Source organism: Myzus persicae, unplaced genomic scaffold (genome assembly GCF_001856785.1).
Source record: "Myzus persicae strain clone G006 unplaced genomic scaffold, MPER_G0061.0, whole genome shotgun sequence".
In the NCBI taxonomy this organism is placed as follows: Eukaryota; Metazoa; Arthropoda; class Insecta; order Hemiptera; family Aphididae; genus Myzus; species Myzus persicae.
This window is the reverse complement of record NW_019104189.1, coordinates 26,076-98,164: the sequence shown is the minus strand read 5'-3', so window position 1 is coordinate 98,164 and position 72,089 is coordinate 26,076. Positions and strand designations below refer to the sequence as shown.

The 72,089-nt window shown below is 28.5% G+C and overlaps 2 protein-coding genes across 2 annotated transcripts; one reads left to right on the top strand and one right to left on the bottom strand.

Moving 5' to 3' along the window:
- The first annotated feature begins 20,157 nt into the window (after nucleotides 1-20,157).
- On the top strand, nucleotides 20,158-22,935 carry LOC111039786. The gene is made up of 3 exons (XM_022323418.1): nucleotides 20,158-20,407; nucleotides 20,708-22,615; nucleotides 22,685-22,935. The coding sequence occupies exons 1-3, from the start codon at nucleotides 20,158-20,160 to the stop codon at nucleotides 22,933-22,935; spliced, it is 2,409 nt and encodes an 802-aa protein (XP_022179110.1).
- A 13,133-nt stretch (nucleotides 22,936-36,068) lies between these two features.
- LOC111039760 (MFS-type transporter SLC18B1-like) lies at nucleotides 36,069-61,607 on the bottom strand. Its single transcript, XM_022323379.1, has 12 exons — nucleotides 61,349-61,607; nucleotides 60,811-61,110; nucleotides 55,989-56,084; nucleotides 47,284-47,357; nucleotides 47,030-47,177; nucleotides 46,378-46,446; nucleotides 46,148-46,259; nucleotides 45,893-46,008; nucleotides 44,217-44,407; nucleotides 39,927-40,022; nucleotides 39,656-39,824; nucleotides 36,069-37,047 (listed from the first exon to the last, which is right to left on the bottom strand). Exons 2-12 carry the CDS (start codon nucleotides 60,913-60,915, stop codon nucleotides 36,718-36,720), a joined length of 1,506 nt encoding a protein of 501 aa, XP_022179071.1. The 5' UTR covers nucleotides 60,916-61,110; nucleotides 61,349-61,607; the 3' UTR covers nucleotides 36,069-36,717.
- Nucleotides 61,608-72,089: the final 10,482 nt, after the last annotated feature.

Sequence of the window (72,089 nt, the reverse complement as noted above, 5' to 3'; positions counted from 1 at the left end):
ACCATTTGACAACTTCAATAGGTCGCAGTAAAAAAATCTACTATGTACTAACTATAAAATCACATTTGTATCTAGTTATATTATTATTTATATTTGTATAATTGTATTTATACTTCATCTAAATCCATGGCCACTTTAATTAAATTCACCTTACCTCCAGGTTTAATAAATTATAAGGAAAATAAAAATAACATTATATAGGATAGAATGATTTTAAATGGTAAAATAGTATATTTTAGTGTTTTTAAATTATCGTTATGTACCTACTTATGTTTCAACATCATCCGTACTTAGTTACACTATTACTGTTGTGGAATCGATTAAAATATAATAAATAAATATGAAAGAAACAAATTTAAATGTAATTACGAAAATGTAAAATATTCAACAAATATTATACTCACATATTTAAAAATACGTACTTTCATAAATTAATATCTAATTGTATTATTTGCTTAAATATTTTTACATTTTATTTAAAATAATGATATTTGAATGGTTATTTTTATCTTATACCTAATTAATAAATAAATCATATGATAAAAAAAAATCAAGACACAGATTACATTCTTAAGTTTGAAATTTGAGAATGTATGCATGTAATGGATAATGTATTTAAATATTTTGTCAAAAATGGCGAAATTAAAACTCTCATTGAAAACCTCGATTTTTTTTTCAATAAATATTACTTCATTAATTATGTAAATAAAAAAACAACAATATTAATTTCTGCACGTAGTAATATATAGGTTTTCTAACGACGTGTGTGTGTTTTTTATACTATATTTCTGTTTCTGTCATCACTTTTTGGAACAGAATTTCTGGTGGTAAATTGGATGCAATTAATTCTTTTAAGGGTAAAAACTAAAAATTCTCAGTACTTTTCAAAATAATAAGATAAAATAAAAAAATCATTTTTTATATGCATTAAAGTTCTAATGATGACAAAATTGAATATTATCGATAACAACGATTTTTCTTAGAACAAAATTGTAGTATTTCATAAAATATACATTTTAAGTACTTGAAGCTTTTAATGAAATTTAACCATTGTTTATTTTATTATTTTTCATATGCGAAATGACATTTTTAATAAATTTAGACTAATTTTAGGCTATTTATAGGTACCACAAAGCTATTCAAATCATTTTATTGCTCGTTTTAGTTCAGTACTAGGTAGAAACAGTAATATAATATGATAATCTAATATAATATTAGGTCTTATATTATAATATTATATTATGTGATTTGTTATTGATAGCGATTTGTCCAACCTAACATATAACTGAAAGAAAATAGTATGTATTACTAGGAAGTAGTAGGTGATATAATATAATAAATATATTATGAAATATTTCCAAAATCAGCCTAAAATATAAAGTAGGGTCATTGGACCCACCCTTCCATCAAGTAATCCAGTCCTGTATACTCGTCCCCCCATATAGATATTGTATAGTACAGATTGTATAATATTTATTCTTCTTTGTTCCAATAAAAAATAAAATAATATGTATCCATAGTAATAGAGTCTGATATACCGTCTACTCTAATAATCATTTTTGTAGTAAATATGCAATGATTTGTTATTGGATTTATATTCAATGCACCTTACCTATTACGGCTAGTGACCTACTCAATGACAAAGCACACTCGTACACTCGTACACTAAACCTCTATTAAACATAAAAGCGACTTTTTGAGTTAGTTTTTAATAATTTTTTTATCTAGTGAAATTTCATTCAATGACAAACATAACATATTAAAAGTTAAAATTAAAAATAACTTTATTTTAAATTCAGCAATTTAATATTGTGCGGATGATATTATTTAATGTTATTCAATAGTTAATATATTAATAAACAGTAAATACTCTTAAAAAAAATAATTATAGGTGATAGCTGTCGAGTTTTTATAGGTACCAGTATAAATATTTGGTTTTGTTCTTAGAATTTAAAATTTAGGTTACTAAATGCATAAAACAAACATAATTAATTCAATTCATATTTTCGAGACAAAATAATATTTAAGTATTTGATTATTACATAAAACTCTTACATTGAGAAGGTGAACGTATAGAACGTATGTGAAATATAATACGCTTCGAAAACCAGTACTACGGTGGCTGCTTAAAGTATAGACATTTATAACGATAATGATGTAATATTTTATGTAAAATACTCGGATAAGAATGTGAAGTTGAAGTATATTAAACCATTAATATAAGACTGTTTTACCCGCTGTAGTCTATGATTTTAAAAACCGTTTGGTTCTAAAAAAAAAAAAAATAACGAACTCGTAAGTAGGTATTTTCAAATTTCAATGTACAAATAAGCATAATAACATACCTATTTTATACTTATATACGGTTGGTATTATATTGTATTGTGTGTATAAATTCGTATTACATAATAAAAAATGTAAACTTTTTAAATAATGTTATTTAGTGGTATCAGCTATATAGTTAGATATGTATAAAGACGTTTTGGGTAGGTATTTAAGGTGTGCTACAACACAATTCTTGGAGATGCATGATGACGTATAAATGTATTATATAATAATTGTCAATCAAAATATTATTGTACTCTAAATGTCTTCAACGCATAAGTATAATAGTAGGTATGTTTTGTGCCTGTAAAACGTAAAGTAAAAAAGGACATGATTTTTATCTTATTTTTTTACAACTAAAATGACAACGCTCACTCTTGTAAGTTTCTGTATTTATTATTTATTAGAATGATGAAATTGCTTATAGTTGTCAATTGACAATAATGAAAAGTATCTTGAAGCGATTTAATACCCGTAGTTGCATGTGTTATCCCCATTATACGAGTAACGTATACAGAATAGCAAAAATTGTGCTCAGCAAAATCTATTTTGTGTCGTTGATTTGAATTAAAGGTGAATTGATTTGTATCAAATTTAAAGGTAAGAATAATATTATCTAGGCATCTCAATGACTTTGATTAATATTTAAATTTTAAAAATAAGTTATAAACATTTTACAGACTATCATCTGTAAAAGCCTGCAAGATTCACGACATAATATTTTTACCATACAATTGTATTATACAGGCCAATTCACTAAAATATTAAAACTAACAACACAAAATGGATTCTTCTGAACACAAATTTGGTATGTTAGATGTTTGCAAGATTAATCCTCTTAGCTAATAGTTTATAATTGAATACTAATCATATTGCCTTGAAAAATGCTAAACCTAAGGTATATTAAGGAATGAAACAATAAAAATGAATAAGATACGTAGGTAGTGACTGTTGTGAATTGCAACGTCGAACGTTCGTCTCGCATCGCTCACCTTAGCGCAAGACTGCATCGTATTGTAGTTTTATGTTATAATACTATATTATTTTAAACATTGGAATGTGATGATATATTGTTGCATTTGAATAACGATTTTCTGAGCTTAGCGTAGCTTAAATAGAAATTGAAGCATTAACGAAGTTTTTCAAATTTTAAATGAACATAAAATAATGAAGTATTTTCGAAATTTATCAACAAATACGGAATGAATGACCTTGTATTATAATATTTTATAGTTTTAATACTTAACACATTTTAACACTATTTCTTGGTCCAGCATCTAAAATCATATTACAAAAACGTCATGTTCCCCAAGGAATTATCAAATAAAATATTTTCGTCGAACGACCCATTATTTTATTACAAGCAATTTACGACATGATTAAACGCACATCTTATGAAGTACCTACCTGTATTAAAGTGTACTTATAAAAATACATATATATTACGAAACCAAACAATTATTTTCAAAATGGGTTATAATTTATTTTTTAATAATACACATTATATAATATATTGCTACTTATTATTTACCTTTATATAATCTATAATTTAAACGTTCATAATTAAATCAATACAATATATTATTCGGTTGAAACCACACATTTTTAAAATGAAACTGTTATAAAATGATAAATGATTTATTTTAATGATGCATGATAAAATGATCGGAATTTAAAAATAATATTTCTATTCGTTCAGTAAGTATCATTGGGTACCTACGACTAATAACAGCGTGGCGCCGAACCCTATTTTCAAGTGTAGCGGCCGACACACGTCGTATTTTGGTGGTACTCGTAAACCAGTATTAATTGCATGTATTTGTTTTTAAATTTTGGACTTGAAGATGGTGATTGTTGGCAAGAATAAAAAGAGTAATTTATGATCAAATACACTTTAAATACATATTTTATTGTATATGAAATCTAAGTACAATAAATCCTAACATGTTAAAACCATTCAAAAAGAATAATGCATTTTTAGTTAGTAATTCCGTAATGTATATTAGTAACCAACGCAGTTTTATTAAAATAACCATCAAGTGTTTGAAGTTTTTAATTACGAAAGGGGTGTGGGAAACTGTCCGTAAGAAAAAAAATGGTGACGTGTGTCAGTATAAAATGTATGATATCGCTCCATAACTTGGCATGAACATCGGCGGCATTGATTTATCATACATATTGTATCAGGTGTACCTAAATGTATATAATATAATATACACAATTTACATGTTTATGTATACTCAATTAAAGTCTTTCGAACGAATTAAACTCCATGTATAGTGTTTTATATCATATTTTATTATTATATACGTATAATAGTGGTCGTTTATCCAACTAACTTCGTAATGCTGCAACTCGGAAACTCGGGAGATAATCATGTTATTAAAATAATATTATTTAATCCTCGTATATAATATATCTAGAAAAACGTTTATTCTGATATGGTCTGTTGATTTTTAGACGACTATGGTTCAGATAGTTCCCATCGTGATGGGAGGCGCTCAGCATGTTTCTCCGGAGAGGAAGAAAAAAAACTCCGAAATGCATATTATACGTCATAGCTATATAAACCGACCAAAAATTATTCTCTCTAAAATCAAAACTCGTATAAAAGTCCTTCAAATGTAAACACAACTATTATGACGATGATAAATCATTGTATTTTATACGCTAATATATACTGTTTAACCTAAATAATACACACCTAGGTACTTCTTGAAGTCAGATTATAGTATTTTTATGACAGAATATTGGACGTATGTATTTAAATTATATACATTTGTTTATATAACATTATTACATATTAATATATTGTTATACAGTCGAGCGGGCAGATGACTCTCCTCGTCAGTTAACCTTGGCCAGTGTATCGATAAACGGTATAATATTATTACTAAGTATGTGATACGTAAGTCTGCTGCGGATAAGTGCACACCAAATAGTTAACGATAAAAGGTCGTTGTGTATTGTATAATTGTGTGTGATCATTAATCGCGAACAATATATTTTATACATTTAACTGTTGATGATACACGCGTGCATAAATCCGTTTCCCTTGAAATCTCCGCAACATTTAAATTTTTTATTTTTATTTTCTCGCAAATCATAATATAGGTAGGCAATTATCGACACGGCATAAATTGGATTTCACACTACGCTGCGATGATTACTTTGTGTGTGTTGAATCGTAACTTATTTATTTTCGTCAATTCGTACAGCGATCCTGCTGCAGCTAAATCACAATTTAACTTTCAAACCAATTTTCTAATTTGATTTCGTGTAGGCTGATTAATGGGCTTGCTGCAGCGCCGTAATAATTGTATTACGATACTTACAGTCGTGTGGTTTACTGATATACAGAATGTACAGGATGATTCACCGAGCATGCTCAACCCGGTACCCGGTTTTCTTTCATTTAAGCATGTATTTACTAAAGTTCTGACTTTTGTAATTGTTACTATTAGTTATAGACTATATTTTTAATAACATACATGTATTATACCACTTAATGAGTATCTCACCACAGCGGTGGCGATTCAATCTACTTTTTTTATGTGAGGGTCAAATTTTTGTAGGTACTGTAAATTGTTAAGCAGATGAATTCTTTGAAAACGAATGAACTTTTATGTGTCAAAATTCGATAGAGCGGTTTTTATTTATTAAACTTTATGTAACAAGATCATAAGGATAAGACCATAAGGTTTGGAAAATTTAGTACCATGACCATCTGAAAATTATAATTTTTAATATTAATCTAAGGACATTTTAAAAATTTGTAAAAATTGTTTGTGTATAATAAGTTTTTAACTAAATATTTTAAGTATCATATGTTTTATATGTTTTATGTAAAATCGATAATGAAGACTATATTATCCTTAGTACCAACATACATTTTAATAACTCAGAAAAAAAATAGTTTGAATTTCGATTTAAATATATACATCATATTATAGCGTGTTCAATCAAATCAATGTGCATTCTGCTTAACAATTTATAGTAAAAAAACTAGTGGTTCTCAATTGAAAAAATGAAGTTTGCTTCATACACGATGATTTGCCGATCATGTTTAATGCTCATCGCCATTTAACACTCAATAACTATTTTAAAAACAAATGTATCTTAAGTATTTATTTTCTAGATCATATTTTCAAATACCTAGGTTGTTTATGATGGCATTTGAAAACAATTTCAAACTTACACACAAAAATGAGAATTCAAATAAATGCATAATATAAAGGATAAAACCGTGGGCCATGGGCTTGAGCATTCCCGGTAAATCACCTTGTATATTATATCAATAATCAATATAGGTAATATCATATGTACATTTAATACTTATTTCCGTATATACAGAACATATTATAATACTCTTTGTCTTATTGTGTTGCATCCTAATATAATATGGTCTACACTCTACAACATCATTGTCGTAATGATTAATTAATAAATAATAGTGTTGGTTTACCAATTTTTAACATGTTAGAGTTGTATTTAAATTTAATAAATCTTTTTATAATATCGTAGACCTAAAAGTGGTTATCTGCGATACCTGGTATGCGATTAGCATACACGACTAACAATGTACATAGCAGGTATATTTTATTTCAATATAACGAAATTTTTCTGGTTTCAAAAATAAATTATTGTTTAATTAACGAAATATTATTTTATTTAAAGCACAATCTGAGTATTAGTGAAAACTGAAAGTAAAACAATTTTATGTATGATATACAGTTTTAATTAATTGCCTAATTCATTTAACTTTTAATAACAGCTTAAAACATAGCATAATTAAAATACATTCTTCATTATTTTTAATTAATAATAAATTATGCTTTCAAGTCTCGACTAAAAACGGAAATTGTTAACATCTTAATAGTTATAGACATAATATGTTATATATTATATTATACGATTTATATTAATGTACAATATTAATTGTACACACATAATAGAAGAAATTTATTTTAGGATTTTTCATCAATAGACTATAATATAATTTTAAATTATTAATATTTTTAAACTATTGAATTCATTTTAGTTCTTTGATACAAACAAACATTTTCAAGTATGATTTATATACAATTAAAATTATATGATTTAAGTAGTTAAATTTGGTTTCAATGTATTAGAATAAGGTATATTTTTAAATTTATGTTTTATTTTAGCCTCTGCAAACAGTACAGACAGCTATGTTAAAATAATATTTTTGTTGTTATTACAGAGAATCACTCTATTGATTGTTGTCGAATCGATTTTTGATTACAGTACGATAATATAATACACTATATAATTGTAGGTTTTTTCTTTCAAACAAAGGTATAGCTAGTATTATTTCATTAACCCCACGTCACGTATTACACGTATATATAATTATATAGGTCCCTAAAGCAAATAACTTTGCTGGGAAAGTACTAAGTTTTAAGTGAAATTTACTGTATTTAACATATTCCCAGACAATTTTGAGATATTCGCATACCGAGTAGGTATAATAATTAATATTATATATTATATAGAAAGTGAAAACGCATACAGAAATCCTCAACGCTAATGAGTCAATGTTTTTGATTTTTTTTCGCGAATACGGCGTAGTTATAATAACCATTTTTTCTTTCTGTTTTACTCTCAAAGAATCTCGACAGTAAGTTATCCGCAACATTTCAGTAGATGCCTCTATTTGTGTAAAACAATTGTACAATAAAAATATATCGCTAGCGTGCGATCCGTGCCAGCACGTACGTTTGCATGGTACAATAAAATAAAAACATAATAATATGTTATTTTAACGCATTTCTATACATTGGTTTCCTCTAAAATATTGTGACAAAGGTTTTTATTTTATCTAAATAACTAACGTGCATAATATAGTTTAAGTACTTAGTTTAAAACAAGCATTTTATCACAAACTAATACAATATCTATTGTTTGAGTGTTTTGACTCAATTTTAATGTATTTCAATATTTTAATATTTTAATTTTGTTACACTTATTTCTTTAATGTATGAAAAATATCGTTTTTAATACACATATTGAGCAGGTATTTCAATTATGTGTACCTATATACATCATAGTCATAAGCTTAACTCATAAGACATATTTGGAATATTTTGGATGCCGATGTTCACAAACTAATAACTTAGGCCTACTATTAGGAAACAATGAACGAAAACTATATGTCTATCGATTTAGGTAATATGATATGGCAATTGAATAACCATTTTATTGATAAAATGATATCTATATTGATAAAAACTTTTATTTTTAGGAATGTTTGTGTAAAAAAAAATCGCTGGTTAAAAATTATTTAAGGTGTAATTTGAAACAAACGTCCATGTTATATTTAATGAATTTATTTTAGTTGTATTTACTTGTATGTAAAAACGCATAAAGTAATATTGAACTAAAGTTAAGTTTAATTTTATATTATTATGAAAATATGAGGTATAACATATCATCTATGAAAATGTGAATGAAGGCGTATATTAGAATTAAATACAATATTTGTTATTTGAAATATTACACATAAGTATAATAATGAAAAGTTCTATGTAAATGTCCACGCATTGATAATTATTTTTCAATAAATTATTTTTGACGTTATGAAACCGTTTGTTTTATTGTAACGATCTGAAACGTCTGTCAATTATTGATTGTCCAATTTAATACGCTTTTAGCTAAAATATTGAATTACCTATACGAAACAAACAGTAAGAAATATTCTTGAAGGTTTCGAAAAAAAGTAGATCCATTTCATATTCAACCTATGAATTGTGTGTCTTAGTAGGTTATAGTTAAGTACCTTAATATTTGTGTTTACTCGTGTCGTATACGATTCAGCCGTGTAGATACCCACTTTATTAAATGTATCTATGTAGTGATATTTTCTTATATTTATATCTATAATATTTATTTTTTTATTATTTTTTTTATTAGCTTTTAGTTTTACTATCCATAATATTATACAGGTATAACTACAAAGGTATACTACCTATATGAATATTAACTTTCGACCACTTAAAATGAATGGCTATTTTTCGGCATGAAGAAATTTTTTTTTCGCTCTATAGATCCTTATAATTACGAATTTCATAGATCTAATACTCAATTATAATTTATAATACATGGTATATAAACAACGAATATTATAATTAACCTCATTATATATCATATACCTACTTATATTAATTATTGAATTGGTATGACTGGGTATAACGAGTTAAAAAGTAAAAGTTAAGTTAATTTTAAATTTTTTAACTCAACTTTTTCAACTGAAATGTCACTAACTTAATTTTGAACTTAACTTATTTATATTGATATAAACTTAATACACAATGAGTTACTTTTAATCAAATCCAATTTACATTAATTTATAAATAATTAAATATTAAATACAATCAAATTATAATTGATGATACTTATTGCATAAACATTTACTTTTTATTACTTTTAGTCATATTACTGCATAATTATAAATTAAAAAAAAAAACATAAGTTAAGTTAATTATTAGTTTTCATATAACTTTTAACTTAACTGAAATAAAAAAAATCGGATAACTATTAGCTTTAAACTTTTTAAAGTGTTTTCTATCAATTAAGCTTAACAGAATTAAAACTTATCATTATGTCGCCCAGGCTTGAGTTAGATCAAATTAGTTAATTATTATTGATGCTCTATGGACTGTGCTTTGAAACTTTTTAAATCAAACACTTTTAATATACAATATATTTAAAGTATATGACAAACAGAAAATGATTACCACAAAATATAATTTAACATATTGTATTAGATATTATACTGTTTAATGTTTATAATAGGTATCCAAAGTCTTCTGAAAAGATAAAATCAACACACAATTCATATAAACAATTATTGAAAAACGGGTTGATGGGTCTTCTCGCTGAATCGTATCTTGTCTGTTATAAAATATTTAGGAATTTAGTATATTAGCAACAAAAATATGCTTGTAACGCATTACTAACAGTTTACAAGTCAAATGAATATGTTCAGCTCGAACGACGTACAGCGAAGTATGGCACCACCTTTAAATTCATAAACGAATATAACATGGATCATTTTCTAAATAATCCTTCTTATTATATATGTGTAATACTATTGGTTGTCATAACAATTTTCAAACTACAGATTACAAATAAGAAATACCATTGTACAATATTTATATTATTCTTGACAGACCAGTAATCAATGCAACACCTACATCTAAGTGCTTCGGTTGACACTGATCTCTTTTAAATTTTAATAATATGTATAAACACATTGATACACAAATGTTCATATTAAACCAAAAAAAAAAAAAACAATATCACTATTAGCCGTACATGTTAAATGATGGCACTTATACATAAGAACATTATATGAAAATAAATATATTTTACAAAACACAAAAATGCAAATCCTTAAATATTATATTATATAATATGATACACAAAATGTTGGTTTTAAAGTAAAGTTGGAAAAAATATGTACATTACGAGTACATATTATGCATGTATGTATGTATGTATGTATGTATGTACCTACCTATATTATGGTTCTGTGTAATTAATTATTAATTAATACTCGTTACCGTGTTATAAATGAACCAAACCCAGGCAATCACATCAAACATTAATTAAATAAATAATGGGAAATCGATCATCTCCTAGAAATTTACATTCATTGAAATTCAATATCGCTGTAGGCGTAATTACTATATCAGTGAACTGTTTATAGTTTTTTTCTACCTTTTGGTATCAAATAAAAGTTATTGGAAAATTGTACTTCGTTGTATAACATTCAATGACGTATGAAACCGTGTAATAGGTAACCATCGTAACCACGTTCGTTTTCGAACCATGTTATAAGGTTACGGTGATCTTAGATCTAAAACGATACCTAGTAAAATATTTTCATTCCATTTTATTATTTTTCACAGGTAGCTGTTGAATGATTGCCAATGCGCTGTATTTTATCTTGGAATGTTTGAACTAAATACTACTAGTTATAATACTATAATTTATTTTTGGACAACAATATTTGATATTTGTCCGTTTATTCGATAATTGATTATTTGTAAAAGGTATATGACAAGAGCACAAATAATAGTATAGATATAATTCCACGATATCTGTATACTTCAAAGTGTAGGTACATTCAAAGAGCATATAAATGATTTTGTAAGATTATAACAACCGATAAAAATCACAAAAATATACTCGTATGTTCAAACATATCCTGTACAACCCATTACCCCTCTTTAGTTGGTGGTTCTGATAAAGAACATTCTAAATACTAAATAGCATAGCTTATTACCCCGTGTCCCTGCAGTCAACAGTCCTCACGAGGTATTGAATTTTTATATTTTTGGATGACCCAGCGATATGGTTCCATCAAAGTCGAACAAGGGGTATAAAATATGACTTTATATACGTATTTTGTACCAGAGCAGATATTGTGAGCAAAATGTCTGCATGTTTTGGTATACACCTCGCTACAGCTAGAGATGGTCAGTATGGAATTTAAAACAATTCCAACTGCATAATACGTAGACACCGAATAGGCGATAACTAAACCAATACCTATAAGTACCTAATTGGGTCACTAAACAGTGTATGATTAATAATTATATATTTCCATACGATATATATCCTCATATCTATCAGCTTAGGGGCCTGTGAGAGCTCATCGGTCGGTTGCACTTGTACACCGCAAACAACAACGTGATCTTATCAAGCGCAAGCGTTATATTATTATTATAGCATGCATATAATGTGTATTATAATAATATTCCGCACGACCACGAGTATAATAATAATAATATATTATGATGATGAATTTTATATAGTACGACGAACAACGTCGGCCATGTCAGTCGGGGGCAACCGGAGCACGATATGGTTTGTGTGGAACTGTATTATAATATTAGACATTAAACGTTTATGCGCACACCGAGGGAAGTTTTAGGCTTGACAGATTATTATAGCTTCACTAATTAAACGGACTCCGCATAGGCTGCAGTGTTATGCACTATAGACCGCATTAATATACTTATATTTTATTAGATATTCTAAATTACTGAATAGAGCATATAGTACCTGAATTATAATATTATATACATATTATTATGATACTCATGACCCATCAAGTATAATAAAATCGCATGTTATTATACAGTCGCGTGAGCAAGAATTTCAAACGGGGTGGAAAGTAATTTATCTGATTGCAGATCATGCAGGGAGGCCGCACCTCCGCCGTACTGCTGCACCCAAATACAAGACGTTTTATAGATATATATCAACGGTTACAGTCTTGCAGGGTAAATATTAAATTGTTATGACAGTATGATCAAAAATATGAACCATGTACAACGCGATACTAATTTTTACTTTATTTTTCTATTCATGTTACAGTTTCAATTATCTAGGTTGTATTATTATTTTTGTTTTTTGAAAATGATTTATTGATTTAATACATACATAATATTGTTGTATAGAAATACAATAATATCTACTCATTTGAGCCGTATCTTATGTCGGAATAGAAAGTTATATTATAATAATCGTGATCATGTAGGTATTTTGAAAAAAAATAAATTAACAGTTAGACAAAATACAAGTTATTGAGATAATGTACAGACAATCATAGAACATAATTTCATACTTAATTACAAACGATACAACTTATAGCATCAACTTAATAAACTATCAACACGCGAAAACTATTCTATTGATAAAATTATTTAAATAATGATTATAATTCTGAAAATAGCCATTTATACACTATTTTTCTCATATCAAATAATCCTGAGTGAATCTTTCTATTAGGTAATAGGCATTTGGTTAAAAAAGTTTAGACCTATAGATAACAACAAACATGTTCTTAGTAAATTGTAATTTTTTTTTTATCAGGGGGAATTCTATATTTTATAGTATAGTAGTTAAATTATAATTGAAAACCCAAAAACCAAGTTTAAGTTTTCAGGAAATACCAAATAAGTAAATGATATAAAATATATATTATCTAGCAGTTTCAAATTTATAATATACGTTTTCGTTTTATGTTTCGGGTAGAAATACTCGAAGAAATACGCCATATTGTTCCTCGATATTCTTCTTCTATTATTCCTGTATTACTATAACTCTTATTTCAGTATAAAATTCACAAAAACAATAAACAAAATAATCGAACCAGAAAAAGAATATTGGCCACTTGAATCTTATTACCCGCACGTTTACCTGATCAAACAACTCGAATAAAAAATAAAAATCATACCATCTCTCATATCTGCAGTGATCAATAAAATGTATGACGTTCCCCTCTCAACGGAACATATTACATTATACTGTAATATACTAATATCTTGCTTCAAGATACCACGATTTCCTAAGTCATGGTCATTGCTCATGCATGCTCCTAAGTTATTGAAAGAATTATACCGGAGAAAAACAAGCTATGACCTCATCGATTAGTTTTTCCAGGATACCGGTACCTACTGGCTTTAAAAGTTTAAACCAGATGAAAAGCAAGACTACTAATTGTAGTTAGTAAAGCTAATAGTTTTACTCTTCACTGATTTATCAACTAATCGAATTGCGATGTACGGTGAAGTAGAATAGACGCGTAAAAATAACCCGATCGAATTCAATTTATTTGTCGACCAATTTATTTTTCAACAAATCTTTAGAACGAGGATTTCTGTTGATTTAAATTTTAGACCGCTCTCGTCATTCATTAATCATTAGCTATAGTGGGCTAATTAGACAATAGACAATAATATCATCGTTTTTACCTTAAAGTTTCTCGCATATGGCATGTGTAATATACTAGCTTTATATTTTATACAAAATAATTTCAAAAATTAATATTCAAAGACTGTTGTAAATCTACCTTTAAATAGATTTCCAACCATACAATGTAATTGGTAAATACCACTTTGTCCTTAACCTACCTAAAATTTCAAGTAAAAACTGAGAAAACCCACGATAGTAATTATGACTATTGAATATGCGTCATACAAAGTACAGTTATTATGTCTTATTTTATATGCATACAGGTAATTAATATTTTTTAAATCTTTATTAGCATAATAGTTAAGAATTATTCAAAAATAAATGGTTATGTAAGTAGACGTCGTGTCTAAGTGAATATAATTTAGATTCTGAAACAAATTAAAATAAATGTAATCTTCAGAATAAATGCATACTAACCTCCAAAGTCCAAACACTTACACAATTATTGGTACTTAGTAATTTCGATATACTTAAATACTAAATTAATTGTATGAACTATGAATACCTAAAATATAAAGAATTGTTTTTGAGGATTTCCAGTAACGCTTAAATGAATGTATTCAAATTTATTTTCAGATTAATTTCATTAGTGAACTTTAAAATTATAATTTTTGAAAAACATTAATAATAGGTATAACTCATTAGAGTATCACGGTCTATTCATATGTGATATATGTATTCATATACTAGTAAACAGTAAAAAAGTCTGTAGAAAAAGTCTGAGGAAAAAAGTCCAGTAAAAATAGTCCAAGAAATAAAATTCAGACAAAATAACAAAATGTCAGAAAAATATATAGTATGTTTGAAAAAAGTAAATAGGTTAAAACTGAATTACATTACTATTGGTAATAACTAATAAGTAATAATTTCCGATTTCATTTTCTGCAAATGACACAACATAAGTAACTGGAACATACATTTACGTGCAGTTGGTGCGGTGTATCTATTTAATTGCGTAGAATTAAGGCATTATTTCGACCTGAAGTGTAGAACATTCACGAAGTTACACCAAACGGTCATCATTAAAAAACTAACATTTGTGAAAGTTTGGGTACTTGGTTAACACATTTTGTGTAACACAGTCGTCGTACAATCTGGGAATAAATTGAAAAAATGCGTCGAAAAAATTAGAAATATCGATAATGAAAAAATAGAATTCAACGATATCAGTGAACAAAATGATAGTTGAGCTAATAAAATGATAGATGGACTTAAGGTATTGTGCAACAATTTGTTGTTAAAAATATGATACCTTTCTAATCACCATCGTATACATTGTATTACAAAAAAAAAAAATTATAAGTGATAACCAATAAATAATACAATTCTCTTCTGATCTATTTTATTTTTTGATACTTACAACTTACCTACTAAATAATCAACTTTTAGAAACATTATGTTTTCTTTTGTCTTTTTGTCTTTTTGTCCGGACTTATTTTTGCTGTGGCATTTTTTCCCTAGACTTTTTATCCTAAGATCATTCAAACTATTATAATCAACATCAATCTACAATTTAAATATATAATACTTCTATAATATAATAATTAATAACACAATGGGTATATAATATAAATTATAAAGTATAAAAAATTAAAAACAAATCCGATCTTAAAGAAATGTTTTCATAAATCATTATGGTTATTATTTTTGATAAAAATATCCCAAGGTTAAAAATGTATTGATATTATTCTTGTGTACTTCCTCGACAACATAAAAAAAAAGACGTAGGTAATTAAATAATTTAATGTATATATAAATATATTATTGTTTATTGGTCATCTATAGTATTATTAATAGTGGTTGTGGTTAATAAATATATTGTTTATCTTATATAGACGATAAAACTTTCTTTCTTAGTTTCTCTTGTTCATCAACAAAACTCAAGACTTAATACGGAATAAAATTGTATTGTCGTATTAGTATTTAGTACAACATAGGTACCTGGTAGACAGGTACATTTTTTCAAATTTTCCAAATTATATTTATTATTCAATAGAAATGAATTCAGAAACTAAAAATAACCATAATTTGTATGTTTATGTAAGATTATCATGATATTAATATTATTTTAAGTCACTTTATTTTTTAATAATTAATATTATTTGGAGTATTTGGGTGTAACTTGTACTTCAGTAAAGATTAAGTCAAATAATATTTGATAATTCTACGAATTTCGTATGGCATTGCCCCTCATGTCTGAAAATATTTACGGACGTCTCCTCCGATGTTTCCTCGCGGCCGCGCGACGGCGACGTTTGTATAATGGATTATTAATGTCAAATTAATAGTTTTCCGAAATTCTTGGAAATATGCGATAAAGATATTTGCAGGTTGACATTATTGTCCCATAAAACCTTTTTAATTTGTTCACTTGGCTACGCAAACACGATATAATATGAGATGTTTGTGCGTATTTACCAAAATACTCTAACACCATATTGACATATACTCTCATTATACTTGCTACGACATTGCTACATAGGTACCCATTTGAAGGATTCTTAATAGTTAACGGCATAACTTGTTACAAATATTTATAATTTTAAATGGGTGAAATTTATTCATAGATAGATAGATCTTCGCAGTCAGTAAAATTTAATAAGGCCGTTTGAAATCTTTTTATGCATTCGTGATTTTGTAAATGAATTGTGATCATCATATAACAATAAATAATTGTTCGCGAATTAACAATATAATCAAGTATATTGTATACTGCGTTATAGTACATTATAATATATGTAGATTGCAGGTGCCTACCTAGGCATATAATATAATGAGATTATTATTAATTACTGGCCATACACGATACACCGAGTATAAGATACTCGCTAAATAATAATAATTTACATAATATAATACCTAATAATATATTGTACATGATCACAGTTTTTTTCTCTATTTATTTTATTTGCGTTGCAGATATTGCGTTAAAATTAACGCGCAATTAAGATCGACAGCGTCGCTGTCGTCTTATTACATTGGCGAGAAGCATCCAGATTGCGTCTCCGATAAAAAAAACAGCAGCACTATCGCCGCCTCGGCCGCTATACGATCGCGTTGACTTCCGGTAACGATTCGATCGACCAACGAGCTGCAGCAGGATAAGGTTATATTATTTATTAATTTTTTTTCCCTTTTTTTAATGAAGTTTTCGATATTAATTACCTGCGTTGGGCGCGCACACACGCACACCGTTTGTATTATAATCGTACAGTATGATTATTATAAGCACGGTATACACGCAGCTAACAACGAATACATAATTATACTCATCCGACATTGTGTGTGCCTATACATAATATTTTTCTATCGTTACATAGGTGCACTATCAAAGAGACACGGGTAAAATAGAAATAATAACAACGCGTTTTTTACGGCGCTCGAATGTGTCTTCAAAACACGGTGACGATACGAACGCACACTAATAATATTATTTTTTTTAATATCACGATTATTATCATGTATCGTATATGATATTGTATTTTATTTTTTGAAAAACTCGTCTGCGCCGTGTATTAACGGCTCCAGGGATCGACTTTGGGTGGGGGAGCAAAGAAGCACACAATTCTTAATATTAGGTACGGCCTTCCCTAGGATTATTGCTTCCCTTTATTATTAACACAACATTTCATGTTGCCACATTGGCATTCACATTTAACTATCGTACGTGACTACGCGAGTAGTTGTCGCATTTTTTAATTTTTCGTTTATTTTAATTTGTTGACATTTTAGGTTTACATATGATATGGTATAATATGCAGGTATATGACGTGTGAATAAGTCACAACTATGATCACGACTTATCAATTCAAAATTTATTCAAATTCTAGAACCAAAATGAAAATACACGCCAAAACGTAGCTATAGTATATAGATACCTATTTCACATCTTTGAAAAACCTTGATTTAACTCACTACTCCTTCGAAAGATGTCATGAGCTTGTGGCATTTATTCTCTATTTACTTTCAAGTTTTAACTGTGAAATTATTGTAAATTTAAATATGAATAACAGCACATGTATAGTTAATATAACTAACAGTCTTGGACCAACTTTTATTCGGGCATATACAAAATGTCACACCAAAAACACAAGCACCCATTCTTTCTCATATACAACATATTTCTGGTATAGCGCTATTATGCTCATACGACCATTGCACAAACTAACAATACTAAAATAGCTATGGGCAAAATAAAATTGCAGAACACACTATAGACTGCATGGTTCCAACATTCCACGATACAACATAATAATATATGCTTTACTATAATATACAAAATGCACTGTGGAATGTAAATGTATATAATATAATATATTATAATACGATGTACATTGCACACACGTGCAACAGAAACAACTGACAAAAGTTATTACGAAGAAAACGTAAACATTTTCCAGGTTTTTTTTTTGGTTACATTTTACATCCTGCGGTGTTGCAAATACTGTGTAAGTCTCAAACCCAAATATTGAATAATGTATGACAATAATACGATCTCACCGTATACGAATGACGTGAAGAGAAATAGAAATACTACAATGGTACTATTATTAAATATTTGCCCTGAGGCCCCCTGCCCCCCATGGAATATGCGTCGCGGTATGGCGAGGTCCCCGAGGCGCAACCATTCGCTGCAAGTCATAATACATGTAATGGGTAATCTAAAAAAAATTTCCGTCTTTAAATTGCTGAAAAAGTTTGTAAATTTAATGATTATTTTTTTTAATCTCTCCGTTGACCGAGGTCGAAGACCTGATCCATATAAAAATTTTCTGTTTTGAAGTAATGTGCCCACGGGCATTGAATGGCGCGCTCGTTTTTTGGGGCAGAAAAAAAATTTCTCTACAAATCGCAACAGAACATAATATTATTATAGTTGCATCCTTGAAGGTAATGTTGTCATATTTTGTTGACGTGCTACACAGGCAGCGAGTGAATTTCGACCGCAAAAACATTATACAACTATTACCGTTACATAATAATATTATTATTTAATATTTATTATACTGCTCGACGACAAAACTTATAAAGCTTCTGTAGATATTGAATTGAAATTTGTATCATAATATGCTATTTTTTGAATTATTTAAAAAAAAAGTCAAGTTGATAAGTGATAACAATTGTATAATATACGAACTATAATTTACTGCAGTGGAAAAGACATTTTTTTTAATAGTCATTTTGTGTCATTTGCATTTTTACCAGGGGCGGATAGGGCCACCGGGACACCGGGATTTTCCCGGTGGGCCGCTGCTTATATTGACGAAAATGGGCCGATGAAAAATATTTCTATTAAATTATTATACATGTACATTGTATATACATACATACAAATAAAAGTAAATAAATACTATAATACTGATATTTTTATTTAAATCTAGCATAAGTCTATAATTATCGTTGTATGACTGAGCTGTGGGGAAGTCCACTTTAATCTCACATCATCGCGCTAACCATCGCTAAATGGTGTTTATCTTGGAATTCGGGTTTCGGGTATTATTGTTATGCGTACTGCGTATTGACCCGCAACTGCAGCTGTCATTAGATAATATAAATATTAAATAATAATTATTATTATTAAACACAGGACGTTACAGTAAAATGTTTCCAACTAAGCATTAGGCCAATAGAGTATAGACACTATTTTCTACGTCATTCAGTTTTTGGCTTTCTGTTGTCACTGACCACTGTATCTAGAAAAATATATAACCACAACCTACCAGTTTATTTGGATTTTGGAGTTTAGACAAGTAGGTACATTTTCGTATTATAATTTACACTATAAGCTGGTACACATCATATTGTGCTTATTTATTATGTATTGTATGAAAAACTTTCTGGTTGGTAAGTGTATGTGAATTTTGAGAAATTAAGTAAAGTGATTGGAAACCGTATTACATAAATTATCCAATAAGTTCATAATCTATTTCCTACCAAACATAGAGTAAAGGTATAGGTAAGACCAATATATAGGTCAGTGTTTCATGTTTTTATGAAATATTTCAAAAATTAAACGCTATATATGATAATATATTCTAGATAACTATGCTTCAAAACAAATCAAAAAGAAAAGGGGGAGCAGAAAAGAACAGAGATAAAAAACGAAAAGAGTTATTAGAAGAGAGCAAAACATGTTTAAAATTGGATAGTATGTTTAAGAACGTCGAAAAAAGGGATAATGTAGTTTTAGTAAATCAATCCTTGGATACTGAAAAAGAGGATAATGCAATTTTACCAATTCAATCTTCGGTTACTGAAATTAACAGTTATAAATCTCGACCTGACGGTGAACTAAGTAATAATATCCCCAATAACAACATAATTAACTATGAAGAACATTATTTGGCTAAAGAAAATAAGAAACAAGATAATATTTTAGATGAAGACGAAATAAGAAAAAATAATTTTGACATTGATCTTAAACATGCAATAAATAAACCTGACGCCTTTGATTATTTTAAAAAGCCAACGTATCAAAATATTGAGGACTTCTTCGAATTTCATCCTTGTCAACCAAACGACAATATTCCCTTCAATCCACAAAAAGCTTATTATTCAGCAAATAATAAACGTATATGGTTATCTTATTCTACAGAATTAAAAAAATTATTTTGCACGATTTGTATTGCTTATGGCAAAAAAGGAGAGCAAAATACTTTTGTTGAGGGTTCTTCTGATTGGCAACATATTTATTTGAGAATTGGAGAGCACGAAAACTCCGCTCACCATAGAGATTGTGTCAATAGTCATTTTATGACAAAAGAAGGTAAAGACATTAAGAAAATGATTATTTACGGTTGCACAGATATCAGAGGGCAACAAATAGAGAGACGTAGAAATATTGTTGAAAGAATTGTTGATATTGTAAAACTCATTGGAAAATGTGGTTTGGCATATAGAGGAAAAAGAAACGAGGCAGCATACACATTAAATAATCCAAACATCGATCATGGTAACTTTTTAGAGATAATTTTATTTTTAAGTAAATATGACTCTCTTTTAAAATCATACCTTCATGAAATAATCGTTAAGAGTGAAAAGATCAAAGACAAAGGCAGTAAACAAGGTGGTGGATTAATAACATTTTTATCCAAAAATACTTTTAACAACATCTTAGAAGTATGTTCCGATCTTATAACTAAAACAATTGTGTCAGAAATAAAAAAAGCAAGAATGTATTCTATACAAATAGACACGACGCAGGATGTCAGTGTGTCAGATCAGTGTTCTATAATCATAAGATACGTAAATGATAAAGTGTATGAACGTATTATAGGATTTAAAAAATGCACAACAACAACTGGTCAAGCATTTGCTGATTTAGTGGTTCAAACATTGCAATCAAAAGGTATTTCACTAAATAATTGTATTGGGAATTCAACCGATGGGGCCAGCAATATGCAAGGACAATACTCAGGATTCGCTAAAAAGATGGAAGATTTAGCTCCTAATCAAGTGCATGTATGGTGTGTGGGACACATTCTAAATTTAGTATTACAAGATGTCACTAGTAGCGGACTTCATGCTGCAAACTTATTTGAACTACTCAATAGCACAGCTAGTTTCATCCGACGATCACATGTACGTATGGATCGTTGGAATGATATAGTTACTAAAATGAAACTCAATTTAATTGGAGAAACGAGATGGTGGGCGAAGGAAGTAGCACTCAAAAAAATTTTTGGACTATTCGGCACTAACAATTTTAATGGCATACTATTTAAAAACCTTATCAAAGTAATGAAAACAATTAAAGATTCGGTACAAAATGACTCGGAATCTAGAGCTAAAGCATCAGGATTCATAGAAAATTTCATAAAATATGAGACAATTTTAACAGCAATGGTGTTTCTCAAAATATTTAGTATTACAGGACCTTTATCTAAATATCTCCAGGGTAAGAACTGTGACATATTACAAGCATATAATATGATTAAAAAATCTGAAGTTCAATTACAGCAAGTAGAATTTTCTGAAATTCATGAAAAAACCAATATATTCATAGAACATATGAATGACGAACTTGATGAAATTGATATTGTTATTGAAAGTGAATTTCCAAATAAAAGACGTAGAGTTCCCAAAAAAATGTTTAATTATGAGGCTGATGATTCTTTCAAAAACATTTCAGCGATTGATGAATATAGAATAGGCACTTTTCAAACTATTATAGACACAATTAACAATAAAATAAAAGTTAGGTATGGAAGTTTATCTCGAGAAATTTGTGCAGATATTTCTTGTTTAGATCCAAAAAACTTTGATGATATAAAAAATGAGGGGCTTCCAGAAAATGCAATGAAAAAAATTAGTGAAAAATTGAATTTTATAAATCCAAATGTAACACAAGCTTCACTAAAAGAAGAGTTTCTTGATTTTATAAACAAATTTGACTCTTTAAAACAAAATATAAGTTTTAGTTATGTAAATGAGAATGAAGATATAGATGACTTAGATGACTTTAATTTAGACGAAAAAGAATATTCAATAAGTGAAAATGCCTGTAACAAGTGTTCGAATTGTATTCATTGCTGTTATATAATTTTGTTGAGATATTCTTTGTATTGTTCAGCCTATTCTTCATTATTCTTAGCTTATAAGTATATACTAACTTTGTCTATATCACAAGTTTCTTGCGAACGATCATTTTCTAAGCTCAAATACATCAAAAACAGGTTGCGTAGTACACTATCATCTTCACACCTGGAACAACTTATGATTATATCCACAGAAAAAGATATATTAAACCAACTCGAAAATAACACAATTATTGACAAATTTGCATCTCAAAATAAACTACTCAAGACATTATTAATCTTATAATATATTATATTTATCATATAATAATAAAATTAATATTAATATTATATTAAATACTTATTTATTTACATTATTCATTAAAAGTTTAAAAATATTATACATGCCTACTTGTATTTATTGATAAATGTTTACATGTTTAAAGAGTTAGTTACTTTTTTTTTCACCAGCACAACCAGAATAATATAAGTGAATTTGTCAAGTTACCTTGTACAGCTATACATTTATAGTTAGTGCTATAAGTTTTATAAAATAATCTAATATAATATAGTATAAAAGTGGTATGGTAAAATAATATAATATTACCACTTTAATATACAGTGATGTAGTAAAATAACAAAAAATGTAGTAGTAACTTTTAATAGCGTAATATTAAATTCATGTTATTCCTACCAAAAAATGGGGGGGTTGCTGGGTTGGTTCCCTCAAAGTTGAGTAAATTATTTTGTTAAATCTTGGATATGATCACGTGGGCCGCTAAATTCTATTTCTCCCGGGCCGGTCAGATCATGCCTATCCGCCCCTGATTTTTACGATTATTATGTTTAATGTCGCCCTCTTTAAAAATTTCAACGGAATTGCACTCGTTCCGCACTTCCACGCCATTATGGTGGCATTGGCGACGACGACGACGACGACGACGAGGGTTGTTTTACTCTATTATTATTAACGAGAAAATTTAAAAGTTAATAGTTTCTCTTTTGTCCTTGAAACAACTTCGTATAGGTAGTAGGTCTTAAAATAAATTTGAAATGTACGCATATAAGATTAAAAATAATTATTCTTCATTTCACCAACCATTGTCTCTACTCTCTAAGGTGAAAAATGCTGAATAAATGCTTCAGTAAAATTGCAAATATATAAATGCACTCATTTAAATTAAATTGTACGCTCATATTTTACATTTATAATTGTCGTAACTGGCCCTCGACCTGGACGCACATGCTAAATATAATAATATATATATTGTAATAAATGATGTCATGACTCATGACAGACTGACGTGTACAATATAGTACCTGAAGGTTTTAACTTTTAACTAGAATATAATATTATACCACACAAAAACACTGTACAATAATTTGTAATTGCATCTATTATTTTTTTTTTTTTGTATAATGGTGCTTCGAAAAACCTACTAAACACTAGCATAGCGTCCAAGCCCGGTCGATTATATTATTTACGTGGGCTGACCATTTAAATAGTATCATGCTATAATAAAGCAATATTGTATAGTCCGTCAATAAAATAAAAAAGAACCGTGTCAAAAGTATAATAATATTATTAAAAATGCAAATAAAAATGTATGTTTTCAATGAAATGTAATATATGCAAACAGGGCACCGGATTTAATCAAGTTAGTTTGATGCTCAATGTTGTTTGAAGTTCATATATATTATTAATAGTATTGAATATAATACTCGACGTATAACTACAAGTTCGTTCATAAATTTAATTACGCTACTTTCACGTATGGAATAATAAATCAGGTCTATAATATAATAATATTAGTAATATTTATTATTTGAATTATTATTTATTACCCAATGCGTACGTTTAGGTAATAACAATGTTATATAATAAATCCATGTGCATAATATTATTATGTTAAATCCATAGTAAATAGCTGGTTTAAATAATAAACCGTAGTATAAATCCGAGCACGATGCTCGCAAATAATGTACATACACTTAGAACTATTTGTCATTTAAATTTCAATGATAATAATGCGTCAATATTATTACGTGTATAATATTATATGATATTTTATTTGGGCTTAAATAAACATACCAAATAATACAGTTATTATTTATTTTTTATTCTTCTCATACGATAAAATGCTTAATTATCCTCGACGACCAACTATTAGGCAGTGTACGCTTCCGACTTTTCTTTACAATATAGAGATGTTTTTTTTTTTAATGCATTTCAATCGTAAAACGATGTTTATGCGGCGTCGTAAACAGGCTACTAAAAGTACACCAGTATCATAATCTAAAAAATTACTAAAAAGTAAAAAATAAAAATACATGTACGAGTAGTTAATGCATGTAGTGTTCTACAAAAAAATAGAGCTTTATTTTATTATAATTATAATTTATCTAGATTGGGACATTCGCATTAATAATAAAATAAAATGAAAAATACATCGGTAACAAATGACCGAAGAAATATAAAAAAATATATGTTTAACTCGTATTAAACTTGTACTCATTAAAAATATAGAGTTATTACTCTTAAACTTTTTAATATAGGTATTCCATATTGTTAAAATAATATTATAAGTTAGGATACTATTATTATTAACACAGTTTGATTGATGAATGCAACTGGATTATTACTATGACAGTATTATAATGATTCTTTTCATATTTTAAAAACTGTAATATAATTTATTTACTCATGTGACGCTCAGAATAATTCAAAAGGAAAAATATATTGTCTTAAGTATACGTAAACTAGAGTAGCACCTATACAGTAGTTTAAAATAATACTATTTCAAATTAATTTTTATAGTTGGCGCGTTTCGAAATTAATTATTTCAAAGATTTCAAAATTAAAGTGCAGATTATTGTGTGTATTGTTATCATAATTTCAAAAAAAAAACAACAAATAAATGGAAATTACTAAAATATGATTCATTAAAGTATATTATTCAGTGTCACCAATAAGGAGTGATCTATAAATTTCCATTTTCAGGGGCAAGGTATGGGTTATAAAAATACATTTAAGCATAGAAAAACCTTTAGTGCCTAGTGTGTAGTATTTCACGGAGTACGATATCAAATATTTTCGGCGTTCATGCCAGTTGGCGTGTTTCTAACAATCTTCATAATACATTTTGTACTATAATTATGTCTGCAATTTCGCATGGATTCTGCGTTGTTTATTTATTTACAAATGATTGGAATGTCTGGGGATCGTCGTTTAATTGTCGCACGATTTAGTTCATAGATAACTAATGTGCATTATATTTTAGAATAAAACGATTTGTTGTCTGACTGTCTGAACGATATTTTAAGAAGACCCGCCGCGACGGTATACTATTATTTTGCGGTTGTACGTGAAAAAAATAATAAATTGTATAGTTATATCGCGTGGATAGTATATACATGTGTATACACGCAACTTTGTATGGTATTTTTTTATTAGTGTGGGTCGTCTATATTACTGTAGTAATGCTCACAATAATATATAAATCTTTGGTTTTCTAAAAGTAATGATATATACTAATAATGATAAATTTAAAAACATTATTGTACCACAAATAATTATTAACAATAAATTATCAGTCTATGGGATAACGTACATATTATATTTAAGTATCACAATAAACAACAGACATTATTATTGCCATCGAAGTGCAGGTCATTCGATTTTGGTTTAATATTCTGCAATGGGTCATATGGAAAATAATAACGAAAACGGACAGATGTTGAAATATACTATACAACTTATATTCTGATGTAACTTTGTTGTATTATTATTATTATTATTTTTATAGAGCTTTTAAATTAATTATAGTATTTGTTTGAATATATATTAGCATCATTCAACAGCCACGCTTAGATACCTACAAAGTATAATATTTAATTATTTCACGGAATACCTACACGCATCTACTCGTTTAGTATTACAATTTACAACCCTGCAATCGCCCTGTCATTTGACCCGAGAATTCGAAAACCGTTTTTTTTAAACGACGTAATAAAACTGACTTTGATTACTATAGTTTATTTATTTATAATAATCGCATAATGAATCCCTACGATGAAACAGAATTTTTATGCCGATAGTATTTTTAACGATACACTAGCCAAGAGAGAAATAATCATATATAAGGTATATGTTACGGTAAACTATCCTTTCGAATTGGTCGATACTAATTAAAACGTGCAAAAACCTTACAATTTGTAAATAAATAAATAAATATATTTAACATCAAATGCACACGACATGTTATGTCTTATGTACCTACTGATTTTTATTTATAACGTCAACAGTTATGATATTACATTTATTTATTAAAAAAATAAATAAAATTGAGAATCTCCTCATCTGAGAAGTAATGCTAAATAATTCTTAAAAATAAAAATAGAATACCTAATTTAAAAAATCAAGGTCCAGCTCACATATCAATCAATGAAAATTGTCTGGCAAATTGGGTTTGAGTTTACGTATACTAGTTATGTCAATTACCCGTTTCCGCCAAAATTTAAAATTACTATTTCCGCCATCCTTCGTTTTAGCCAATTTTAAAAATGGTTTATTCCCATTTTGCCAATCTACCTCTAAGGTAAAATTATTATACTTAGTCACCAATCATATTTTTGATGAAAAAGAAAAAAAAGTGTAATTTTCATTATATTAACGAAGTTGTATAAAATCTTTAAGATTCACTCTCACATATATATATATTATATAACTTAAATATGAAATTTTCGTATAATCATATCAATCGATCTAAGATTGAAACTACAGTACAGACAAAAACATTTCGTATGTCGTAAAACCCTTATCGATCACAAATTATTTTATAAGTACATCAAATTCATGGTATGGTATTGATAAATATATACAAATATATATTTATTTATATCATACAATATAGCTTCCTATATTGATCGTATGATATGAAACATTAAGATAAAAATATCATTTCCTGTAGGTATTGTATAATATTATAGTGTTTAATACTTACAAAGTACTTACTACGACATAAATGTATTTGTAAATTCGACGTTTAACAACCAGACAGTCAGTACTATGGAGTTCGTAGAAAGTATAAATGGTAGAAAGATATTGGTTTTGGATAATTTTAAACATAATTTTACAAAAGGATGTTTTTGCAAGTGTTTACCCCCCCCCCCCCCCAAAAAAAAAAAAATACACGTATGACAGAAATGTATGTCAACCTACCAATAATTGTGTGAATCGATCAACATTAAACGCATTTTGTAAATTCAAATACTAATTTTTATTAAACACGTATTCATAAGTATATGAAAATTCAAAATTTCTTCTGAAATGAAATTTAATGTTATGATAAATTTACTATATCAGGTAGATTGGTGGAAACAGGAATCAAACTTTTTTTATTAAATTGGCGAAAATTGGCGATATAGGAAACAGTCATATCAAATTTTGGCGAAAACCGTTCATTTATATTAACTAAAAAAGTGGAGCAAAGCTTACACTTGACTTTTTTATTACTCGACATTGCTGGGTCGAATTTACAACCAGACTTTTGGATAATATAAATTATTATATTTTCTGCTTCCACTTCTCGGGCTCCCACTCCTAACTACACTCCTTCGCATCATAGTTGTTTTTGAATGAAAAATAATTTATTTTAATATTATACATTTCAGTCAATGGTATTATATTGACGTAGGTAAAATCTCGTAGAACGTGGAAAAAATATTTTCGGTTATTTTTTTTCATCGCAATAATAGTTGCTTATTAACTTTAAAACAGTTTTCCATACTAAGAATAATACAATTGTATAACTATAGTATAGGTGAATATTGATCATATTAAAAGAAAAAAGAAGCCACAGATACATCGTAGGACCAATAATACGGTTTCTACCAAACTGTGTTTCGTCCTTTTACAGGAACGACCTATTGAAACTTTTATGCAAGTTTTACTTTTATTAGCCCGTTATTATATAATCACATAAATGCCATATTGTAGAAATAAATGTATTGTGAAATAAAAACAATTAAATGAAAAAGTATCACATAAAAGTTGTATAATATCGAATATCAATCAATTTAGTCTATTGTATTATTTTCGATTGGTAAGTTGGGGTGAATACTCTGAATAAGCAGCAATTACAATCACAAAAATTCTTGAAATAAAGCTTCGAAATATTGCATTTTAATAAATCAGCAAAACTCGCACTGTGGCAGTGGCATAGGTATAGGTTGGAGGGGTGTTTAGACACCCCTCATAACTAAAAAAAAAAAGGTCACGGTTATTGTATAAATAATATTAAATTTAAATGCATTGAAGTTGAAGATGAAAGGAATATACAGTTTTTGTAATTCCAATAGAAATTAATTTCCAAACTTTACAAGTTTATATTATTACTTACTTATTAATAATAAAATAACAATATTGTTGGCATCATCCCATATTGCATTTGGTCGAGTGTTGATGTTCTATTAATAAAAAAAATATACACCTATATACCACATTCAACATGGGTGACTATTAATTTCTCCGATTATACCTTTTATGTATTTAAGTTCCCCTGGTACGGTTTTATACCCGAAAAAAAATTTAAATTTCACCGGTGACCACCACCAGTGGTTCACCTAACCATCCGATTTAAGTACCTTAATACGAGCAACAGTACATAAAGCTCCACGACCCTTTAGTCTAGGCTTTTAGAGTCTAGTCTCTAGAAATATGTATTTTTGTTGAATCTTTTAATCAAGACTTCAAGAGTTCATAGTGTTTTCATAAAAATTAGTAATTATTTTCAAATATTGACATCACTATGCATGCAAATATTGGTAAATTATACCAAAACTATAAAAAATTCATCCATGCAGTCAATTAATCGTGAAATACAAATTAACCGAAGTAGTCCTTAGTTCATTATAAAAGAAAAAAGAGAGGGCAGATTTTAAAAGGGGGAGAAGAAGGTAACCACTTTGCTGTACATTGGGAGTGAAACTCGTCATTAAGTAGGGTACTATAATGGATGTGTTAAATTTGAATTACATGATAAATCATTGTAGACGGAAAACCATTCTGTTGGTCAATTATCATATAAATTTACTATAGTTGCTTATTTATTTTAGCATTAGGTATAAACTGTAGATAGGCAATAACATAAAATTAATCTAAACTTTTTTTAAATGCCAACTTGTATAATGCGTATAAAATATAAAAATACAATATGTAAAAGTTTCGAATTCCCAAGAAAAATATTTTTGTATTGCAACAAAATTTTTATTCACTTAACCGTTAGCCAACTTTTTAATCATGATTCCCAAGCTGTTTAAAGAAATTTAATTAGATAAATACAATTGTTTACACTGTATGATTCTATTTTTTCAATAAACACATATCATGTTATGTAAATTAGTGTAATTTATAATGCATGGTAAATGCATTATGTTTAAAATAAATGTTTTAAAAGGTTTCTTACGTCTATAAAAAAATAATAAGATACATTTTAACGATTCTAATTAGTTGATATGGCGTAACTCTTTGTTTTAGAATAGAACAATTTACGAAAAAAGGAATATTTTCTTCCATGTCGGTTGTTACTCAATTTAAAGAATTTTCGGTTCGGAAACACTTTTACATGATCCTTGATTAAATATTTTGATGAAGAAAACAACCACTTGGGAATAAATGAAATATAGTTACACATAATTAATCATTACTATGATGTTAGAACTTAACAGTTGATGTCTATCAAAAAGACTTTTTAATATGTTACCATTTTAAAAATACAAAACAAAAAAGTCAAAATCAGTTTTAGGATTTAAAACTACAGAACAAAAAGTAATTTCTTACTTGGAAGGGTTACAGAGGGTTAGAAGCGTACTTTCGAAGAGTAGAAGGGGGGGGGGGTGTCCAGCCAAGTGGTAAAGCATTATTGTTGGCCAAATATATGTGAACTAAGGGTTGCTTAGACCTCTAGAAATATTAACACAATAACACCTATCCCCTTTAATTACACTTTTTCTATAGATAAAGTTGAATTACATTATTATAATATACTTTCATAGATCTCAGAACAAAAAATTTGTGTCCTGAACTATTTGATTTTAAGTAATACTGGGTTTCTTATATTATGTAACATGATTGTAAATACATCGATTTTATAAATTATTTATTTATATCAATAAGATATAATAAATAAGTTACTGAATAAAATACACCCACGACTGTGATGTACTTAAAATGCCTATTTAGAACGCCGTTTTTATCATAACATTTTTGAGTTAGTACATCATAATCATAAAACACATTATTACTAGACATACATATTTTGTATATTTTCCTATTTTTAACTTTATAATTGTTAAAATTGTATTTTATTTTAGATTACGACATACATTTTTAACTTCATATTTCAACGTAAAATATTTTTTGAGCATTTTCAATTTTGATATATAAGTCAAATATATATAAATGTATATATAAAACAAGTAAAATAAGTACCAAGTCAATTGATAATAACTTAAAAGAGAAGTACCTCTTTTTGCGGCTGTGCAACAATAGCTACTATAGTGTTCAATATGAAGGAATAGTATAGGATAGTAAAAATAAAAAAGAATACACAATCACGTGTGCTGTCAGGATATGAGAAGGTTTTGAGGGGTACCTACCCATTAACCGATGATAAACGTTTAGTGTTTACCCCTGAAAACTCAAATGTCATAACCGTCACATGTGAGTATGTCGACTTGTCACAGTGACCATTGGCCATCATTGATTGTAAATCGGCTCTCGCGACTAGTGCAGGTCCAACGTGTCGTCTTTACCACCAACTAAACCACACAGTAGATCAGGCATTACCAAATGGCGGCCCGCGGGCCACATCCGGCCTGTGGATGAATGGTAACCGGCCCGCAGACAAGGAGAAAAGAAGCCGATAATATCTTATCTTTGTACATTAGTTTTGGCCAATCGGCACATTACAATAAATATTATGTACATACTTTGCATTTTTATGGCCCTCGAGAATTTTCCGAATCCTTAATGTGGCCCACGGAAAGTATTAATTGGTGACCCCTGCAGGAGACTGTTTAATTCTTGGAAAAAAGTCGACGACGTCACCACGAAGGACCGTGCTGGCTGAACGATCCACAGACAGGCAGTCGACTGTGGACATATAAATTGCGATGCAGTCAAATGAAGGCCAATTCCATCTGAGTGTAACAAATTGTGCGTGACACAATATGTCAGAACAAAATTTATAACGGTTATGTCCATAAAACCAAAGTATTTAAAATAAATTTTTCTGTAGAGTAGTATACCTAATCTTGGTGTTATATTGTTAATTAAATCATACTTAAAAACAAAATAAAAGTCGTTTTAGAAATTATTAATATGATCATTTTTAATAAGAACGTTTAATAACAATATTGTGATGCAAAATTAAGTTATAAAAACGATGATAATACTGTCGAACGAATCCATAATAGTGAAAATATTTTTAATCATCAACACAGGATACTCCTTGAACGGTACACTCAGTATCTATTCGAAAATAAGGTCAAATTAAGCGTATATTTAAAAAATCAGAATTTTAATAAATTCATTGTTAAGTGAAAAAATGGGGGTAGAGCATAATTTGGTAAATAACTTTGTATAATAAGATAGAGGATATCACAATGGTGTGTCTGTTCCAGAAGAATGTAATTTCCGAAGTAACCCATCTGGTTATCATAAAAATATATTAAAACAAGATAAAAAAAGAACAGTTTATTAATACACAGCACAGTGCCTTTGATAAATTCCTTAGTAAAACATCTGTATTCAGAAAAAGCGGGTAAGTGGATGTCACTACAGCTCTGCTGTACATTAAGTGTCAAAAAGGTCGCTGTAATGGATGGTATTAAATTTGAATTTAATGATATAATATCATTGTATACGAAAAACGACTCTGAGCGAAGACGGTATGTCATTCTAGGATATTTTACTTTGTTATTACTGTTATTATTAATACGGTAGCCTGTAAGTTGAATTGATTATTATTATATTATATATTATTTATAATATTATTCTTAAATTATCAGTGATGCTGGAAAAATATTATATACACTTATGTAAAATTGGGTTGTTTTGGAACCAAATTACAACAAAATGACAAAAATGGCTATTCATGGTGTTAATATTTAATTTCGTCTAAATTTGAACATAAAATAACTATAAAAAAAACCTGTGTTTATTTTTATTTTTAGATTTTTTTGGTTACAAAATTAACTACTTACGAAGAGCCTTGTTTTAAATTTTCAACCAATAGATGTACAAGTTGAACATTTAATACATTTTTAACTACAAAATCATTTTTCAATTTGAGAAATTTTGTAATTTTCCAACTGATACTTTAACGATATATCAAGAGCCTTATATTAAACTTTCAAGATTTTTGAACCAACAAATACAATTTTATTGACATTTATAGAAAAAAAAAACAAAACATTTTAAATTTGATTAATGTTGTCAAAATATGAACTTTAAATGATTATCAAAAAAAATCGTGGTTGTGAATTTGTAATATTTTTCAATATGTCAAGGATTTTGTATTAAATTATCATGCTTTTTGACATAATCAATAAAATGTTATAGACATTTAAAGAAAAAAAACTAAAAAAAATGACAGTTGAAATTGTCGGTAAACAGCTTAAAATGAGTAGAAATATTTTTAAAATGTTATCAATTAAATTAATTTAACACAATAAACATATGGTGTAAATTTCAAGTATGTACAGTTATTCGCTTTCGAATCACAACAAAATAAGAAAATCGCTACATGAGAAATCTAGTGAATATATCCAATGTTGTAAAAATTCCAACTTTAAGAGCTCATAAATATTTGACTTTCCGGTTGAGTTTTTTTTTTTGTTAAAGGTAGACAATTTATAAGGAATTTTGTTTACATTTTCAAATGATAGACATAAAAAGAAACATTTTTATGAATTTCTAACTTTAAAATAATTTGTTAATCTTCGTGATTTTTACATATTTGTCGAAGTTTGAAATTCAGACACTCACAATAATTTATTGTGGACTTACGCTCATTTTTTTTTTTGATTTCTACTAACAACAACTTTCTAGGAATCTTGAATTACATTTTAATTGTTATTAAGTTTTTTGATAGAGCTAACATTTTTTTATAGATATAAATCGAAAATTTCATAATATGCCTTTTAATAAGCTCAACACGAGTCAGAATATTTTGAAAATTTTATGGTAATAGAAAATTCTAACACAAACATGTACTGAGAATTTCATAAGTCTATGGTCATTTTTTTATAGTTACGCTAAAATCCAAAATCGATTTTTTCAAAACCTGATTTTGCTTAAAAATTACAGTAGTTGTTTCTTAATTTAATATATATAATCATGTTTGAAAACTATTGGAAATTTTAAATTTTGACTTCCGAATGTACTAACTATACTCACTTTCCAACCAGAAAAGTTGCTCTTGAAGAAAATCGAAGCACTTTTACTGCCCCATACCCGTGATGTCAAACATAAAAAAAACCACATCATCGTAAAATCAAAACATTCATCACTCCACTCAGAATTTAAAAAGAATAAAAATAATTACTGGTAAATAGAAACAATAGTTGTTTTTTAAGAAATTATATTTGTTTATGTTTGTTTAAAACTACGCCAGGTTGCATAGAAAGTGAATTAATTTAATAGTTCAATACAATTGATAACTAATCATGGTCCTAAGTGAGTAATAAGGGATTATTCGCTCACTATTGATTCAATAAATGAATGTTTAGTGATTGTTCATGTAACCTAGCATAAGTCAGGTTTTAAAACATTATGTTTGAAGTATTTGTCTCCCTAGTTAAATGTATATTCCTCATTCTATTAATTAAAAATAATATTTAAACCTACGATTGACACAATTAAATGTGGTTTAAAAATATTGTCATTAAATCTTGCATGAACCAATAAGCAAAATTCAAATCTGCTTAGAATAAGGGAAACATACATTTTTGTTTTAAATACGTGAGGATATTATTACACCTACCTATTATTATGTTTTTTGGATAAGAAAATACCTAAGTACAATCATATAATTCCTTCTCCGGTCCTCGATACCATAGAAAAAAAAAAAAAAAAATCATATAATTGTACTTTGTAGCATACCTATTTGTATCCGGGGACTCTCCATTTTTAACGCTGGTGTTGTCTGCGCTACTTCCCTCCACTAATTAAAATTTTAAACTAAAGCTTAAAAATTTAATTTTGAAAAAATCAACCTGTGTATTATATGCTGACATCGATTGTAAATAATTAAAATTAGAGGGTATGTATATCTCCTAGAGCGTGAAAGACGGTGGAACTGACGCTCGGAGTCTGAAAATTTGATTTCGGTAAAAGAGTATAAAGCGTATATTAATGAAGAGTGACGTCGGAGTTATTGTATAGTTCCCATCGTGTCCTTCCGCTGTGATGAATATGATATATTATATTTGAACTTCGCTGAAAGCGTTTTACTTACATGACCTGGGACTTATACGCATTTCTAAAATTTAATAATCTCAACATGAAAATTATACGGTAATTCTCTAGAACCCAAGGAATAAACAACGCTTAGCGTTTAATCGACTTAAAGTATACACAAATAAAATGGGACTATAGTCGGATTAGGAACAACTCAACAACAATGAAATAAACGTGTTTTGATTTGTACAAGGTAATTTTAATTTTCTTAATAGATAATATACAATGTAACTTAAGCAATAATTCAAAGAATAACATCTAAAATCACTAACACAATAATATGTATTTATTATATTATATTATGTACATACACTGAAAACTGGTTACAATAGTACTAAGTACGTATACATTATATGCGTGTTAGAAAATAATAATAATATTATGGCAATTACGGACAAATCACAATAATATAATAATATTAATAAAATCATTTTGTTAATTGTATAAATATATATTATCATTACTATATCGGTGTTGTTGTATACTGTATACCTACGAAAAGGATCCGTGTCTGTGGTGGTGCATGCTACGGTATACTAATATTGTTGTAGGGTAAAAACAAAATAAATGTTCATCGGTATAATAATAATATTTTACAATTAAGCACTACATTAAAAAAAAAAACTAAAAAAATGTATATAGGAAATCGATATGTGTTTATCATTATATACGTAAAAAAACATCGCTAATATCAATAATTATCACCATTAAACATATAATTATTTTATTGGTGGTGCAAATATGACCGGGCGGTTCCTCAATAAAAAAATATCACCAATACTCAAGGAAAAATATTATAATTTATTATGTTTAATAATATAAAAAACCGATCTATTTTCTTTAAAATATATATTATATAAATAAAACGATATCTGTAATAATAATAAGTATATTAGGTATATAATTATTATTATCTGTATGAATATTATTAAGAGGGGGGGGGGGGTAACATTGAGAAAAACAGAAGCGAGACAGAGAGAAATAAAAATAAAAATCATTGTGTATAAGATACGAATTAAAATCAATAAAATACATTCACACACACACACACACACCCACACAACTATAATAATTTGTAAGAAATTGAATATTGCGTTGTACCAGTGATAACAATAATATTATGTTATTATACGCCCGTTGTTGCGAGATGCGATTTCTCAGTCAGTGGGCGAGAAGAGATAATATTAAAACTCGAACGATATCATTAATACTAACACTGTTATTGACTAACTATGGGCAAATGCGCAGGGTAAGGTGTAACAATGTACTGTGCACTGTACTTGAATGTTGAATGTGTGTTCGGACCAGTGTACGCGTGTGGTTGTCGATGGTGGAAGTGGGCGCCACGATTGGACGACCGACTATAACGACACGCATAAATGTATAAGGGTATAAGTCTAGTCTCTGATAACGCTGTTATCATAATGCGTGTGTGGTGGAGACTATAGAGTGTGTGTGGGTGGGGTCCGGGGGATGATGGCTTGCATCGTTATCGTTGTATTATCATCATCATCATCATCATCGTAGTATAGTGTTTTGGGAAGGTGGTAGGGGGGGTGTGTTGATCTAGATCCTCGACTCGACGGCCAACGGGCTGCCCCGGGCCTCGGTCCTGGCCTCGCTGTTGATGCGCATCGACGACAGGGACGTGCCCAGGCACGAGTTGCTGAAGCTGCCATAGGTGGAACCGAATCGGTGGCTGGATCGGAACGAGTGGTGCCCGTTGATGGTGTAGATGGGAGACTTGATCCCGGAACCCGGCACTGGCGCCGCGCTGGTCGGGTCAACCGCGTCCCCGCGGCCGGCGAACCCAACGGTCGAGTCGCTCATGCCGTTCACCACGAACTTCTCGGACGGCCGCCGTTCCAAGCACACGAAGAAGAGCAGCGCGATTCCCTGCAACAAGACGGCTTACACAGTATTACACGAGTTCGTAATGATGATAATTTAAAAAAAAATATTTGTGTAGTATATGAAAAAGAAAACGACAGTAGTCAGGAGGTACTTAAACTGTAATAGTATGTAATGATATAGTGATAACAGACAATAGGTACATAGTGTTTCAGAACTTCAAGTGACGTTTAGTAGTTATCATATTTAATCGCTCAAAGAAGAAATCAAAGTCAGAATATTTATTTTGTAAGGAAATATCTCTAGGCAGAACGAGTTTCTCGCGAAAATAGTATTATGAGATGGGGCGTAGAGAAGAGAAAGAGATCTGTGACAATAAATTGAACATGATCTATTAAATACGAATAGTTAATGATAAAATAATTGATAACGTTGTGTAGGAATGGTTTATCCACTGTTTCATGACGAATGGCCGAGGTGGAAAATTCCAGTTGGGTACAAATTGGATCGTAGTTATAGGGTTCTAAAGAGAGGAGATTTATAGTTTAGAAGCTACGAATTTCAAAAAACGCCTTTGAACTCGTTCATTCACTCGCATTCATAAGTATAAAGCGCTTTAAAAGATGACGAGCCTTTAAATTCAGAATAAGTGTCGTTTAATAAAATATAACAACTTTGAGATTTTACCCTCATAATGATATTGCGACTTGTATATATGTGTATTGTGTATACAGTTTGCCTCGGTGGCATGGATTGCATTTAGCAGTTGTTGTTGCTTAGTAGAGGGTGGACAAGTGCAAATATGTTCTGACAAGACCACCAAAAACCTAACCATTACTATATTACATATACTTGTGAAAATTTTGTTTATATCTACATATGTTATTTAAGAAAAAGTCCAACAAATTAATGTGCTAACTGTAGAAAAATTGTTCTCATTTACACGATATTTATATTCCAATATTCCAATATTCCAAGTATTTAAATCATCAATACATTTTAACTTTTAGTGTGTTTTAAGTGTATATTTACCTAATAGTTATTTTATATTAGTAGTAGACCCGGATTAATTAACGGGTATATTTATTATCGCAGTTAACGTAAAAACTACAATAAAACACACCTACCACACAATAAATCGAGTTATTAGAGATTATCAAAATCAGCAAGTATAACAAAAGGTCAAGGGTTTGTAGTCCAAACAATCAAATAAAAAAAATTATTGTTAGGACGTGCTGCTTTATCGTTATTTATAAACAAAAATTGTTAAGGAAAAGAAAATCGGATATAGGTGGAATAATTACTTTTATAAAACTGTGTTAAAAATAGTTGTAACATTGTAATATATTATTTACCCGAACGTACTAAAACAATTTTTATGACGTGGATTATCATTTTTTAAATATCTATAGGTATCTAATATTATAAAAATATAATATCATTTTTTTTTTTTAATGAAATACTAATATGTGTTATAGTATTTCAACCATTTAAATAAAATTAATATTGAAAAGCACAGAAAAAAAATAAAAAACTTATACTTCATGTAATTTAAAATTTGTTAGTTCAATCTGAAGAATAATATAACAACCTGCTTTTATTATGATTACTTTATTAAAAGGAAAATCATTAATGTATGAGAAATCGAGACTGAGAGAGGAAAAAAAGGTTTTTTAAATTTTGTCTAATGAAGGAGAGCAGGGCAATTGATTAGCAAATTATGGAAGTCACATGCGGACCCCTGCAGTTAGAGGGTATAGAATGGTCTGTAATTGAGCCTCAATGAAAATATTGAAATAATGAAATTCAAAAACACTGGATACTGTGTAAATATATTGGTTCGGGAACGATGATGTACGTGAAACTATATATAATCTTCGAAACCATGAATTTCTCATCGAAATTCTCAAAGGCGAAATGGGGCTTTCGACCGAATGTCATAAATATACATCAATATATAATACGTACGCATAATAAATAGTGAGGGCTACATTTAAATATTATGAGATGGCAAAATATAATATACGGAACAAAACTATTCAATAATATTTCTTCGGCCTCTTTTTTCAGTTGAATTTTCGATTTATTCATTCAGTTGCCCTAAAAGAAATCTCGCTTATAAGTCTAGGGTTTGGCACGTATATACGAGCACAAAAACCATTAAGCTTATGTATGCGTCCATGACTGTTAAAATATAAAAATTCATTTCTTTATACACATATATAAGTGAACGTGAAAAATAATGTCAAATTGACCTTAATAAAGAAAAATCTTTTACACGTGCAAGATGCGATTTTGCGTATTTCAACTCTCAATAATCAGAGTCATACTTTTAATCTGTAAAAATGATATGATTTATTTATATACTATTATCATTCTATAACGTTTTTTAGTATGGATATGCAAAATATAGTGCAAATCCCGTACCCTGTTTATACGCTATTGCAACATGTGATATTAATTATTATCATCAAATACTGAAATACTTAAATATATATTGCTTATCGAGTTCTATGTATTATTTTTGACTGTCAAATTTACACGAAATGTAATATCATTGAGTGGACAGCTCATTGGAATACTTAAATGTGCAGTTTTCTTCATCAATATTAGTCACTCTCCCTATCATTATACCACAAAACATTTTACTCACCAATGCGATGTGCAATGAAATCTCAAAGTACGTGCCGTTTTCAAACCCAACCAAGTCATACAAGACGCCAGCTATTGACGGGCCCAAAAATGCACCTAGCGCGAAAGACGATGACCAGATGCCCGACAACAGTCCATAAGTGTGTATGTCGTTTGGAAAACCGCTATCGCTGCAGAAAAAATAAACGTTACTCACCTAGTTAATACTTTTTATTTGCATTTTTTTTTTTTATATACTTTATAAAAATACATATGCGTGCATTATAACTTACAAGGCAGCTGTCATGGAATCTACGAACGTGGGTACGCAGATCATACCCAACGCGACTCCTTGTATGATCAATCCAATAACCACCCACACCATGGATCTAGAAACAAATACACTTCACGGTTAAACACATACAACTGCAGTTTGTGGTAAAATTTGATAGGATTTAGACGTTCTATATTTACACTCTCAGCAAACGAAGATGAACGAGATAAGACGAAAAAAAACATTTCATTTCTCGTTTAAAAAGGAAAATAATACAGAACACGAACACGGGTACATAGAAATGAAAATGAATCAAGAAAACAATATTGTTTATTAGATTACACAAACCACCCTCATATTTTTTTTATTATTATTATTTCGAGCGCGTCGGTATATTGAATAAATTATTATGATGCTCTCATATATATCTATCACGAGGTGGTGAACGATACTTGTAAAATATTTACAAGTCATTCGTTCAGACAGTCCTACGTTGGAGGCATTAAATATACATTTTATTTCACTTTTTATTTTTGAAATTAAATTTAATACGTCCAAATCTAATCAATTTACTTTTGATTCGAATTGAATAGTGAAATTCGAATCTTTAATAATTCGGGCACACCACATATGTACATATCGACTGACGTGAATACAATTACATTATACTGTAGCGTCAATGAATAATTAAAATTAAATTGATAATAATATCTACACAATTTAAATTTTAAATTTTCTATTATTCCTGATACATCGACGAATAGTAAAATCGGCATATAACATATAAAATAGTTGTTTAAAAATTAAATATATATTTTCTTACATTATTCAACTCTATAATTTTATTGTATTGAAGTATAAGAGGTACTTCCTGTACCAATACTATAATTTGGGAAGTACCAAACAAAATTTGTAAAATTATAATCCATTTTCTTGTGTTGTACCTAGAATCAACGGATTTAATTAATTTTACTATTGGCTGTGCATAACTTATGCATTTTTTTAGAAAAGATTTTTCAACCCTTCATTTGTAATTTATTAAAACTAAAACTGTATAATAAAAATGTTTGTTTTATTTTTGAATACCATTAACAGAATTCTTCCTAATAAATTACATATTCATTTTTTTACTTTATACCTACATAATGTTTTATTTTTTTCAATCGTGATTAATGAGCGAAAAAAATGTCATTAAGAAATATTGTTTAAATCACTTTATTTATAAACTAAAATACTGACTAAATCTGATATTTTAAATAGACTATAAATTAATTAATTTGTTTATGAATAGTAGTTTTATCTATGTCAATATTGATAGTTGACATATTTACAATATGCTTTAGAGTTTAGATTATGATTCAGGAATATTTTTAATATTGAATTTTGACTGGAGAAGTTGAAAAGTTTCACTATTTTCAACTGTGAAAGTTGTATTATTTTAAACTATACAAAATTGACGAATGAAATTGAATACATTTAGCAATTATTATAACACTAGAATGGACGACCACATGTCTATATTTAGAATAATTCCATATTCGGAATTGTTATTCGAATGCGAATTCTTTCTTTCAAAATGTTTTTTATGGCAATATACGACTGACTCGAAACCATAGAACTAATCGCTCCGATACCCAGCCCACCTATATATTATTATGTCCTCGTTTTTTACTAGAATTTAAACAAAATATAGTCCATTTTTTTATCATGAGTTCAGTTCGTGTGGTTTAATATATAATATGGCACTGTGCGCGACCTCTACTGCTGGTATTCTAATCTGAGCTCAATTAGTTTCAAACATAAAAATAATTCTTTTCAATTATAATTATTTCGTTACATAATATAGGCCCAGGTACAAAGTTTTAATCAATAATACATATTAATATCATATCGTTTTTGATACAGTTACTACGCATTGAACCTATACCAACAATTAAAAATAAAAGTACATTTTATTATTAATGAGAATTCGCAGCCTTCAGAAAATTGTTATGTAAAATCGGCAGTTTAATTGTATGATACTACGATAAATAATACAATTCACAAAATATTAAAATTATAACATTGTCAATAAATAATAAGAATTTTTTACTGTATGATCTACTTAAAACATAATTTTATTTGTGAGGTTTTTGAAAGCACTTGAATGGCTTCATTGAGTTATAAATCAATTATTATGTTAGGCAAGTTGTTAGTTTGAGTCAAGTTCATAAGTAGTTAAATTGTATACAACTCGCATATATTATGACTGGCAGTATTGATACTGGTATTCATGTACCTATTGATCAGTATACTGCCGTACTAGTATTTTGAATTTTTAGATGTTTTCGATTTTTTAGTGATTTTGTTATTTATTTGAATACAAATTACACGATATAACTAGCATGACAAATCCAGAAATCCTGTACTTGGTATCAATTATGGTCAAACAGTTCCAATTTTAGATTTTAGGTACAAAAACAAGTGCTTATTAAACTTTTTATATTTTCGATTATACTGTATTTCAATTTATCATTATTCGATTTTCATTTATATATTTTTTTTTATTTAGGTTACGGTTTTTTGATTAACCGGCATTTCGGTATACCAAAAATATCACCAGTCCTAGTATGAGTATATGTCGTAATAATTAAGGAGGTAGTGTGGTACAAGATTTTCATAATTTTAGCTCTTCATAATTTTCACGTTCTGACGAAAACAAGGTATGACGTTAGTTTGACAATAACTAATTTTTCTATCGTATTCCAAGAAAACAATATTAATTATTCTGATTCTGACTCGTAGGCCCGAGACAAACACAACATTTCACTATAATAAGAGCTATTATTATAATATATTTCCAAAAATAAACTTTATTAATACCGCGGACGTTGTAGGTATAAATGTGTATAGGATAAATGATACTTAGGTATTTAAAAAAAATGATAAAAATATCATATCTTACAGGTCAAAAGCGTATTAAAAATTGTCTTTTGTATCCTCAAACAGTTACGACACTGAAAATAAGGAACCAGATAAATAACGTGGAAAGTACCCCCACATCCAGAAGACAGATCACCATTATGTAGGTAAACAGTATTGACCATGGACTCAGGAAAAACGCATGAAAACACTGTACTGGCAGAGGTAAAATATCTTAAGGTGGAATAATTTTACTTTTTCAGTAGACAAGAGAAAAATTGTGTCAATTGTCGAACCATATGATTAGAACGATTAAATGTGCAGTAAGGCAACATTTCTCAAATTTTTCCTCGGCTGACACTCTTAGAGTATAGTAAAAATGATTGCTGTCCCCGTAATAAAAATAACTTATTCTAACAATAACAAATAAAAATAATTTACAGTGCGACAAACATAACTGTAAGGTAAAGAAAAACTTTAGGTATATGCAATAGGTTACTGGTACATTAAAGTGTTTTTTTTTTTTTTTTGTTATTCGTGTTTATCGTCGTATCCGAGATATGATTAATATTTCAAAACCCTAAGATTAACACAAATACGAAATCAAAAATTGTTATTGTATATCGTAATATTCAAGTAGGTAGGTGGGTAATAATATTTAATATTTATTAAAATAAATAAAAAAAAAAAATAATAATTATTTATTTATTTATTTATTTTTTTTAATATTTTTTTTTACATAATATTTAAGCGCGCTGTATGTTTTACGTTTTGTTTTGTTTTGTTCATTTTCATCAAAGGTTATGACATTTTTCATAAATAATATACTGCGCAGTAAAGTTCCTTGAATTTTTATAAACAGATTAAGTTGTGATATTTGCTTGAGACTTGAATTGATCGATTACTTACTCTTATATCTGGTTCAATTTCAAAAATATTTCTACTTTTAGGTTATTTTTATACTACGTCAATGTCTATTACAGTTTGAAATAATATTCGAGGTTCGCTATGGTTTTTTCTAAAATGTATCAAAATCTAGTGTTGGTTGGCGGGCAAGTGGGGGAAGTTAATAATGCTTAAAGCGTCCTCAAAATATACAATTAAAAAGAACCACGCTAAAGACATCTTCAGTGATTGTTCATTATTCATATGTATATGATATGAAATTAAATTTAAAATAACTTAAATAGGTACTGAATTGTTTTTTTAAACTTGAACTTTTATCGTCTATTGAATTGATACACTTTGGTCACACGTGTTGTTTTGTCAGATTTAAGAACACTCGATAGCGTTAGTTCGCTATACATCTATCGTATTGCTGCGCGCATTATCATTATCACCAAATCGATACACATAGGTACCGAAATTCACACTTAAATAATGTAATATTAATATTGTTCGCCCGTACTTTGTTATTGGCATGAACGGAGCCGGACCGACTATAGAGTAGCTGACGACGGTTAGGATTGTCCCGACGATCATAATTTTTTTTGGATTCAATCCGGTGTCGCAAACGTATCCGATGACGGGCGCTATCAGTGCGTACGTTCCACCGCTGATGATGAACACGAATCCGACGTCTACAGATGAAAGTCCAAACTGCGGAACAAACGCATGAATAAATAAATAATAATAATAATTGTCTAACGCGTTGTATTATTACGCGTTATAATATAATTTTTTCGTACACGGGTGTGCCTGATTAAATTTTGATTAGACGATCTGCCTTAGATAATATATTACAATTTAATGAAAACCATATCGGGGCCCGTGTCGAAATACACGTATACGTATAACCTCACTTACTATAACCTTGCAGAGAGTATAACTATATCCTTAAACTAGTTCATAGATCTACGTGAATGTCACGTCAATATTGTAGACCAAAAATGTTCGCAAGACCATTAATTAATATTACTGATACCTAGCAGAAAATAATTGAATTCTCCATGCAAAAATCTGTTGTCCACTGCAACCGTTAGTAATTATTTCTAATCGAACGATCAACATACAAAATGTTAAAGCATATTTTAGATGTTTGAAACTTTGAAATGACGGTTGAAAAAAATCTGTAGTCCCACCGAAAGTTGTTCATTTGTCAAAAGACAGTTGGTAGGTATCTAAAAGTTTTGCAAATTCTTTAACGACTCTGTTTTTCAGTAGGTATACGGTATACACAAGCGAGACTTCGTAATAAATGTAGTTGAACAACAAATAAATTAAAACTAGCAAGTGTATTACAAGAATATATCATGTTGTTCCTCTATAATTTTTTATACAGCTATTGAAGAGATATTTCCAAACTGAGAATGTAATGTGTATAAATCAATAAGACACATGTTATAATGACAATACTCACGCAGTAGTTACACTCCAATTTCAGACGAGATATCGTCACTTATTGCCATAAATTATCATTGACAAACGACTTTAGGGTGAACAAATTTCCCGCTATTAATATCGTATTTATTGATATAGTCACAATGCCTACGATCACGATTTTCTTTTCTCTGGGTTATTTTCAGTTTAATATTCAAGTACTGTGTATATTATAGAGTATACGATATTTTATCATTTATTCATACTCGTGTAACGATATATTATTCAACTCTGGCCCTCCACATCGAGTTTATTTCAGTGAGACCAAGCGAAACCAAATAAAAATAATATAATTTATCGTTGTCGGTACACGCCCGGCAATGCAAACAATTTGGTTATTGAGTATAATGTATTAATGTATACATAATAATAATACATACCTACAGTAAGGCTCGGGTGTTTGTTATAATTCAACGTCAATATTTAAATTGCCCGAAACATAAGAATCGCGTTCAGATAATAGCTCATAACTAGTATATATTTACATTAGATACTATCTCATTTATATTATTGTCGCACGTATACAAATAGAAGTAGGTACTCGATTCGTAAAAGACTCCCAAAAACAACGAGGCAACATAAAAATGTTTAATTAAATTGTTTTGAGTAGATAGTAGGTACTCGTTTGAAAGAAGTACTTATATAATACACATAGACCTGCGTTATTGCGGTCGTTCGGTGTTTTTAAAATTGGTAGGCACTCACCCCACGAATGTGTGGCTCCAACGTGGCTGAATAATATCCCATAGCTGTGGCCGTTATCACAGTTGCAATAGAGTTTACGAGTACTGTAGGAACGCTCATGAGGTGTGTTACTTTGGCTGCAAAGGACACAATGTAATCAATATTGAACAATTAAATATCATTTTTTTTTTTAAATATGTTTGTACAACGATAATATTAATTGTATTAGATATCATTATTATAATGTGTAACGTTGTTACGGTTGTAAACACTCACTTTTAGCCTTGTTTGGACTGGGCACGTCTTGTTTCATTAAAATACACACCAGGAACGACGTTCCAAGTGTAATGAAACCCATGACCACAAACGGCAGTGAAAATCCACCAACCTGCCGAGCAAAACACGTTATAATAAAATACAAACAAAAAAGTATAGGTAACCAAGTCGAAAGAATATTTTTATTTTTGTAAAAATATTAATATAGGACCATTAATGTCTAAGCTCACCTCGAACAGCAAAGCGCCGAGAGTCGGTCCGACGATATATCCCATTCCATAACATACTTCAAGAGCGGACTATAAAATAATATAATATATATAAAGATAGATCATTAGTTTAACATATTTTTTTATTCATTGAATATTTTAAGAGTGTGATTTATTGGTATACCTAATCGTATATACTGTATAATATACTGCTTTAATATTTTGAGCCCTCCAGTGGAATTTCTTGAAATTAGTTAGTGATGATATTTGGGTGATAAGAGGAGTTTTGAGTATAGTAAGTTTGTTGTGAAATCTTTTATAGTGCGTAAAGGCTAGTTTTTTTAATAACATGTAGGTCATTATGTAAATTTAGGTTAGAGACATACTGTGGGCATCCAGTTATTATAATTAAGTAGGTAATTGCCTGAAAAACTTCCAGAGAACAAATGTTGAAACTTTGAGAGGTTATGCTTGAATCCAGATTTGGATTCAAATTATAATTCAATTTCTTTTTGGTATGATCTTTCCAGGTGACTATTTTTTAATACAATTTCAAACAGTTTTTGATGAACATTTGAAACACTTCACCGCAGGAAATACAAGAATGACGCTGTGATTTGTGGGGGCGAATACACAAAATCATTATGTTGTATACAATATTAAATATACGTACGAAAGTGCTAGCAACAGATTCAGGAAAAGAGACGGCTGTCAGCGAAAACGCGGCTACCATCGCGCCCGTAGCGCCCAAAGACTCCAACACCCTAAGGCACAGCGATAACAGCAAGAACATGTTTCTTTCGTCGATGTACGTCAAATATCTGTAATTATAAAAAAAAAAATACACGTTATTATAGTCTTACGTGTACGTGTAATTGTTATATCTTTTTAAGGATACGAAAAAGAATATTTTTTTGTTCACGTTACCCGAAAGCAATGGTCGACAGAGCGTTCAATACGATGCCAATCACCAACATATATTTCAGCCCAACCTTTTGTATCTGAAATACATAATAATAACTATTAGTAACGTATTTAAATACTTTGTACAATGGACATGTAATATATGAATTTTTTCCCATTTAAATAGTTCGAAATATTACTGTTGGAAATAATACACCAATATAACATGATAATATTTCTATTTATAGTAAAATTTTATTGTTAGAGTGACTAGATCTGTATTTTATTGGCCATTGCAATTTTCAGAAACAATTACTACAATATGAGTCTTGTCATTTGCATACGTCACTTTGGACTCTGAGCGAAGCAATAAATGTTAAAATAATTTTACAGCAAAACCAATATTCGACAAAATCGATTTTATTTTTTTGATTTAACTCAAAAAGAATAATCGTAGATACTTCAAATTGTGACTTAAGGTTTATATTGACATTTTCAAAATATTTGGACTCTTTCTGACTATTGAGTGTTTAAAGACATTTGAAGATGCAATATAAGCATTCGGGCACTTAAGTTCAATTTTAGACGAAATTACATATTTATATCAATATTTTAAACGATTTTAATTAGTAATTATAAGTTTATTCATTTTAATTAGTTTGTTGTAGTTCAAAAATATTATTCACGTGGACTTGACAATTTTAGGGTAGGTAAATTATTTTAATTTTTTAACACATAATTCAATTTTCAAATGTAATGTTTTTAGCAAAAAAAATTCAATCTACCATATTTTCTAACAGTAAAATTAATTACTTTAATGGCAATTTAAATAAACCATGATAGACATTTATGTTTCATAGGCTGACAGGTATCATTCGTTTAGACTCATTTTTCGTATGCTTTGAATTAAAATTTAACACATAATATATTACAGTGACTACCTCAATGGCAAGGGGCATTCGACATCTATTGTACAGCAGAGAGAGCAACCACTTTTTTCATAATTGAAACCTGCTTAAAATGTCAGGTTAAGAAAAACTAACGAGTATTATATGCTTCAAGACCGTTTATTTTATTCAGAATAATATAAAAAGAGGGCATTTTTTCAAAGAATATCTACTGCGTGTTTATTCATTCTTCCCAAATACAATGCAGTAAGTAGTAGAAACACCCAACTTCTCTAGTCCCAATAATTTATCAGTGGGTTACATCATTTGAAAAGTGAGTATTTGTTTAGTATTTAGTCGAAATTTGATTTGTTTTAAAATAATTACTTGTTGAGGTTTTATCTCTAACATTAAGTGTCCAGATCTGCTAGAAGCCTTCTTTATAATTACAATTATTATTATATTTTGTACAAACTATGATGATTTAAAATTGTATAGATCTACTAAAAAAAATGTCACATATTTTTACTTAGTTATTCTATGTAAATGCGTATATATTTTTGTATTCCATGTACTTTTCCATCCTTTGGAGTATAGGTTGTATAATAATTTCGAAAATAAATAATACATAATTGTTCGAAGAAGCCTATACAATTCTAAGCACCCTAATTACGTTTAATTGTTAATTCCTTTTAATATTATAGTATACTTCTAATTGAAACCATATTAATATAATCATAACTTTTTTTTAAATTTAAGATATTGAGCTACTAGTAATAATTAAAAAAATTATAATTATTGTCATAAAATATAGACTTTTAACCTATTAAGTAAGTATGTTCGTACAACAAAAAACACGATAGTCTTAAAAGCCATTCTAACCACGGTCGTACATTATTACCTAGATATAAGTTATTATTAATATTAGGTGTATATTATCCCATATTGTTCGTTTTTAAATCTAAAAAATATATTTTAAAAACCTATGCAGTGTACAATACAAACAATATATTTATTTTTATAGCTGTAAGTTGTCATAACTGATTGAATAGGCACATACTAATTTCATATGTTTACTCTTGTGGTAAATTTAAAAAAAACAACTATTATTAAAAAACAACCATTGGGTTCGACTATGCACGCACTTAACATTTTGAATGTAAGGAACCTCTATATACTACATTTTATAAAATCCAGTGTAAAAATTGACTTTGCTAAAGTTATTTAATTACATGATATCGTAACTTTTAAAAAAAGGTTTAAAATTACAACGAATACTCTGTAATTTAGGATTATAAAAAAATGTGTAAATTGTTTTAATACTTTTTAGGCACTTTACTTTGATTGTTATTATGTAATAACTTTTTCATTCAGAACCACTACGAATTATTACTGTCCCCTTTGTGTACACGAGTATACAAAATATGTTTGTAAATTAATATACGTATTTATAATAATTATTTTTCGTTTATTTCCTAATCACTTGTAATATATTCTTTGGCCTCCCTCGTCCCGCACAAGACACTATCAAGGATTATTTATGTAAATATTTTGTCAATCAGATTTTTACCTATCTTAAAAGCAATTCCAATGAAATACAAATAGTACAAAGTACCAAATAACATTTTAAAGTAAGCCAACATAATTTTTTGTACAATTTATTATAAAATATTTATATGTATAGAAAAAATATTATAAACTTATGAGAAATAAGTTTTGTACGTTTTATCGGATTACAGTGTAAAAAAATTGTGAGTGCGACCCCTGCGATTTTTAAATCTGTATAAAAAAAACCCCGTACTTTACGGCTTACTGTCGAGTGCCTACTCCAATTCCTGTCGTCCCATATACGTAGCTATATACACCGCAGTAAAATAAATGTATAATACTGTGTACAGTAACCAGAAATATACGTTTTCTTTGTTTTCACAGCATATTTTATTATACAGGTACGTTATGTCTTGTGTATACCTACCCATAATATATTATAATATAATGTCACGTGTTGTATTCTTTTCAGCAATATTTATTTACGTGATAATTCGCGTATAATATTCCGTCTCCGCGTCTAAAGTGAAATTAATAAACTAAAAGGTTGTAATACGTGTACACGTATTGTGGAGCTTATTAAATGTATCTTTTCACGCGAGTGTTATTCGTGAGGAATGGCGTCGTATAGGTACACAGTTATTTTAATCGCTTGTTTCGCACTCTGAAGCAAAGTTATGCACCTCAAGCTCACAATGTAATCGTGCACATATTTCGACAGTTGGAGGTATTGCTTATAAATGCAGAGTTGTAATAAATAGTTTTCAAGACCAGAGAAGCCACTCTGCTGTATAGAATGTCTACAGTGCACATTGTCACTAAGTAGGTCACTGTAATGAATATGTTAAATTTGAATTCAATGATAAATCACCATCGCCAGCCTCTATATTTCTAAGAATATTAACTTTTTTAATAATTTAATCACATTACGAGAATCAATTTATTTTGCTATTGTTTAATAGAAACTATGGTGTATTGAACTAATTTTGCTAAAAACATCGTATATATAATATAATGTAATACCTAATTACTATTGTTATTATTATTATTTTTTAAGGCATCAAATACATCGTTTATTAGCCTACAATATTTTACAAAATTAGATTACTATTATTATTATTATAATTATTATATACGTATCATATTTATTTTTCAATTATTATCAATTTATAAGACAGTACCGACTTAATGTGGTATTATGCCTCGTGTGATGTAAATCGGTTTATGGAATAAGTAGGTTAAAATTAGTCAAAATAATTTGAAAATTGAATAGTGTACCTATTTGAAATAATAATATATGTATTGGCAAAATCTCCAAGTCACTATGATTGCCATGTTTGAATTACAACATAATAACTAAGATTGTTAAAAGAAAAGTCGTTGAATTTTGTTGAAATATCTGCAGGTTTTTTCATAATTAAAAGATATAATGTCTATAAAAACAAATATTTTACATTTTGTGTATTTTTGATAAATTTGAAAAAATCTTTAAAACGACGCCATACCGCATGCTTTGTGTCAATCTTACAAAAACATAACATAACACATTGTACGTTCTGAATAATTAATTTAACTCCGACATATTTAATCTTAGAGTAAATTGACCTATAATCAAATTTAGTAGTAAGAATATTATCTAGTCGATGACAGGTTTTTTCTATACATCAATTTTAAAACGAGTAATGAGCATTTTAAGGTGTACAAACGATTTACTATTTTAAAATGCTCATAACTCGCTTTAAACTAACTAGTAACTAGTAATGTATAGGATATTTGTTATAAGTTATAACTTATAATCATTAAGATAAATTACACATTTTACACAAGTTCGTGGATTTACATAACAGAATACGATTTTGAGCATCAAATTTGTTCTAATATTCAATTATGAAGGTTGTTTCTGAGAGACAATTTATTCAACTTTGTATTTTTTGACATACAATTCATACAATCCCAGTATTATTCTTAATTATTGGGAAAAACTAACAAAAAACCACTTGTAAATATTTACAGAAAATTAAACATCAGATTTGTTTTATTGTCATATAATTAATTATAATGATAATCAGAAAGCTAACTTTAAAGACTTAAAAATTTTACCAAATATTTATGTATAAGTATTTTCTAGAAATAATATATTATTTCAAATTATCAAAAATTATGTTTTTAACTGTTTGGTATTCAAATGTGTACTAAATTGATTATTAAAATGTGAAATATATAGACTATACCACAAATGGTTTAAGTAATATTTATTTTGTATTTTCAACAATATTAATTCTAGAAACTTCACTTGACACATTCAACTATTATTTATTTTATATATAATTCTTTATAAGCATATTTGATTTTCAAACATATTTTAACTCATATTATTTACGTATATATTGTAGCAATTATAATGTTCTAATCATTAAATTTTTTTTCAATACATATTTAAAAAAGTTTTATCCTTAGTAAAAAAAAAGTGCAGTATAAAGTTCCTCATAAGTTATATTTATAGCAATTATAAAATATCGAAAATAAACTTAAAATAAATGTTGTTGTTTTTAATCGTTTTGAAGTTTAACTTTTTTGAGATTGGATATCAAAACGACAAAATATAACGATTTATTACTGAATCGATTTTAGTTTTCTTGTTATAATAAAAATATATTATTCGTAGAAACTTTAAACTTTTCATACCACGAAACCAATCACACCGTTCTATGATACGTCAGTATTGACATATAAGTTTTGCCAAAAAACATTGCAAATTAAGGCAAATTATAATGTTTTTTGGCGAAAATTAGCTCAACCTAGAAATAAAAGATTTAATAACATAAATGTATAAGATAGTAATTAATGACTATCTTTAGAAAAAAATGCTGATCAATTTCATCCCTTTCACTCAGTATCGTTTTACCGTTTACAATAATTTATCATTGAATTAAAGTTTAATACGTGCAATAGCCTTCAAAACCCAATAACGCAACAAATCGAATTCCTCAGATTTTAAAATTTTATGTTTAAACATTAAGTAAAATATTTACAATATATAAAATTGAGAACGTGAGAAATACATTTTTTTTTAAATAAAAATGAGTCAAACTGTAAGATTTAAATTTGGATTATTGGATTATTGGTATTTTTTTTGATAATATGTCATGATAATATATGATATATATATATATATATATATATGTCGATCTGGCCAAGTTTCTGTACATACTGTACACAGCACACACTTTTGCCGTTATGCATTATATATTACATATTATATAAATACATACACTTAACATACCCACCCGTCACGACAAAAGCGCGACAATGTCACCGACTGGGGAAAATATGTCTTTCCACATTTATAAGGCACACTGTATGGGCCTAAGCCCGATAAGATGGTTCAATTGGTAGAAGTTTTTTGGTTATCATCACGTTCACGCCGATAAAGAATATTATTATATATATGTATATATAGAACTGCAGCATTTAACATATAATTTTCATACAATCGACGGATTAATGATTATAATATAGGAATAGAATTTTATCTTAATAATTTAATATGTTTTTTTATTGGCGAGATGTAAATGTGTAATTATTAAGTAAAATGCAACGCAGAAAAGAACACGTTATGACGTATAATAACTACAGGTGATGTTTTTTAGATACGGAATTTAATATGACATTGCTCGAAAAAAAAAATGAAAAAGGAATTTGGAAGGCATTAATTTAATTTAATTTTTGTGTCGTTTCGTTGTTATATAATATTATTTTACCTAAATACCAAGCGTTCAATATTTGTGTTTCAAAAGAGAAAGATAGCCCCTTTAAAGTGTAAATATTTGATCTATTTTTTGTTCATAGTTTGATTTTACTTATATCTTTAGCAAAAATGCAAAACAATAGCGAAATTTACAAATAAATTCAAACTGGTATAGCATCATCTTTTTATTTTTATTTTTTGACAATGGATGGTAAGAACCTCAAAGGGTTTTTTTTAATGTGCCACTGCAGTTCAAGCTTTTCCGTAAAAATAAAGAACTCTTATGATAAAAGATAATTTATAAATAGTTTTTACTACATTTTATATACAAGGTGATCCATTTAAGTGGCTACACTCATTATTTCAAACATTTTTCTTTTATTATTTGATGTCATTTCAAAATACCATTTCCGAAAACAATATATACCTATGTTACTATTTTATATAGTTATCGTTTTTAATTTATTTTATTTTTTGGAATGGCACCAGTTTTAATTTTCATATTCCGAAGCTAAGTATTATTCGGAGTAATTTTATCTATACAAATTAAATTCAAGTCAATTCATTAATTATAAGTATTAAAAGCTTAGATTAGCGGAGTAGTGGACAACTTTTAGCGAGGTACGCATAATTATTATGCCACTCTACTTAGCTTTCTAACTTGAAATTCCTAAATAACTGATTAACTAATCGTCCAAAATTTAATTATATAAACTGGAATATTCCGAATAATATTTTGCTTTTGAACATTAAATTAAAAATCCGTGATGTCATTCAAAAAAGTAAAATAGAAAAAATATAGTTTTTTTGCTAAAATGTTGTTTTGAAATTACATCAAATTATGTAAAAAAAAGTATTTTCGAAACAATGAGCGGGTACACTTAAATGGATCATCCTGTACACTTATGGTAAGTAGTAATATCATTTCTAAGCGCTTTGATCCATATTTTTTTTTATCAACCATATTTGATTCTATAGAGAAAAAACGTTTCCGTATCTCGAGTACCAATCATGCTGTCTGAAACATACAATACCACCTCGTTCAACATGACCACTTAAAATTTTCTCATAAACATTCTAATCTCCGTCTCTTCATCATTGTTCGTTGCTTATGCCAAATACCGATAAAGTTATAGATAAATATCAAATATATAATGCATTTCAGTAGTACTGATTCCGTTGACGCGGTGATTAAAAAATAATATTAAAGCGACACGTTTTATACATTTATAATAATGGTATGGGAATTTAGAGAAAAAAATTCAATTATAATATAATATGTATAAATCGAAATATAGTTCTAACGCTGCTAATATTATGACCGTTTGAACTGTACGTGGTGTGAGTATGAGTGTGTATAGAGGGGGTGTTCTGCTGGTAAAGTTTGGTCCCGGGTGCGCCGTCAAAAGTAGTTACAAACGTTGTTATGTGATTATTAGTACCTATTGTCGAATGTGAGTATAACGACTGTTTAATCTAAACTATGGTCTTTATTTTAAAACTACATAACTCGCCATATCATCATGTAAGCATATCCAACCTGATATTTGCCACAACAGGCCTGTAATTTAACAAATTAAAACGATTTTGTTTATCTGATTGCGTTTTAGTGGTTTTAGTGTCGTAAAATACAAGAAAATACGTAGGCCAACGTGTAAGCCCGATTCCTTGTGTACCTATACGCTTAAGATGTATATCGTGTACAGCGTACGTGTCTAGAGTTTAATGTACCATCAGTAGACACTAGGTATAAAGTAGTTTATTTTTTAAAACGTATATTGAGCGGAACTTGAAAATAATATTACATAATATTGGTTTAACGTTATTTAACATAAAGTACTCCCTACTCCCTACTCCCCTTCTCAGAGTTGTTGCATCTTTTTATTTTGTATACCTTTTCGGCTTCAAACATATTATTATAAAACAGAGGTGATGGGTGACTGGCGGCCTGCAAACCTCATTTCTCTGGCCCTTGCTACATTTTCAAATCAGGTACTTCTCACAATATTTCAGCGTTTATCTGTATTTATAAACTACGCGTTGTTTGTAGACAATATATTCGTACAATAATCTAATTGCACTTGAAATTGAAAAGATGCTTACATTAATGAGACTTATGTGAGTTAAACAAATTCATTTTTATCTGCAAAAGTGATTGACGGGTTCTTTTAGGAAAAAATTTCTTGTTGACAAATATCCATCTCCATCTTTACATTGTTTATTGATTTTCCATTTTTGCATTAAAAATGTTACCTATCTATGCTCTGTCCATCTAGATTTCAAAGTTCTAAAAATTTGCCGTCTAGTAACTCTGAGTTGCACATCTCTGTTATAAGATATCAAAATATACTTATATTATAATTAACCATAACAGCTATTGTCATGTAATAACATAATAAACAATAACTTCATGATTTGTATCAGTACAATAGGTACAATAATTTAAAGTTTAATGGAATATATTGATTTAAAACGTGATTATATTTTTGAATGCAATATTCTTTTCAATTTTCCGAAACAGTACAAAAAATAAACCATTTACTTACCAGGCTTCCAAAAACTGGAGACGTAATGAATGCCACCAGTTCGAAGCTGCCGAAGACGAAGCCGTATTCTGTAGCTGTACATCCTTTCTTCTCGGCCTAAAACACAAAACATATTATATTATATTAATTAATATATTATTTAACCTATAGGTGTTGATCAAATGTGAACAATATCGTTTCATCATATTATAGTTAATTTATTATAATATGGCAATTTACTACTAAGTCTTTGTTTCTTATTGATGATGCCTAAGTTATAAGTATGTATGATATAGATCAGTACACTAAACACTTAGTAGCACTACTCAGACAGTCAGACTCACTATACACAACAATACAGGTAACTAGTTTTTGGCGTCTGATATGGACACGACCTTCGTCAACGCTTAAAGCGTTTATGGTCTGCACTCTATTTTATAACAATTAACAATAATATAAAAAACAATTAAACAAATAAATTAATAATCCACATAATTACATCATGCTCTATAAGTGAGCATATTGTACAAACCACAGACAAAGCAAAATGGATATTATGTGATATTAATTTGCACACGCGACTGTACAACACACATCCCGATAAACGGGAATAAACATTTAAAAATCATTACTAGTAAAATATGAATAACTTGAAACATAATATTGCAGTGAATTATTATGCAATATTATTATCATTACGATTTATGGAGGGCATTATTGTTTCGGCGCGTATCCGCATTTTCATGAAAATAATGATGTTACAATATAATAATACGACTGCCATTATTACACCTATATATTTATATTACGAACCGGATAGAGGTAATATGTAACCTGGTATTGTCATTATGATTATCATATTTTATCATTATGATACTCATTTTATTGAGAGATTAAGCGATTTTGTGAATATACACGTGTCCAAATCGTATATCTTAAAAACTTAAATGAAACCGTACAACATTTCTAGATAGTATACCTACATATAGTAACGGCATATGGTACATTCTTATATATTACTTATTACTTATTAGGGATGGAAATTGTTATACTACAATTTATGATTATGATTCAGCAACGAAAGAGCAAATACTGATAAACGAATATTTTGTTAAATGGGCAAAACTGTAATGCGCATAGGTACATATTATCATAGCAATCAATGAGTATTAAATTATTATAATACCGTTAATTATTAAATTGTGCATAAATTAATGTGTTCCAATATTATTAGTGTGTACCTATAGCTGTGTGGGTATTAATTTATCAATGTTATCCAATTAACGTTTAATTTACAATATTTGGTAGTTCAAATTAAAAATAACTAAATTACCACTGTAGGTACTGAAAAAAAAGATTCCGTGTTAAAATATGACTTATATTAATTTGTTCTGTTTAAAATACTATGAACCAATATACACGCAAGACGTTATCGTAGTTTTATCAAACGTTGGAATTTCTATCTTATTGATTTTACTTTAACTACTATGAGCAAACCACAGACATTCGACTTAAATTGTTTTATTAATAACTAAATGATAGTACTTAAATATTATAATTTTTTCTCTCCACACTTAAACATTTACGAAATTAATAATTATCATCATCCACTGTTCTATTGATATCTTGTTCAAACATTTGGTGTGCTCGAAAATTTGCAATATGAAAAAGTGCAATCAAATAACCGAAATAAATTGTGTACTCCTCGAAAATATTATTAACGAAAAGCGAGTTGATCTTGACGAAATAAGTTTTAAAATTAATATTATCAAATATTATAATAATATGCAGGTAGGTTATTTTAAGATGTTATTTCTTAAAACAAACGTTTTCAGCAAATGTTTATAGAATCATAATTTACACACTTTTTATACAAATACGCAACCTATACCTCAAGTTTGTAATTATTCTTAATTTGTTTTTAGACGATTAAACTAATTATAATTATTAAAAATTACAATACAGTTACAAAGTTAGTTAGCATTGTAATAATAATGCAATTTATTCAGTTCATACTATAAATACTATGTACATAAGAATACGTTAATTTTTAATTGTATCTTCGAACATTTCGATTAAAAACTAGTAGGTAGGTACTTAAAAAGTGAATTACACATTACAGAGTAGTTAGGTAAATTGTGTACTTAATCGAACTCAAAAGTTAATTAATTCAAATTCAGTCATAGATTTATTATTAATACTTAAGTTTAGTTATACATCATAATGTCTTCAAATAAATTTGAGTTAAAAAAAAATTATAATGATCTAACCACAGGTATCTCAAGTTTCTAAACCAACTATATTATATGGATATTTAAAAATTAACTTATAGGTAACTTAATTGTGATTACAAGTAAACAATTTGCCTTGAGTTCGTTATAAAAAGATAATTAATTATGTTATTGCATTATAAGAACTTAAATAGATAAATATATGAATAGATTATTTATAAACGATTAATTAACTACAAAACAGTTAGACACATTTTATTGATATGATAATGACAATGAATATTTAACGTAACTTCAAAAAATTGTATGCTCCCGACTTGACTCGGAACTAGTTTTTTTTACTAACGATTCAATTTAAAAACGATAAAAATTAAACTAGAATGAAATTGCCGTCTGCCGTCCAACTCCCAACACGCTAAGTATGCGTCACAAGGACGACATTATTTTATATTTTTTTAATAGAAAACGCATTTACGACCGTCGAGAACAATGCAAATTCATATGTGTACCTAATCGAACGCGGAACAGCGTTCAATATTATGATATAACATTTTGTAAGTATCAACCGACGTTTTTGTTTATTTTTATTCGGCGTTCTAAATTACAAACAAAAATCACACGTGTTTATTATAAAACCATTACGTCGTAATAATTCGTCTATAAATTATAATACCTACACTTCTTCAAGTAAGCAGTAATCCACAGTACTATACCATATTTTAAAATATAATTATTATTATTTAAAAAATGTGGAACATGTGATGTCGATATTGAACGCCACGTGTATAACGAATATAACTTAAAGTGGCTTATACCGATATAAATCAGTGTACAATATAGGTACCTATAAAATATAAATTATAATGTTATGAGAAAAAAAACACTGGACGTGTGACTGAAAAACATTATTTAAACTTTAAATTATCTGTTTACGCGAATAGTTATTGTAAAGTACATTAATTATAGATACCTATAAGCTATTTTGCCTATTTTATTATGATCCATTTGATCAGAGCTCGTTGAAAAAATAAATTATACATAATATCTAGACAATGTTATTTATTTTATTATGATCTCATTACAGAAGAAACAAATAATTTATGTTATATTATTTTCTTTATAATAGAAAATATAAGTTGCCAACAACAGTTTTTAAGCAATATACCTAATTAATATTTTATAATCTTTTATAATTCTTTGATTTTTAAATATTATAATAAACACATACTTATATCTTGTTTTTCTATAATTATCAATATGTTGAGTTTATACTATCATGTATCAATGAAATTCGCTAAATAGTAAATAATACATTTAATTAATAGTTTACGATAGTTACACGATTATTATTCATCTAATCATTATCGGAAATTATTTTTCATGCTCCTATCATTGATTCCAATAATTGTTCATATACTATTATTATTCGTACCAAAAAAAATCTCAACGTCTTTTTAGACTCCGCAGAAGACTTGGAAACTCTTATAATATTATAGGAAGACCCCCTGAATTTTATAACAATAAATATTATTACTATACAATAATAATATGTATGAATGAAATGCGTAAGGTGTAAATTGTCTTAAATTTCATAATTTTGTACAAATTTGTATAAATCGTCGGCGTTTAATCTAATCGTCTGATCTAATGGAAACTAAATCATAAGAAAATGAAATTTAAGTCTACAATTTCACATCATGGACAGACGTGGATCGAACCGTTCTTTATCATTATTTTGAGGTTAATCACGTCCATTGTTGTTATCGGATAACCCTCGTGTACCTATAATTTACGGTAACAGGTAAATAATGGCGAAAAAATAACAGAATATTAAAATATAATATAACACAAGACATAATAATATCCTAACATCGGAGTAGTCCGTTTGCGCATTAAATCAGTACCCCATTTGAGCGAATTTTCGTACACCGTTTGGCCGAACTTTTGCTGATGATCAAGTACCATGTGGGTGAAAATAGTAAGCCGTTACGGCGGTAGAATTTTCTTTCCCATTTGAACAAACTTTAGATAATCAGTATTTGAATAGAAACTATAAAGAAAAATTTCGTACACTGTTGTTACTCATTGTAAATTTTATAACCATTGTTAAATTTAATTGAAATAGCTAAAACGATATAAAACACTGTATTTCTACCTATAACACGATAACCACAATTAAACATCTATTATTATACAGCAGCTGTACTGCTGTAGTTGGGTGTTAAACACGTGAAAGCACAAAACAATAATGTATTTAGTTTTGTTCGATAACATATAGTTTATTATACTAGCCCAAACAGTCTATTTTCTTCGAGCGCTAAAGCAGTATCATTGTAATATATGAAACTCGCCCTAAAGGTGTATCTATTTTCAGGTGGAAAAAGGTTAGGGTTCTCCCGACCAGAGACTCGTTATATCTATACTAACATAATATTACACGAAGCGTACAACTCAATAATATTAACGTCGTTCAACCGAATCGTGTATGTTTGGGAATACTGTTGTGCGATAAGTGCCAGTGTGATTATTAGCGTTCTTCAGGAAAATCGTATGTACAACGGGTTATTGTCAGGGAGGTGGTAAATGTGGGGTTTTGGGCTGTGTGTACTCACCTCTTCGGGGTAAAATGGCGCCTGCAACGATATGCAAATGGCGCAACAAAAGTGCACGGACCCGACCACGGCCAATATTATCCATTCGGAGAGTGTGAACTTCATGGTGGCGGCGCCCTCGTTTCCTCGGGGCTCGAAGGATGTGGTCGTTCCGGTCGGTGCGAAGATTTATATAATGCGTGGCGACGATGGACCACTAAAAATCGTTTAGTTATCGTGGCACGATGATAACAATATTATGTTCTCGGCGGTGACGATGTCTGTGCGTGCCGCCGGCTGCAGCGGATGATGGATCGTACGCTGGAAACGACGAATCGATTTGTGAAAAATAAAAACAAAACACGCACACACACACACACACACGGGCGCGCGCGAACGGTTTAAAGTTTAAAATAATATAATAATATGATTATTATATCGTAAATAATATCGTCCGAGTCGCGCCGGTCGTACGATCTTTTATATTAACTATTATAATACTACCTATCTACTGTTGTCGACAACCGACTGTCGTCGTTATTATTGTATTATAATATACCTATACTAGATATTATTCGCGCCGCACACGCACACCGCGGACTGGACGCGTAAGCGATGGCGAGTGGTGACTATTGTGTACCGACTGACGGACTTGCTGTCGTCAATTTTAATTCGAAAATAATAACAATTACAATAACGTACTACTCGGCGATCGACGCGCGGGCGAGTGTCGACGCGCTCGACAAACCGGGTGTACTAATCGCGTCCGTCCGAAACTCGATGTCCGCACACGCACGTACACACACACTGCACTTAGATTAACACACACACACACACACACACGCACAGTGATCGAGAAAACCCGCAGACGGTTCCCGATTAGTGAGCGCTCAATGCGGTATTTTTAACAGGTGTAGCAGTAGAAATCTATAGATTATTACAGTATTAATGCGATTTGTTGTTTGTATATCATTGTACTATAATAGTCATTGTTATCACTGTTCTAATAAAATTATTATTCGTGCCGAGAAATTATTATACTATTTTAATAACAAATAAAAGCGTGTACACAAAAATTTCATATGTAAATATATATATATATATATACATGTGCGTATAGGTATTATCGCGAAAGATAACAACATATCGCTTCGGTGTGCGCGAGCGCTCTTGTTCGGTTCAGTGTGCGTCCGGGTCCGGCCGACCGTCGGAAGATTTTTACGGGATACCGTCGAAGATTTGCAGAAGACGATGATAATAATAATAATTATTATTATTATAATGGCACGTATTATGGTAATGTCCAATAGTAATTACCTGACGACTACGAGAAATAAACCCCCGCTCGATTGCCCGGCGGGGAGTGCTTTCTCACACGAGTTATCACGGAATAAAAATGCATAATAATAATATTACAGTATCTACACGTGTGCCCGAATACTGAGCCGCCTGGTTATTTATACATGGTACTGGCTATTACTGACTGCCTACCATGTCAGTGAAGTTGGCCCCCCAACATTGTCCGATCAATTTCGGACCTGTGCCAATATTTTGCAAATAGTTTGCAATAATTTGCAAATCTATTTTCAGAATTTGCAAACTTCAACTTATGCTGTGGGAATCGTTTCAAAATTGAAGGGGCCAACTTCACGCAGCCCCCCCACATCGTCCGATCGATCTCGGACCGGTGCCAATATTTTGCAAATAGTTTGCAATAATTTGCAAATTCAATTTCAGAATTTGCAAATCACTCGCTGCCCCGCAATTTCCATTTTAGTGTGGGGGGGCCAACCCTACCTGCGCACCGTAAGATGACAGACAGAGAACGACATTTATGATTGAATTTGTTTAAACATTTGTAACGATTTACCTACCTTAGTATTTGTACAAAAAGTAGGTCCCGAAAAAAAACTTTTTTAAAGTATAGGTATGATTTATAGTAGGTAAATTGTTATTAAATATACAAGGCTATGGGCAAGTTAACTATTTTTTTTAAACTCGTTAAGTTAAGTTAATATAGAAACAATGTAAGTTAAGTTATGTCTGTGAAGTTGACTCCCTAACTTCACCCGATCATCACCAAATCTATGCCAATATTTTGCAACTTATTTGCAACTATTTGCAAAGCCATTTTGGTAATTTGCAACTCCATACTTTAACAGATATCAATATTTTTGTGTGGTGGGGCTGGCGATCGGAAAAAAAAATAAATTGTTTGATGATTAAAGAAAAAACAAATACAACAAGGTGGTTAAGAAAATATAGAATAGATAAAATACTTAAAAACTAACTTAAACTATTTGATTTGGTCCATTACAAATTATAAATATTATTAAATGTTGGTTCTAAAATTTCTAAATTATTACGAATTTTAGGAAATAAAAATATTTGGGATGTTCATTTTTCTTAAATAACTTGGAAGTTTGGAACCTCCACTTTAAAACATAATTTTTAATCACTTTTTAAATGTAAGCGTTTATTAATTGATACTATTGACAATGCGTATTGGTATGAGAGTAAAGTTGGCACCCCGACTTTATCGTGTCGTTACAAAACTAGTACCATATTTTTGCAAAATTAATTGTAACAATTTGAAACACTGATTAAAAAATTTGCAAAACATTTTCATGCCAGTAGAAATAAAATTCACTAATATTTACAAATATTGGAATTCCCAGTCTAGTATAAAAAATATAACACAGGGGGGCAACTTCTCATAGCCCCCCCCCCCTATATGTGGCCAGCGGCTTCAAGATAATGCCATTATTTTGCAAATAATTTGCAAACATTTGCAATTCAGTTTAAAATTTAAAATTCCTTTTATTTACTTTATATATGTAGGAACATAATATGGGTTATAGAATTATAAGCTAATAAATGTTTAGTATAAATGTTTTATTTTTACTTATAGATTTTTTACACAGTACGAAATTTCAATAAAAATAACTAAGATGAATAAAAAAACCTGTTTGTATATAAAATGTACCTTTTTTTATCAAATATAGTTTTTTTTTATTGATTTTAGATTTTTTATTACATTTTTTTTCAATGATTTTTTATAAAACAGAATTTATTAAAGAATTTAATTCAATTTACATTTTTTGTAAAAAATAAAAATTCAATATAAATCGGTTTGATGAAAAATTCATAATTTAAAAAAAATAACTAATAAAAATATTGGAAGAAACATATATATTGTATAAGAAATCTTTGTTGAATTGAAATTTAAAAATAAACCTGTTTCATAAAAAATCAATAAAAAATATGTAATACAAAAATACAAAATTAATAAAAAAAAAATCGATTTTTGATAAAAAAAATGTTAACATGATAAAAATAATGGAAATTGAATTAAAATCTATATATGGTGAAAAATTCATAATTTAAAAAATCTAGTTTAAAAAAAATTTAATTTATTAAAAAATATAAATAAAAAAATAATAAAATTTAATCTTAAAAAATTTCTGTTTGATAAAAAAATTAACAAAAAAATATGTATATTATACAATATTAACAAAATAAAAATCCATTTTTGATAAAAACAATTTGTACTTTATAAAATGATTTTTTTATCGATTTTTTAACATATTTTTTACTAAGATTTTAATTCAATAAAAAAAGTTTCGTTGAAAAATCAATAAAAAAATCAACAAAAAATTAATAAAAAATCTGTTAAAAAAATAGATGAAAAGTACTAATTTTTAAATCAAAAATGGAATTTTTTTGTTAATTTTGTAAAATATACATATTTTTTTCTTGATTTTTTACCAAACAAATTTTTTTTATGATTAAAATTTATTAGTTTTTTAAAAAAATGTTTAATTTTAATTTTTTTAACTAGATTTTTTAAATTAAGAATTTTTTACCATATAGTTTTTAATTCAATTTCCATATTTTTGTCAATAATTTTTTCCACCAAAAGTCAATTTTTTTTATGAATTTTGTATTTTTTATTACATATTTTTTATGAAACAGAATTTTTCTAACTATGTTTTATCAAAATTTTTTTATTAATAGTTTTATTAAATATAATTTTTTTTAATTATATATCTTTTAATGTATGAATTTTTCATCAAAAAGATTTTTATTCAATTTATATTTTTACAAAAATTGTACCTAAATTGAATTAAAATCTTAAAAAAATCTATTTTTTTTTTTATCTATAAAAAATATAACAAAGGTAATTAATAAAAAAGTTTATTACATAAAAATTCATAGTTAAATTAAAATCTTCAAAAAAAAACTGTTAAATAAAATATCTACATTTAATAAGAAAATCTGAATTTGATAAAATAATCTGTATTTCATAAAAGGAATCTAAATTTGAATAATAAATTTTAAAAAAAATCTATTCTTAATAAAACAATTTATATTCAAAAAAATTCTGAATTAAATTTAAAAATATTTATTAAATATAAAATATGTACTTGATAAAAAGATCTACACTAATAAGAACTAAAAATTAAAATGACTAAAGATATGTATTAAATATAATATTTGAAATGATTCAAAATGATAAATTGCTGTTACATTTTTAATCATTTATTGTAGAAAATTGTATTCATTAATCTTATTAATGTTTTTTTAAATATGATTTTTTTAAATTATATTAATTATTTTACTAATTATTATGTTTTTATTAGTTTTATATATACCGACATTAATTTTATAAAGTATTTCTGAGCCGTTTTTGGCCATTTCTAAATAGAAAATTTTTCGTTAATAATTAATATACAGAATTCTACCTACTAATTATTCTGAATATTATATTTTTTATAAATTATTAAAATACAATGATTTTATTTGCCATTTTTATTAATTTTTTGATTTAACGAGTACATCTTATTAATTATTGTATGAAAAAAAGTAACTGATTTTAAGCTAAGTTAAGTTAAAACATAACTTAACTTACATTGTTTCTATATTAACTTAACTTAACGAGTTTAAAAAAAATAGTTAACTTGCCCATAGCCTTGTATATTTAATAACAATTTACCTACTATAAATCATACCTATACTTTAAAAAAGTTTTTTTTCGGGACCTACTTTTTGTACAAATACTAAGGTAGGTAAATCGTTACAAATGTTTAAACAAATTCAATCATAAATGTCGTTCTCTGTCTGTCATCTTACGGTGCGCAGGTAGGGTTGGCCCCCCCACACTAAAATGGAAATTGCGGGGCAGCGAGTGATTTGCAAATTCTGAAATTGAATTTGCAAATTATTGCAAACTATTTGCAAAATATTGGCACCGGTCCGAGATCGATCGGACGATGTGGGGGGGCTGCGTGAAGTTGGCCCCCCCACTCTAAAATGTAAATTGTGGGGCAGCGAGTGATTTGCAAATTCTGAAAATGAGTTTGCAAATTATTGCAAACTATTTGCAAAATTTTGGCACCGGTCCGAGATCGATCGGACGATGTTGGGGGGGCTGCGTGAAGTTGGCCCCCCCACTCTAAAATGTAATTTGCGGGGCAGCGAGTGATTTGCAAATTCTGAAAATGAGTTTGCAAATTATTGCAAACTATTTGCAAAATATTGGCACCGGTCCGAGGTCGATCGGACGATGTGGGGGGGCTGCGTGAAGTTGGCCCCCCCAATTTTGAAACGATTCCCACAGCATAAGTTGAAGTTTGCAAATTCTGAAAATAGATTTGCAAATTATTGCAAACTATTTGCAAAATATTGGCACAGGTCCGAAATTGATCGGACAATGTTGGGGGGCCAACTTCACTGACATCTGCCTACCTGACACCGTCTGGCTACCCAGGCAACGATAGTAATTGAGTAATGTACCGGTTTCCCCAAAGTTACTTTTCGTTATATCGAATCTCCTCAAATTACCCAGAGAAAAATGCACCAGTTTCTCTCAACATTTTATAAACTCGATTACAAGACCACTCCAGCCTATAAAACAAGGGAGCTAAAAAACATGTATTTAACATTTAAAAAATGTAATATAATAAAACAATACAAACAGTATTTATAATGACAAGCAACATACATTGTAAACGTAAATTTGTCAAAAATATCAGATACTGTTTAATTCATAAATGTTGTTTGTTGTGATAATGACTAACTAATATTATTAAAATTGTATTATTTTCTTCTGTAAGCTGTATTGCGATCGTGTATAATATAATAAATAATAATAATATGTTGAGGTCAATATTGATACATTCGGTTGAGGGCAGTTGGTAAATTTTTATGTCGAAAATAGCCGCTAATGACCACTAGTCAACACCCCCCAGAAAATTATGATAAATATTATGGGCTGCGAATCTTCGATCACATACATTTGAGTTCCTATTCAATTATGGAGAGTAGCTATTTTTCATGACAAAATAAAAATTATCCATACCTCAACGTTCTGTTTTTAATAATTTATACTTAACCTTGCTGATCCTGCACGGCATAACCCGTGACAAATTAATTGCCCATAGATATACACCATCTTAAACTCCATTCAATGTGAACTGCGTAGATTCTCAAAACAGTCATTTGGGTGGATTTTACTACCAAACTCAATATATCCAATCAAATGCTAAGTATCATATTTTCTGTAACTAATGACAACCCTATACAAACTAACAAATATTCGTTTTTCGTAAGCCAACAAACCCCTAAGTGAGCTCTGATATTTGCCTTTTATTAAGCCACTAGCTTTCAGCTCGTATAATATTATATATGGAAAAAATAACATTTAAGTTACTAAATTTTTTTTAGAATATAAACCGCTTTAAACTTTACCTGTAATATACAGTAATCGATATTTACATGGAATAGCTTGATTAGCCTAAATGATAAAATATAATACAATTAACTCGTGCACTCCATTGCCAATAAAAAATGCATTTTTTAAAATTAATTTTAAAAATAAACTCGTATTTATTTTGTTTTAAGACATAATTTGTTTATTTGAGACCATAAATTAGACGATTTGGTGCATACTAAAACCCCATCAGTGGCTAGAGAGGATTATCATAGGGTAAAATTCGTACGAAAATCTACGGAAAAAATTCAGAAAGATCGTTTCACTAGTTTTAACGTTGAGTGATGGCGAACTAAAATTCACTTTCTACTTTATATTATAATTATATAAATTTACGAAACTCTGCATTTATACATTTACAATACTTAAAAAAAAAATTTAAGATGAATAGATTTTTTTATATTATAATTCTGAAGAAGTAGATAATAATTTACAGGATATTATCCATATTTTAGTACCTATACTACCTACCTATTGTAAACATAAATTAATTGTTACATGAAATCATGGAGGATTGGTCAAGATGGGTAGGAGAATGAAATGTGATGACTGATGATCTTATTGAAATATTGAACATTAAATGTAAACAAATATAAGAATATTTTTTTTGGGGCATTTAATTCGTATAAATATTTAGAAAAGTTCTAGAAAAATAAAATTAGGTAATTGAATATGCATTCTGAATTCTTTTTCTGCCGTTATTCCGAACGCATATTCTGGGTGAACAAAACAGTGGTCTTTATACTAGACTGTTTATATAGGTTTATGGTTTATACCATATATACCCCGCGATACAGCTGACAAGACTGAACTTGCACGATACCCGACTGGACAGAATTCGAACGGTCGCGCTGGTTGATATATTTTATTACAATATTATATGCACATAATATATTGTTACGGTTGCGGTTATCGCACACAATATTTATGCACCTTATACCCATCTAATGCATTTTACACAGGACAGTGAGGTACTTGAATAATAATACATAAATACGTGTACGGCGAACGCGTGTCAGCACCGCTTACGATATGTAGTTAGGTACCTACGTCATGCCTATGTGCCTACGATACGACCACCATATTTATATATTATTTCAGCAGTAAACACTAAACAGTATAATACGGTATGCATATCGTATATGATAGTACATATAAATTATATGGTAAATGCCATTCGATTATAAATATTGTTGTTGTATGTAAATACCCGAGAGGCCGCACGCCAACGAATCTTGTACGCGTGTATATTATTATGCCGTTTGATTGCGATTTATCTTGCCTTTACACGGCGAACAGGCTGCAGCCTCGTTCGTAAATTTACAGTAAAACGACACGTGGTGTAAATCGAGCGCAATTGTTGTCGGTCTTTTTTGAAACTTGTTTCGATGAATTATTTTTATTGTTATGATAACATGCATTTTATTAAAATTTATTAAAAGAGACGATTGTTTATATAATATACTTTGTATATACTGATGTAACCGGTTTGTAAACCGGTTGATAAACGGCGACATTTTAAAATAATAATTCCCAACAACACAATACGATATACCAGCTATTTGGTCAGAAGGAATCGGCTGCAGCAGTCTTCTGTCCAGCATTAATGTTTTACCTTTTTTATGATCGTTATACACGTATAGTAAATTCCTGTATACCTGCGTGTGTTATTTTATGTAAGATTCAACATCAGAAGACTATTTTTCTAAATAATGTAAATATTGGATGTACATATTGCCTTTTAAAATGTTAAAATATTATTCTACCATAAGTTTTATGTTATTTTTCTAATAACATTTTTGAATTAAAATAAAGGATTATTAATTTTTTTTTGTTTTTTAGTACTTAATCTGTTATTATTTATTACTGTTTTTACCTTTGTTTAATTTTTTTTTTTTTATTTGTTTATAATCGCCGTATTGTTTGGCGTTTACCTATTTATTGTTATAATATTCATATTCATTACTACAAATTGTGTTGTACTATTGGGCTTATAGCCCGTTCATACATATGAATAAATAAATAAATAAATAAATTGTTTGTGACTTGTTGCTTTAGATGAGATTTTAATTTTTTTAAACACGTAATTGATTTTAAGACTTTAAGCTATTATTATTTTTTGTATTAGATCTATTAGTATTAATACACTTAAGGGGCGTATTGTGATGTAATTTGATCAAAAAAAAAAACGAAATGTCATTTGTGTCACATCCAAATATTAATTTTGGTAGTTTGAACCAATTCTTAAGACTGGAATTTGGGCCACACATAAAATTTAACAAAAGAGCATTAAGATTTCGTCTTATAAACGTAGAACACAGCAAACTTTTGTTCACTAGTTTCAATAGTGTGTTTTTAGTTTTAATATTATAGAGTTAGCTGACAAATTATCAAACTTTTAATTAAGAATATCATTTGTGTTTAAGAGTTAGCTTTTATTCAATATTTTAATTTCCAAGCAAGATATGAGCATTTTTAATTTGTGATATTTCACATACCCATATCAATCTTGCAAATTAAAATATCTAAGGAATCGCCGACGCTTAAGCACAGATAATGTTCTTGCCGAAAAGTTTGCTAATAGGCCAATTCACTCTAATATCAAAACTAACAGCACACTTTTGATACTATAGTGAACGAACATTTGCTATATCGAACGTGTGTAAGACGGAGACAACAATGCGTGGGTAGAGGACATATTTAAGTTATCTGCGCAATATTGTACCTACAAAAATTTTAATTTGCTTTATTTTTACTCTATAACAATGGTCGCTTTAAAGTAATTAGTTATACATTTTTTTAAAACATATTAATACGTATTTTAAATTATTCATCAATCATTTCCAGAAAATTATTAAATGTACGTCATAATGTACAATTAAAAATGCAAGAATTGTACTCACTTTTACGTACATTGTGTATCTGTGTAGTGTGTATAAATGAGTAATATTTCAGCTCTAATAAAATAAGTAAAAACCAGTAATATTATTCATAATCCAATACTGTTCATGTTATTAATAGTTTATGTTATTTATTTACGTCTTATGTGCTATGACTGATGTGAGGTCGGTAAAATTATCAGGCAAATTCCAACAATTTAAATTGAATATGTGGCACAGATTATTTACATAATATTTTGACATTTCGTTTTCTCATTACCTATATATTAATATTTAGACGTGGCGTGATTTACATACTCACTTAATAGTACTTATAGGTAGCATAAGTTACACGTACTAAAATACTATCTCTAATTCAAGTATTTAATAATAAACAAATTATTATTATTAGTTTAAGCATAGACGTATATAGAAAGTATTAACTTGTTTGTTGACTTGACCACCACAAATTAATTAGATACCTACCTATACCTAGATTTCATTTGTTTAACCCAATTAACATCTAATTATATTTTAATGATTTTTGTTTAAATAAAAAGATCACGTCTATGGGTCCTATCACTGGATAGCTTCCTTACTCGCGGTCTTATTGTCCGTCATATTTTGTTTTCATGTTTGCTTATTGTATTTTTTTTATATACAGATGGTAAATATTATATTTTATATTTTAAACAAAAAAAAAATAAAAAAATAAAAAGAATAAGTTTAAGATTTACCAAAAATCTGTGATACATAGAAGGGAAAAATAAATAACTCAACGCTAAAATATGTAAACATTTACAACATTTATCTGTTAGTATGCATTTTGTAGTTGAAAATTCAAAATTTTTTCCACATTGCTTACCCCCATCAAACCCCTGCATTAACTCAAGAAATATTATAATTTATTTTTGTGAAAACATCAATCTGCTTGCAATTATTAGAAGCTATAATTATTTTATAACTTAGATAATAAATAAAATATATTGTGCATGCTTTGCTATTCGTTTTTTAGTTCTTAAACGTGGCTAAATGCTATGTAAGTAGTAATATATATATGACTGACTGTATGATACTACTACAATTTATGATTTCTTAAACATTAAACCACCGTGTGTACAAACATCCGCTGAGTGGCATAGAAAAGATGCAAAATCCACATATACCATTTCCGTCTATCGGACAAGTAAAATATAACAAGATTTTTTAAAAAATTGAATTAATTGTTGTGTCTACAAATATTTAGCCTCATCCAAGAAGAGTTGAAACACCAGATACTAATTTTGAAAAAAAAAATTATTTTCTAAGCAAATTCATATTTTTTTAAATATTATATTGTCTAAAGAAGAAGTTAAAGCGTTGTATTTTTTAGTTTCCAGTTGGTCAATATTTAAAAAAAAGTTTTTTCATCTCAAAACCTGAAACAAAATTTAGTAGAAGCCAATAGGTATTTAAAAACTCTAATGTTTACCTAAATTCTAACATTTTGATTTTTGAATAAAATATAAATAGATTTTACAATATTGCAATACTATAATACAATACAATATTATAGGTACTATAATAGATACTCTCATACTACACCGCAGATATCATACTTGTGACCTCTCTAATGAATATTAATAAAATATTAAAAGCATTCAATATAC

Bases quoted from the DNA above. Each gene is read 5' to 3' on its own strand.
- LOC111039786 (XM_022323418.1), top strand. From the start codon at position 20,158: ATGCTTCAAAACAAATCAAAAAGAAAAGGGGGAGCAGAAAAGAACAGA. The intron at 20,408-20,707 runs GTAATAATATCC...CTTATTCTACAG, and splicing joins TCGACCTGACGGTGAACTAA to AATTAAAAAAATTATTTTGC. The intron at 22,616-22,684 runs GTAACAAGTGTT...TGTATTGTTCAG, and splicing joins TTCAATAAGTGAAAATGCCT to CCTATTCTTCATTATTCTTA.
- LOC111039760 (XM_022323379.1), bottom strand. From the start codon at position 60,915: ATGAAGTTCACACTCTCCGAATGGATAATATTGGCCGTGGTCGGGTCC. The intron at 47,358-55,988 runs GTAAGTAAATGG...TATGTATTTCAG, and splicing joins CTCCAGTTTTTGGAAGCCTG to ATACAAAAGGTTGGGCTGAA. The intron at 37,048-39,655 runs GTGAGTAAAATG...GTCTTGTTGCAG, and splicing joins TTTCATTGCACATCGCATTG to GGAATCGCGCTGCTCTTCTT.